General features: G+C 39.1%; 1 protein-coding gene and 1 pseudogene across 5 annotated transcripts; both read right to left on the reverse strand.

The window, feature by feature from the left end:
• Positions 1 to 10,217: 10,217 nt before the first annotated feature.
• LOC121995763 (pentatricopeptide repeat-containing protein At5g41170, mitochondrial-like) lies at positions 10,218 to 15,666 on the reverse strand. Of its 5 annotated transcripts, XM_042549527.1 has the most exons (5): positions 15,106 to 15,666; positions 14,324 to 14,444; positions 11,844 to 14,117; positions 11,466 to 11,613; positions 10,218 to 10,632 (listed from the first exon to the last, which is right to left on the reverse strand). In XM_042549527.1, exons 2-3 carry the CDS (start codon positions 14,432 to 14,434, stop codon positions 11,994 to 11,996), a joined length of 2,235 nt encoding a protein of 744 aa, XP_042405461.1. In that variant the 5' UTR covers positions 14,435 to 14,444; positions 15,106 to 15,666; the 3' UTR covers positions 10,218 to 10,632; positions 11,466 to 11,613; positions 11,844 to 11,993. The 5 variants fall into 5 exon arrangements, with proteins under 5 accessions (XP_042405461.1, XP_042405464.1, XP_042405463.1 ...); XM_042549530.1 differs by lacking the exon at positions 11,466 to 11,613 and having other exon boundaries at positions 15,301 to 15,666; XM_042549529.1 differs by lacking the exon at positions 11,466 to 11,613 and having other exon boundaries at positions 15,255 to 15,666.
• A 16,177-nt stretch (positions 15,667 to 31,843) lies between these two features.
• LOC121994600 lies at positions 31,844 to 34,220 on the reverse strand (annotated as a pseudogene).
• Between the last annotated feature and the right edge of the window lie 37,869 nt (positions 34,221 to 72,089).

Below are 72,089 nucleotides of genomic sequence, written 5' to 3' on the forward strand. Positions count from 1 at the left end.
TTTCCGCTGCGCTAACCCTAGTTTGTAGAAACGCGACGATTTGGGGTCGGCTATTCACACCCCCCTCTCTAGCCGTACGAAGAGATCCTAACACTCATCACCCATATAAATCAAAAGCATTTAGTTCGAATAAATTCAAGAAATTCAGGAATTTAGGTTCGAAGAAGTTTCAAGTTCTTGAAACAAGAAGGCTTGAAAATGAGATATTATCACTTAATAATGATTGGATAAGAACTTCACTACAGTTCCTTTGACCAGAACCCTACAATAAGTTGTTAAGATGAATAAACACTGATTTCCTGCTTATCCATCCAAATAGTTCTGATTCCTGAAAATATTCATATACAAATTCTGTATTTCCTGCAATTCCAGTGTTACAGTTCTAAAACCAGCAATTCAAATCTATTTCTACAACTCACACATTTTCAGAGCTTCTTGAAACTCAGCAATCAGCAGGGAAATAACCAAATTTAATAACTCTGTTCAATCTTGATACATATTCCTTGTGCCACTGTTCAGTCTTGAATCCTAGCAGTCTAATAGTTGTTAGGACCTTCGGATGGCTCGAGAGAGGGGGTGTGAATAGCCTCCACTAAAAACTCAATTAATTCCTCACAAAAACTTGTTAGCACAGCGGAAATAAGCAAAAAGAAAACTGATGCAAGGAAAAGAAACAACCCACCACTAACACAACAAGGATGTACGAGGTTCGGGGATAACTTGCCCCTACTCCTCGGCGTGTCCGTAAGGTGGACGATCCCTTGATCTTTCGGTAGATCACACCCCGGACAAATTTCGGCTAAGTATTTCTCCTTCTCGGTGGAGTAACCTCTCCACAAAGTCTCAGAAAAGATTTGGAATGAAGCACAAGACTTAAGAGTTTAGTGGCCAAAAGGAATGAACAATCAACTTACAGCCACGATGAAAGCAAAGCGCAAAGACAGAAGAAGTTCCTCAGCCAAGAGCTCAAACACACACCACTCTTGCTTGATCGACAAAGAGTTTTTCAAAAATCTACTTCAAACCTCTCTTCTTCCTTCTTCTTATTGCTCTGCTTTCTCACTGTCTTCAGCCAGAGCCGAATCACTGTCACCTGTATCAAATCACTGCGACCAACTCAGATGTCGTCAATCACTCTTCCTTCTCATCTGGTTTTCTGAACTCACACCAATACCATCCATGGTCTTCATTGGTGTCTCTGAGCTCGAACCAATAAGCAAGAGTCAAGCTGTTGTCAACTGATCGCAATCAGTGAACGTTGACACTCCAATTGCACCATTTGCAGCGAAACACAGAAGAAAGAGCACTTGGTCTTATTCTTCTGATGGAGCTTAATTTGAATTTAAGCATTGTCACGACACCTGCAACCTGTAACTCAAAAAGCTTACAGCAGATGGTTAGATCAGATGAATCAAAAATAGCAGAGAAACAGCAGAAGACAAACGACATCGTTGTGGATCGGTCAACAGACCGATCCATAACCCTCTGAACCAATCAGGACATATCCTGATCGGTCTGGGAGGCTTCTGATCGGTCTGTGGACCGATCAGCCTATAGGTGGATCGGTCCACAGACCGATCCCCTATAGTCCTCTAAATCCTTTGCTTCCTTCTGATCGGTCTACAGACCGATCAGATAACATACAGTGAACTACTGTTTGGTTACTGATCGGTCACCAGACCGATCAAATAACCCACAGAAAGCTACTGTGTAGTTACTGATCGGTCACGAGACCGATCAGATAACTAAGGTATCACTGGATCGGTCGACAGACCGATCCAGACAGCCAAAGTATCACTGGATCGGTCAACAGACCGATCCAATGCCTCTGTTGGTTTTAGTGCTTCCCAACCCTAAACCCTAACGTTTTCCTGGTCCAGAGAACGAGCTACCGAGCCCTCTCTGACCTAGTCTAGAGAACAAGTTACCGAGCCCTCTCTGACTTCCATGTCCGGGTCAGAGAACGAGCTACCGAGCCCTCTCTGACCTACTCTGGAGAACGAGCTGACGAGCCCTCTCCGACTTCGTCTGGTCCAGAGAACGAGCTACCGAGCCCTCTCTGACCTAGTCCGGAGAACGAGCTACCGAGCCCTCTCCGACTTCGTCCGGTCCAGAGAACGAGCTACCGAGCCCTCTCTGACCTAGTCCGGAGAACGAGCTACCGAGCCCTCTCCGACTTCGCGTGCCAAGTATCCGTACTTGGACTTTTCCTCTCCACATGATCAACCTTGATCATTAATCAGTCTGAGTTTAATTAATATCTGATACAAACTTAAATCAGTGTCAACATCAAAACAACAGCCAGGTCAGACTGTATTAACAATAGTTTCCCTGTTTCTTCCTTCTTTTGTTCTTTATCTCTTCAAAAAATAAGGAGCTTTTTGAGATGGGATTCATATATTCAATCCCTGAGTTCCTCTATTTATCTCTTCAAGAATTTTTCTTGCATAATAATGGAAAAACCCATAAGATTAGTTTAACTATCCAACAACTCATATCCACTTTAGTTCAAATCTCAACCAAAACCAATTCCACATAAACAATGAACCATTTCCAAAACCTGTATTTAACTTCTGCAATTAAGATTTCAGAATTTCAAAATTGGAATCTTAGTGTTTCCTCAATTTAACCATAAAGGGTCCAGTTTCAACATATCCTTTCAAATGCTCTAATTTATGCATTCCAATACTTTAATTACAGAATCTGAATCAACACTTTGATTACAGCTCCACAGAACAGCTTTTCAGAATTCATTTCAAACTCCACTTATGCATATAGATGCTATGTTCTAATTGGTAGCCAATGCCAAATTTAGTGTATCAAGTTTTAATGTATTATCACAGATCTCAGCTTAAGGATTCGGCTCCAATGAAATTGTAGAAGTTACAACACATAAGATGGTCATGCAACACTCAGTGGTGTTTCCAAATTTGACGGTCTTCATTAGCTCTCCATTCCTGTACAGCAGGAATGTTCAGTTTTAAGCATTCTGTTGTACACAAATTCCAGCTACCAAAAATTCCAGCATCTAATTCATGAATTTTCAAAATGATTGTAGCTTTCAAATTTAAGCAGTTTATAGAATTTTCAGTGGATTCACTATCTATAGCATTTGTAACCATCTAGCCTCCCACATATTTAAGTGATTCTTGAAATTGAGACTTCTGAATTCTTGCACAACAACAACGTTCAAATTCCTTTTCTCTTTGCCATTCTGCAAAGCTTCACAGAGAACACTCATCCCTGTAATAGCGTTAGGTCCCCTCATATCGAGTAGACTAAGAGCAACTCAGTTCACTTTCCAAGGCAGCAGTCTAGAATTCTGCACCCACTGCATCTGGACTTATTTTTCTGATCATGTTAACAAGAAAACATCTCCAATGTCACCTTCCTTAACAAGATACTTTACTAATTTCTTGTAAAACTAGTAGTTTCAGAAAATCAATTCATTGGAGTTGCATATTTTTTTTGATCCATGGTAAGCTCGGAAGAGAAGGAACATTAAATGAAAATATAAAACTGATCAGAAATTAGTGTCAAAAGCTTGGCATAGGGTTTCATTAAGCTCTGGAATGATTAAAAACTTCAACAACAAACAACACAGCAGCCTTGCTCATAGAAATCAGTAACAATCAGTACAGCTCCAACAACTTCAACCGATTCTGTTTCCTTCTTAATTCATTTCATTTGCTTCCTTACCAACAAAATCAGAACAAAATAGCTTCCTAGCTTCAAGTTTCAGGATTTGATAGTTAAGGTAGTTTCAGTTTGTATCATGGAAAATTCAATTTCATTTGCTTGGAAATTAATTTCAGGATCCACTTATGGAATTGCAGCACCAGCTACTAAGTCTCTAAAGTGGACTTAATCTCTTAGTTTCATATTCTGGAATTCAAGGAGAACTTGGCCGGATTCATGACAAGTTAAGCTTGGAAGTAAACATCATATAGCACTGCATTAATAGAGAATTGAATTCACCTTCTTCTTGATCAGAAATGGATTGAGAGGTTGGCACCATTGCATAACTGTACTTCATCAAATCCAGAAATGACAAAGGATTATGAACTTTGTGTACTTAAATAATTGATGATACTAGCCCAGAGTACCAAGAGTCTAGGACTGTATTATACTCTTCACTACCATTTTCACATACTTGGAGCAATTCTACAATTCAGTTCTCCATCTGCCAAAAGTGTTTTTCAGAATTGAATTTGATAGATACATTTTGGATTTCAAACTCCAACTGTTCCTTATTGATGCAATGATTTTTCATTTGCATCTTGTATCAGAATTTTAGATAGTTACAGAATCCAGGATTCCTGATTCAGCAGCAGATTAATATATGATCCATTACCATCTACATTTCCTTCATGTTAGTTACTTCCATAATTCAGTTAACTTCTCAATCAAGAGTTGTTCAACTGAAATTCCAGAAATATAGCTAGTAGTTCCCTTGCTTATCAAGTATCCTTCATTGGAAGAAGAGTTTTTTTTTCTTTTTTAGCTCCTAGGGATTCAATTTTCATCTCAAAGCTTCTTCAACAGCAGCAACTGTAAGGATAAAAAATAGAATTTCATAGCTTAGTTTTCTCTTGATACACATTCTTTGTTTCACTGTCCTGTTACTCTTGCTCCAAAATTTCAGCAACCATTCTTTACTCTGAAAACCTGCAATCCAAAATCCTATAACTGCACATTCAGAATTTAGCTTATAAAAGAAATTCAAACTGCACTGCTTGCAATGGGATTTTGGCTCAAACTATGGTTTTGTTCTTTTCTGCTCTTGATTTTTCAACTAACATTCAATACCACTTGGCCAGAGATGTGCAACTCTATTGCATTGGTAGAAAACCAAATTGATCTTCATTGAACACCTACAGCAACCTTGATCATGGAATTCAGCAACAATCAATAGTACAGCTGGAAAATTCTAGGTTCTGCATCCTTCTCTGTTTCCTCATTCTCTGCACAAGCTTTTAACTCTGGATTCATAACCTTGCCTTTCAATTCTAATCTTACTTATCCCATTTTCATTTCCTCATCACTTGATATTCATTGTTAAAGGATTACATTTTAAGTGCACTTTGCAGCTCTCAGTCGTTTACAGAACTGCACAAGTTTCTAAATTTTCAGATTGGTACACTTAATTACTAATTCTGATGTCTACTACTTCCTTACTTCAAGCTTTAACAGATTATTTCTATAGGAATGCACAATCATTTCATCAGAAAAGAACTTGATTTCCATCCTATTTAAGCTTCATAACATCAAATAACTTGTTAAGTGCAATTTCAGAATTCCAAATTAGCAGAAATTCATGGTCTGAACCCATTCCTCAAACCCTTTCAAGATAAAGTTTCAAGATTTGTAAGTTAAGGTAATTTTAGTTTGTAACATGGAGATTTCAGCTTCACAAAGATTTGCATTTAGCATTGTTTCTACTTTTCAGCCACAACTTGAGAGATCCGTCTAGTCAATTCGTATAAGACATAGAAACACAAAGACACCATTTGTTACTGAATTTAATGAGTTTCAATTGAGTTCATAACTATTTTGAAGGTCTTCTACAGGTTTTGATACCAACATGATACATAGAATTTTTAAAAAAACTCTATACCACCTTTTCAACTTCAAATGGTTCAAATGTTTAGCTGAATTTGATCAAGCTCCAACATTTTATCCCTAAAGATTGTTTCAGTTATCATTTAATCATTTCAAGCTTGAACTCAATTAGTTTCAGCTCTAACAAATCAAAATCTCCAAAGTGACACAGCTTTGATTTTCAACATTTCAGCCTTGTACAATTAATCTAATTTTTCCTGCACTTGTCCCTTATTACAGTCATTCAAATTCTTTGTAATCCGACTATACAATTTATAGAGGTCAATAAGGAACAAGAATACCATTTGTTACTGTAAATCCCAAAGATTCACTTAAACTTCTCACTTGTTTAAATGTTGTACCTGATTTTTGATACACTTTTGGTACAAAATCCTGCATTTCCAAACAGATTCCTACACATTTCTGCCACTTCAAATTCAGTGGTGTTCCTTAACTTCTGTTGTTCAACTTTTAGCAACTCCATTCTCAACTCTTTTAACCACTCCATAGATTCAATTCTCCATCAGTAGCATTTTAAAACAATTGTAAAACAGCAACTTCATATCCAACTATGCTTCCATAATAACATATTTTCAATATTTTGAATCAATCTGTTGTACAGATTTAGCTTCTGGCAAAATCCAACAATGAATTGTAAAGACAAGACCAGAATACTTCCATAGCTCTACAAAAGATCATCATAGAATCCATTTCCAAATCATTTCTGAATTGCAACTTACACTACACATTAAACATCCATTCTAAACACTAACACTTAACACTTCCCCCACACTTAAAACTTTGTCCATCATCAAACAATCTAACTCATCAAGATAGTCAACCAAAACCCTCAATGAAATAGAGCTATAAAAGGTAATCAAAGGTTAGAATACTAGAGGAAAATGTTTAAGAAAATTGTGGGAAGAAGGAGTGGGAAATAATGAGGGAACAAGAATGACAAATGCCCTTTATTTCCACGCATACATATGCTATTGTGATTTTAAAAAGAAACAAAGCAAGTTCTAAGTTCAATTGTTATGAGTACATGCCACACAAAAGGAAGTAATGAAGTATATGCTTAAAGTGGTTCTTTCTAGGTAATTTTTTTTGCAATCAAACTCAATTGATCAAAGTAGAATCCACCACCAAACTAACCAATTTCATGTAAGTAAAGCATCCAATCATGTCCAATGACCTAAAATTAATGATCAAATTTAAGAAACTTTTACCATCTTAAAAATATTACTAGAACAATTTCATGGAGAGTTATTCAAAATGACATGCTATGTACTAAACAAAATGCAAAGTATGGAAGTAAAATGAAAATATAAGAAAATGAAACTAAGGAAAGTCGTAACAAAGATTTTATTAACAAAGCATGAATTAAAATGCAAAAGGAAATGAAATTGGAACCAACTCCCCTTTAATTTACGGTGGTTGAAGAAGATTTAAAAGAAGAAGTCACCCCGGAAGTGGAGTAATCGTGGATACAGACAAATCCTTTTTATTCTTCATTTTTCCATTGCAAATTCTTTCTGGAGGACGAAGGCGGTTCAGATCAAGTAACCATTTCAAAATCCTATGGCTACTTGCAAGATCAAAGAAAAACACCTCCCGTGCACTCACATGATTAGGAGAAAATGAAATGCAATTAGTGTCTAAACCAAATGGATAAAAATGAGTATCACATTCTATAAAGTCAAAAATAGGTACCTTAAAGAAGTTTCCTGGAAAATCACAAGAAATACTAATTTTATCATGTTGAAAGGTACCTAGAGTGGTGTTTGTTACCTCTTTCTCATCAAGTAATGGCTCAGGTTCTAGTTCAGGAAAACGTACAACCAAAGATAGTGATTCTTGGGCACTTGGCTCCATAGCACAAGTCCCTACACTCTCTTCATCATCATCATCAAATCCAGGTGATTCTTGAGGTAATGCTTCCAATAAGCATTCCCCTACACTTAAATTATCTTCAACATTAATACCTGCATCATTTCCAACATCTAAAGCAATAACATTAGTAGAATCATAAATTTGAACAACTACATCATCATCACAAATAATACTGAAAAAATCTTGTAAATAAATGGAAGTAGGGTCAGGCCTGACAGAATCTCTACTATCCATTTCTCCACTACAGTTTTGTGCTTGTAACTGATTGATAGATAACGCAATTTGATCTAACCGACTCTGTATATTCTGTATCCTTGCAAATTGTTGCTCTTGATACTCTCTCATTTGTTGCATAATTTCATTGAATTTCCAAATTGACTCTGCAAATTATACTTGTACATTCTCATATTGATATTTAGGCTGATAAAATTGAGTCTGAGGCTGATAGTAATAACTCTTCCTCCAATCTCCAAAATGCTGATAATATGGATCCATGGTCAAATAGATTTCCTGTTCTTACACTGACAACTAGCAAATAAAATCAGAAGACTCAGGAACAAATAAAATCAAACACATTGATATATGAACATGAAAGCAATCAAAACAACAAAATTTTTAAGTTTTCCAAAATAATGAACAATCCTAAAATTATCAAACACCGCTACAAGTTCACCGACAATGACGCCAAAATTTGATGAGTGCAATCTGTCACACCCGCAAATCAAATTAACAAATTTTATCCACTGAACCCCTTAACTACACAATGATGCTGTAATAACGAGCTCATGATCGAATCTCTCGAGGAACTAATAGTCGAATGATAACCTAAGATTGTATGTTATTCTCATTTTTTTTGGGATTGTTATATAGAATTGGGGGTTTGAATTTTGATTCTAAACTAAATAAATGAAAATCAAAGCGAATAAGAACTAATCTAAAGCAATAGTAAAATCTAACTAAGTATCTCCGATTAATCCATACGCATTGTCACACTACGTAATGAATTTCATCATCAACACCATTAACTCTAAATATGAAATAGCGAGACAGAAATAAATCTAACCAATAGCAAACTTTAAACCCTAACTCAAAACTAGCCAACTTAACAATTAACCAAGCACAAATTAAACACAAATTAAGCTTCAACAAGGTAATGAAATGCTAGATTACTTGCTAAAATATAATAAACATCAACGAAATCTGTTCTAACTGTTGGTTGCTACTGGGAATATCGTACCGATTCCCCCGTACAAAAATTTTGTACAAGTCCTGAACCATTCCTAACAACCTATTGTGTTCTTTAGAAATTAAATTTGAAATCGTAAACAGAACTTAATATTATTGATTCCAAATTCAACTTATCTGTTCTTAGTGGTTTAGACTTGAATCGTAAACAATGCTTAACATTATTAATCAAAATTCACCTATGTTACAAATTCAATTAAATATTAATTTCAGATATTGACTTCCAGGTTAAACATGGCGAGGCACTAGACCTTCTTAGGTATGGGAGCATCCATCACTTCCTAAACAAAGTCTTTCAAATAAATTAGCTTAGTTATGTTAAGATAATAACCACATTTAACCTCATTGAGTTAGTAAGATCTTCATATATTCTAAATTTCATCCATACATTAGTAACATAAACAAATCTAACATAATTAAACCTTTTGGGAAGCATATTAAAACATGACCACTAATACACGATTGCACTAACACATGAAAAATTAATGATAAAGTTAATAATTTAGCACTGTCCATTCAACCCCATCTGTCCTTTTTAAATGGGCCATCAATCCTTAACAACCTATTCAAATCTCTATGATATTTTAAATTCTTAGACTTTGCAAGAATTATGGTAAATTATGATGGCCACGTGATCGAGCTGTCTAGTTCATGCCGGCCAAGGTGGACCAGGTGGTGAACAAAAGAGTAACCCATGCAACACGAGCGAACGGTATTAGTTTATTTAAGCGAAATTTAGCTATTTTGAGGGAACAAATTATAGTAAATTCTGGTGGCGAAACGATGGAGTTGCCAATCTTTTCAATGGCTTATCTAACTTGGATTAACTGCACTCGCATGACCAACATCAAGCTCTTGTATTGTGGATCTTAGTGAAGGGTGAATTCTTAAACGGCAAGTTAAGCACGCTTCCACATGAACACTATAATTAATTAATTTCATAAGAATATGGACTTCAGTGTTCAATGCAGACTTCTCTAGATCAATTGCTAAAATCTGGAGCTAGGTTGATTGATATCTCTTACTTAGCAAAAATATTGAGCATTTAATTGGCTATAAACACCCATCAATAACTGAGCCATAACAACGATAACAAAGCAGGAATATTAGTTGAATTTGGAGATGGATGCATGCATTTACTACATTTTTGGGAGCAAATTAAGTAGCTTAGAATTAAATGATGAAGAAAAACTGGTGAAATATAATCTTGAAATAAAGAAACAAATCAGAAAGCAGAATTAATTAACTGAAGAAGAATATAATTTAATCCATCGACCTCAACAGAATGAGGAAGATGATCATTTACTTTCAGAATTAGTTGACCAAAACCCAAATACTCTCTCAAATATCAGAAACGTGGGATGTTTAGAGCATTGGCATTTCATTCCTCATGACATTATTTGCTTTAACTTGGATGCCTTCTTCATAGTCATGGTGCCAAAAGGATGGAGAAACCTCAAAAAAAAGACTTCTTGCAATGAGAACAAAGTAAATCAAGCTCGTGTAACACAATGAAGATTTACAGTAAAGACCTTTAGCTCAAACATGAATAAGAACAATGCAAGCAATGAACTATTTTTCTAGTCTTTTTTCTGAGCTTTTTCGCCATCTCTTACAAGCAATGAACTTCTTTAGTCATGAAAAGATAGTTTAAATACAACAAAGAGAACTAGGATGGTTGTTTGTTTTATTCCTGGAAAAGCACATGTTATAGTCGATTAATATAACTTTTTCCTCCTTTTTATAGCTGCATTTGCCTTCTTCCTTCATGCTAGTCATAGATGAGACATAATTTCCATAATAACATGATCTCATTTGGAGATCCAACACTTTCTCTGTATCTCCAGAGGATAAAATGTCTCAAACTCCTTGCATCTCTTTCCCCAAAACCACCTACATCAAGTGCAAGAAAGACTAGTTAGCGAGCTGGATACCTGGATTACCAACAAAAAAAAAAAGCCTAGTTAGCTGAAGTAAAATATCACCAGAACACCTACAAATATCTGACATGAGTATTCTAAGTGATCGACACAGAGTCTAAAAGCTTTAGATGCTGAATAGGGAAGGCATGTGTGGGACTTGAACTGTTCAGAGTCTGTGTGATAAGATAAAGAAAAGGTTATGGGTTTACATTTGTGTAAATAGGCTATGGTTTCATGTGTAGGTTATTGTTTTATGAAACCGCCATGGTATTAGAGGAAATAAATGGTTCAATATTTGGAATTTTCTACTCTTTAATCAGTTTCACCATTATACCCGAGCTTGCCTTGAAAAGTAAACTTCGTAATTGTGTCTTTAGCGTAGCATACCAAATTAAAAATTTGCAATAAAAGGTCAACCCACAAAATGGAGCAGTGTCTAAGAGAACTCACTTCTGAAGACATAGTTGAAGCAAAGTATAGTAACAATGTCAAATGAAACAGCTCATAAGTACACATCATGGACAAATAACTAAACAAATATTGAAGTTATAAGCAACATAGAGAATAAAAATTTTAGTCACTGATCGGAAAAAGAGCCGACCCCACCTAGTAGGATATTACTTGATTGTTGTTGTTATTGTTGATTGGAAGAAAAGGACATCAACAAAGGCCAGCCGTGCCAACTTGGTTCAGTGGTTGAGGGGAAGGATTAAGAGGAAGAGGAAGAGGAAAAGGAAACGGAAGAGGACAAATAGGAAGATTAAGATAAGTGGCTAGAAGCATCAAAAAGAAAAAGAAGCTTACTTGCTTTGTCTATCAGTGTCATTGTTTCAGCTGTTCAACCTAGGGTTAGTCACATCCAACAACTGAGATTGTTGGAGCTGCCTCAATGCCATGCGATTCAATCAACATGATGTTTTAGTGCTGTTGCAATACCAACTCATTTGTGGATCTACTCATTTAACCCAATACATGTCAGGCAACATGGAAACCATGCCAAAACAAAAACAAAAAAGGGGAAATTTTGTTAGTTTGATAGCCTTTTATAGTGGTAACAATAACAGTGCATGATATATAGCGAATGTTTGGGAATCAATGTAAATCTTAAATGACATGGTGCAAATAGAAGTATAGAACCATGAATCATGTTGAAGATATATAACAAGTATTCTAGAGACACACCTAGGTATTGGTATTCCACTGTAGTGGGAGCGATGTTGCGAAAATTCAGCCACCTATAATGTGTTCAGCTTCTTACTTCAAGAAACCAAACTCTTACTCTTGATCACGTCATTATTTGAGATGATGCATGTAGAACTCAAATCTGGCATTTTAAGAAGGCAAAATCTGTCCTCTCTCAACAAGCTTGATTTGTAGCCTCCTTGCCTCATCAGGATGCCCTGCTGCAATTAGTTTGTTGCTAACTTTCTGGCACAATTTTGTATCAGGTAGCATGTTCCTGTGGAACATTCTGCAGGCCACTTTATATGAATGCAAAGGAAGACCTTTCTTCAAATAACTTTCCATCAAAATGTGGCATGTATTGGCATCAGTCTTTGAGGCTGTCCTCAAAACCTTCCACAAGACCTTGTAAGCCTCATCAAATTTACCAAACAGACAAAGCTTCTCAATTACTTGATTATATGCAGATTTACACTCTTGCTTCTCAAGCATCTTCTCCAACAACATGACCAAATCTTCCACTCTGCCTTTTTCACAATACCTATGAATGACTGTCCTGTAAGTAACGGGAGTAGGAATCAAACCCCTGTGCAGCATTTTCTTCACAAGCTCATTTGATTTCTCAAAGTTTCCTTTTCTTCCCAGTGCATTAACAAGAACTGTATAGGTTACAACATCAGGGTGTCTATTAGTGAGGTACATATCATCCAGCAAAGATAGTGCTGCTTCTAAATCACCCTCGTGGCAAAATCCATGAATTAAAGTAGTGAAGTTTACCACATTGATAGTACATCCTTTGCTTTGACAATCCTCCATGAACTTTTTTGCATCACCAACCATTCTCTCCTTGCAAAGGGCGTGGATAAGCAAATTAATCTCTACTGTAGTGGGAAAGAAACCATTCCCTAACATTTGCATAACCAAATCACAAGCCACCTTCAATTTTCCTTCCCGTCTAAGTCCATGAATAACAACACTATATGTCACAACATTAGGAGTCCACCACTCCTCCTCGCTCTTGTTCAACAATTCCAGCGCCTCTAATGAGGATCCAATTCTACATAATCCATTTAACAGGGAAGTGTATGTGACAGCGTTGGGCTTGCAACCAGCCTCATACATGTGCTTGAGCACCTCTCTTGCTTCATCTATCTTCCCAATACGGCAAAACCCATTGACAAGTGCAGTATATGTCACCACATCTGGATGGTAGCCCTTTGCTAACATCTGATTCATAATGTCCTTTGCCTCATCTATCTTTCCATCCAGGCAATAGGAATGCACAATAGCACTATAGCCAATTTTATCAACTCGAAATCTCTTTTCCTCAGATTCCCTTAAAAAATCAAGGGCTTCATATGCATGACCATGTTTCGAAAGGACATGAATTAAGATACTGTAAGTTACCTGGTCAGGGAACAGATTAGACTCAGTAGTCATCCTTTTCAGTAGCTCTCTGACTTCTCCAACTCTTTTTTCTTTGCATAAGAAGCTTATCACTGTGTAGTAGCTGATCTTGTCTGGCAAGCAACCCTTGGCAGGCATCTCCCGCAACATTCCTAAAGCATCTTCAACCCTTCTAACATCACAAAATCCTTTAATCAAGCAATTGTATGAGATTACATCAGGGGTAATCCCAACTCGTTGCATTCGGTCCAAGAACCTCAGAGCCTTGTCCAATCGACCAGCCATTATGAGCACATTTATTGTAGTGTTACAAACGGAAAGATCTGGTCCACAACCATCTTTCTGCATCAAATTTAAGACTCTCATTGCACTTCTGAGCTTTCCTGCTCGACTATATGAGATCATTAGTCGACTAAAATCTTGAGGCGTCCGACTGATCCTCCGCCGGATCATCAACCTTAGAACTCGCCTTGCTGACTGGCACAACTTTGTCTTACTCAATAGATCAAGCATTGTATGGTAGATCAGCGGTGCATGTCGGTACCTCCACTGTCGGTCAGCCCAGTAAAAGAAGTTCATGGCAACACGTTCATCTGACTGCCAACGTAGCACAGAACAAACCTGATGGGATGAAAGGCTTCTCAAAAGGTGTCGGAGTTCAGCCTCACTCTTTCTATCCCACATATGGCGCAATCCAATCAACCTACATGTTTCTCTAACCATGGGGTGTCCCGATTCATCTCTTTCTTGTAATGTGTCTTCATCATTTACAATTGCTTGATTCTGATTAAAGGAATAGTGTGCCAAAAGTTCCTTTGGCTCCTCTCCTTTTCCATCTATTGGTTCATCTTCATTCTTCTCTGGGCTCTGTTTCATAAGTAAACAAAATCTCTGTTGACTTAAAGAAGTTGAAACAAAGATAAACAAGGATGCTACTCTTAGCAATGATCATGCAATCTAATCAATCTTCTACAAAAAAAAAAAAAACTGATAGATCTTATATACTCATAAAACTAGATTGAGCACACGGCATAAACACAAGGTAAAAATAAGAAATTCTTTCCGTGTAGCACCTTCATTGAAAAGGATGTAAAATATTTGCAATTAACATCCGACATGCCTACAACTCGAAATGATTTAAACGATCTGTCCCCATTGAACCAAAGTCGTAGTATCGCCATCATTGATTATAACCTGCAACAAAGTCAGGACAAGCTAAATATCAAGTGTGCAATATGAAATCAAAGAAAAATAATGAGAACATCCCAGTGGTTCCCGTATATCATACCACATCATTTTCTAGTTGAAAGCATTTGAATAGTAAACAAGACAATCTGTAATCTTTAAAAAGATAAAAAGTAAAAAAAAAAATGTATCTTTCAATTTCTTGAATCAATAAGAACTTACAAGCAATTTAAGGCTTGGGTTGAGGGATAAAGGACAGCATATGTTAAATCCTTGCTCTAATGGCATTCCATCATCTAAATTGAAACAGATCTGTATATCCAACTGAGATGTATTGTTTCTAATTATTTTGACGATAAATTTTGCACTCTATTCAAGTCTCTCATTTAAGGGAATAGTAAAATCAAAATAACTTAAATTGATCCTAGAAATAAGCAGTTTAATGCATCATAATGCGAAGAGTTCATCTATCAAGAAGAGAGGCAATGAAAAATGAGCTAAACATGAGGTTTGAGGCCTTAGTCTAGCATTAACATGTAAAAAAGTTTGTAAACAATATATGTAAAATAAAGAGAGAGGAAAATCTAGGAAGAGTGGGGCAAAAACTCACGACTATGGTAAGAGTTTATACAAAAAATACAAGAAAACAACCAAGTTAAGTGGCATGAACCTATAACTGGTGGGAATGGTTCAACTTATGGTTGGCTGGAATTCCGTGGCCTGGTTTAAGGTTATATCCAATATCTGCATTCATGCCCTGGCTCTTGCCCAAAGACACATTGCCCATACAGGCTTTAAGCAACAGATGGAGAAGCATACCAACGATGATGAAGGCGCTAGATAGAAGAGAGTTGCTCCATCTTACTGTGCGCAACAAGGAAGTGGAGCAGAGATCGCTAGCTGGCCGACATCGAGGAACGAATAGGGGACTAGAACAGCTCCCTACAACTCGAGGAGTTGAGCGGCTGGTAATCAACACGAGTCGCGCTGAGATGGTGGCCTCCGAAAACCTAAAAGACACTGCTCGCAGGTGATGAAGGAAATAGAAAAGGGTTCACTCGCCGGCGGGACGGTTGCTCGCCGTCGGGGGAGTATAATGGCGATGAAGGATGCGGCAGCGATGGGGCTGGCCGCAGCCGACAAGAGACGGACGAGGGTGAGAAAAAACACTAAGGAAAAAAAAAGGCGGCGCTCGCTGTGGGAGAGGAAGGCCAAGCGTGTGAATCGGGAGAAGAAGGTAACCTTACATTGTTTTTTATTAAAACTAAACTCTTATATAATATAACAGTGTATATCTATTATATATCGGTAAATGGCTAAAAAAAATTTATTTCAGCCCCCTAATCAAAGTATTATCGTCCCCGGATTATGATATTACGGTAGGATATCTAAATTATCATTTAAGTACTCACGATTTAAATCTCAACTATGATATATTTATAAAATTTTTTTCTTCAAATGAAAGGCGTAACTAAAGGATGTTGGGTTTCTGGATTGGCCATCGCGTGGGCTTCCCGATTTACCTGGTATCCGATGGAAAACTTTCGTAGGGTCAGATTGATCACCTCCAGATATAATCAATGAGGGTAACTGAGATTATTATTTTTTTTGGGACACTCATTTATCTCATTACCCTTAATTTTAATTAAAATTCATTGATAGTTATTCTCTCCCGAGTAATTTTTAAACTTCTACCTTAAACCATCAAAAATGCCCATCAAATTCAGTCAACCTTGAAAGTCAAAATTCCTCTTTTTTTATATATAATTTTTTTTAAAATTTAACATCATTTAATTAGAATAGAGTATATTTTCTATCTATATACTCTATTTTAATCAAATTATATTAAATTTAAAAGAAATTATATCTTATCTTTAACTTTTTTTTACTTTCTGTTTCCTCGCGATAAACCAATCGATTGCCAATCAATTCTCAATCAATAAAACATATTCGATTCTAGTTAAATACATTGAATTTAAGAGAAATTATATTTCATTTTAAGCTTTTTATACCTTTTATTCCCTTATGACAAATTGATTGATTGCTGATTGATTCCCAATAGATCGGAATAGCATAATTGATAGAAAATATATTAGATTCTAATTAAATGTACTGAATTTAGGAAGAATTATAACTTTTTATATCAAAAATAAGTAAGAATAATTGTTGTTATTTCCTTTCTCTTCTTCTTCTCCGACGTCACCATCGACCCTTTTTGTGTCTAAGCAACCGCGTGCTCTTGTGCTAGTTGTCGATATTCACCCGATTTGTCTGAGTAGCCATCGAAGTCAACATTTAGTCAACTGTCGCGGGTAGTCGCTGTCGTTGTTGCCCTAGTCACCGATGATGCCTCGGCCACCACGAGCCGCTCTTCGCCAAGAGGCCATCTCTGCAGTTGCCGGAGAAGAAGCAACCAATCGGGGTAAATCTTGATTTAATTCAATTAGAATTTAATTGATTTGAGTTTAATTAATTAATCTATGATTAATTAAGATTAGGTTAAAATGTTGAATCTCATATAATTGTTTGATTGAGTTAACTAAGTTGATTAATTGAAATTAGGTTAAGAGAATTAATTAGATATCAATTAAAGAGTTAATTGAATAATTAACTATTTCTAAGTTGATTAATTAACTTGATAGTTAATTGAATTAATAGATTGACTAATTTATAAATTGATAAGTTAATTAATGGATTAATTAATTATTGGTAGATTTAATTAATTGGCTATAGATACTTAGATATTCCTCTTGCCTTTATATATAGGATTAGAGCTCGAGCTAGACCTTTGACTTGAAAATTGTTAGGACGATCTACAATGAGGTAGGTAATTCTTGCTTGTTTTCTTTAAATCTTTGACTTTCGTGCATGATTCTATTATTTGTATTGATTGAGTAGTCATTATTTTATCTTAATATCTACTCTGTTAATTCTTAAGCATGATTCGTTTGATATCCATGTAGTCTCATTGTTATCCATGCTATTTATGGTCATTTATATTTATCCTTTTATGCTAGTGATACTATGATACTATACCGTAGTATAGCTATAAAATATTAAACTAGGTTACCAGCTTGATATTTATTCATGCATGTGTATTACTGCTAATATACCATAGTATAGGATATCGAATATCCTACTAGATCTTTGGTTAGGCTTAGACCTATACTTTAGTAACATTATATTATAGTGTAAGATATCGCGTATCCTACTAGACTTTTTGTTATTATTTAGACTCAGGCCTATAATTTAGTAAGATCATACTATATTATAGGAAATCGTGTATCCTATTAAACCTTTGTGTGTTTTTTAGGCTCATGCATATTCGCTAGTGAAGTTAGGCCGAGATATGATTCTAGAAATTGGATGTGATTATTCACTTTTTATTTATCATTACGTTGTTATATCCTAACGACTATTGCCCCCACATTTGTGGTTAAGAGAGACGTTTACGACCATTAGTATATTCTGTTGACCATTGTCTTCCATTCGTAGTTGAGAGAGTCGTCAGCAATCATGATACACATGTTGCCCACAAGACCATCTATAGTAGAACGTTCTTCCACAGACAATGACTGTTGACATACCCTAACTGCCTATGGGACAATCCATGGTACAACGTTCTTCCGTAGACAATGACTGTTAACGTACCATGACTGCCCACGGGACAATCCATGGTATAGCGTTCTCTCGCAGACAATGACTGTTGACATACTCTGACTGCCCACGGGGACCATTCGTGGTAGAGCATTCTCCCCCAGTCAGTGGTTGAGAAGCTAGATAGCTACCTCTTGCTGTCTACCCACAGGACCATCCATAGTAGAGCGTTCTCCCACAGACAGTAACTATTTATATATCCTGACTGCCACACGACCTGTTTGTGATAGTATGTTGTTGCGCTAGTCAGAACTTGTTATATATTTGCTATATGTTGGTCATGTATTTGTTCGTGTAGATTAGGACATACTGTATGTACTTCCGATTTATTAGTTATACCTAGTTGAACATATTAGTGGAGTTTTATGTAGTTGTTTATGTTTTTGCTAGCAATTGATTATATTGACTCTCTTACTTTTATAGTGAGTATGTTACCTGAGACTGCATCCTTTTTATCTCCTTATATTTAGTATCATGCACTATTTTCTTATACCCACTGAGTGTTTTATACTCACTACCTCTTGTTTCTCATTGATCTCTAGATTAGCAAATAGAGGATATGTTGTGTCGCTTAGAGGTCCTAACTGTTGGTCCCACTTGAGTTCAAATTTCTTTTCGAATCGTTTGATTTATTTTCCGCTACCTTTGTTTATGTTTGCACTTCTTAGTCGAATTTTATGTTCATATGTACATGCATACAAATATGCATTCAATTGGTAGTTGGTATGAGTGGTGGTTTTTATATTGCATCAATATTTATGTTGGCTTTTATTAGTTTGATATCAATTATTTTTTATATTCTCACTAAGGGATACCATCCGATTTGGCAAATAACTATACACTCAAGGTGTGATATATATATATATATATATATATATATATATATATATATATATATATATATATATATATATATATATATATATATATATATAAATGAATCTTGGGTGACATGTGGCATCCCATAACTGTAGGTGACATCCCACGTGGATCATTTGACATGGCCAAAATTAAAAATTTTTTATTCCCCTCCCTCATCTACATGTAATTCTCTTTTCTCTCATGCATGTAAGTCATAGAGTGGTGCTATTTTTCACCACGCAGTGATGTTTTTTTTCACCGCATGGTGCTATTTTTTTTTTTTAAAAATAGCACCATGTAGTGTTATTTTTCAAAGCAACATTAGTATCGTTCTTTTAAAAATAGCACCACGTTGGTGCTATTTTTTATTTTTCAAAACAACACCAGTGTGGTGTTGTTTCAAAAAACAATAGCACACTAGTGCTGTTTTTTTTCAAAATAGCACCAATGTGGTGTTGTTTTTAAAAGAATGGCACCAATGTTGTTTTAAAAAACATCACCACGTTGGTGTTGTTTTAAAAAAAACAACACTGCGGGATGAAAAAATAGCACTATGTGGTACTATTTTGATTTCAAAACAGCACCACTTTACATGCAAGTGAGAGAAGAGAATCACATGTAGGTGAGAGAGGGGAATAAAAAAAAAATCAATTTTTACCAAGTCAGATGATCCACGTGGGATGTCGACCATGGTTATGCAAGGTAAGTCACCTAGGATAACGTTTCTGTGTGTGTATATATATATAAGGGTTAAAAAATTATATATATAATTTTTTACCCTACACACTTCTGGACGACCCTCACAAGTCCGAGCACCTGGATGCTTGCTCGGGTACCCCGATTCTCAAAAATAAATAGGGGCGCCTGGGCAAACTGTCGGACCTGTGAGGGTGACCCAAGAGTGTACAGTGATGTGTGCAGATTATATACACTTTCATGAATATTTTGACGCACATCTACTTATATGCCATGAGCATAATCTATCTTTATTGCACTATATTTCATTATAATATTATATTTTCACTCCTTTTATTTAGAGATCTACTCTTTACTTAGTTTGATTGATAGGATGTGTTTTCGGAGTAAAAATAGAGTAACAAGCCTTAAAACGTGAAGTCAAAGAAAGGAACATGCTCACACAAAATATACATGAAGGAAAATGCTTTCAAAAGTCCTTCAAATTGGATATTTAATCAAGGATTACACTTTAGCCATGTTCTTTAACATGTGCATGATCCTATAGAAGAATTTTGATGGAAAACAGAGCTTAAATATAGTCTAGAGCGTCTAAAAGGTCCGGGTTGTGACTCATAAGCCATGTGAAGATCAAGTTTTTCCCATGCTTTGGCCATGTGGATTCACACAGCTATGTCACGGTCGTGTCACTACCTTGTGGAATTTTCTACACTGCAGATTGAAACTAAAACGACCATAACTTTTTACTTGGTTGGAGTTATAGGCTGTTTTTTATACCAAAATGTAGATAATTTCAAGATCTACAATTTTATTGAACGTCAACTAGAGAAAACCACGTCTAGATGGTCTAAAAGACGTTTCCATAAGATAGCCATGCAGAGCCATGCCAAGGTCATACCATGACTGTGTGGACCACACGACAGTGTAGATTTTCTAGAGAAGGATCCGACCATGGCCATGTGGACCATATGGTAGTGTGGATTTTCCAGAGCCAAAGCTGACCTTGGCCGTGTGGATGCCACACGACCATGGCAGGGGTCATGACAGTCTCATGGCCAACCCTATTTAAAGGGGATTTCTCCCTTTTTCACTCATCTTTGGTTTGGGGTTCGTCCCCATTCCTTGGAAAAGGGTTCTCCCAATTTGGGGGAACCCTAGACCTTCTATCTTCGTTGATCCATCCATCTCTGGAGCAAGGATTGCATCCAAGAAGACTAACGCTACATGGATAAGCATTCTCTTCTTTTTATGTTTTGAGTTGTAGATTGCTTTATTTTTTATCTCTTGCTTTTATTTCCTTCGTAGTGGAGTAGATCTCTAGATCTAGGATGTAGGAAGTATTTGTGATGCGATGTTGATGTATAAACTATGTATTTGGACATTTTTCTTATGCTATGATATGTTTTATGACTTATTTTTGTGTGTTGTGCCTTATATATATATGACAAAATGTGTGTGAGGTCAATACATTCAGATGTAAAGTTTTGATCGCCATGTAGAGGAAGAGCCTTGGATTGTAAAATCATAGGACCTTGTGATAGAACATATACCTTACTTTCTACGACGTTTCCTTGATACGAGGATCGATTCTCTACTAGGGAGGTTAATTAGAGTTTTAGGAATTTTTTTCAAATTAATGTTAGAAAGTAACTTGTGTAATCTAGCGATTGTATGATCGAGGGGCCCTGTGACAGAGGGTACCCCTTTAACCGGACTTTCTAGGTTACCTTTACTACTTAATTGTATTAATCTATCATCAGAAAATAAATTAGATAATTCTAACGATCGTATAACCGGGAGGGTCTGTGACAGAAGGTATCCTTTAACCGAACTTTCTAAAGTTGCTTCTTTACTTAATTGCATTAGAACTTGGGTAAACTCTTCGGTGCAACTTGCTTGGGAGTTGTGTTGAACTTTAGTTAGAATTCCTACATGAGTGTAAGCATGGAGTTAGGTAGATAAATAATACATAGGGACATTAACAAGCATCATAACGAAATCAAAATCCTAGAATCTATCATCCTTCACCTACTTACGCTCATTCTCTCCCTCTCTTTTCTTAATCTCTCTCTCTTCTTCCCTTCTCTCTCTTCTTAGCATTCGTGAGCCAAAATTCGATTGTCTAAATAATTTACTGTGCAAAGTTAACTAGTTCTTAATCAACAATCTCTGTGGGATCGATATTTTATTACTTGATGACATCCGTATACTTGCAGGCACACATCATGTAGGATAAGGGTGTGCAACGTATCATTTATATATATATACACACACCCTGCACAACCGTGAGTGTCATCTAATGGATGTTCTGATGCAGCCAAAATTTTTATTATTATTATTTTTCTCTCTCATCAACATGCAACACTTTTCTCTCTTCTATATGCAAGCATCTCTCCTACATGGAAAGTGATGCTGGTCTTTAAAGACCAACACAATCACTAGTTTGAAACTAGCACCAATTAGAACTACGTTGGTACTGATCTTTATGTTGGTTGCTACTCGGAAAACCTAGAGGTTCCACTGTACAAAAATTTTGTACAAAGGTCTGAACCTTTTCCTAGCTACCATGTGTTCTTTTAAATTAAATTTTGGATCGCCTGCGGAACTTAACACGTTTGATCCAAAACTTAATCTATTTGTTCTTTTAGGTTTTGACTTGGATCTCCTGCGGAACTTAACACGTTCGACCCAAGTCTCCTTAAGTTATTAATTCCATTAAATATTAATTTCCATAAAAGGTTCCCAGTACTGACGTGGCGAGGCACATGGCCTTCTTGGATATGGGAGCAACCACCACCGACTAGACAAAACCTTTAATAGAAAGCTAATATTTAATTTCCTAAAATAACTTTAGGTTAACCAAAGAGAACAATCAAATCACAAGGAAAAGAAAGAAAACAAAAGAACACAACTTCGAAAAACATATTCGAAATACTAGAACGTAAGCCTCTTGTATTTGGTATTATTTCCATAAATAACTAGCATGATGCGGAAAGAAAAATTACTAGTTATACCTTGTAGAAAAACCTCTTGATCTTCTACCGTATTCCTCTTCTAACCTCGGACGTTGTGTGGGCAACGATCTTCCGAGATGAGAAACCACCAAGCACCTTCTTCTCCTCCTAGCTAGGTTCGGCCAAAACAAGAAAGCTCCACCAAGGAAGAAGAAAAACACCAACCAAGCTCTAAGAGATGCAAGCTTCCTCTCCTTCTTCTTCTTCTTCTCCAAGTAGTATCCGGCCTCCACAAGACCTCTAAGCAATAGAGAGTTTCGGCCACCACAAAGAGGAAGAAGAGAAGAGATGATGGCCGGCCACAACACCAAGGAAAAGAGGGAGAGAAAACAATAGAGGTTGTATCTCATGAAGGCACCCTCACCCCTTCTTTTATATTCCTTGGCCTAGGCAAATTAGGAAATTTAATTACAATAAAATTTCCTCAATTTTCTTGACATGATTTAATTTAGAAAAATAAAATAAAACAAATTTTCCAAATTAAAGTTCAATGGCCGGCCACATCATTGGAGAGCAAATTGGACAAGTTTTAATCAACAATTAAAACTTCCTAATTTGTTTCCGGAAATTTTAAAAATAAAATTTCTCTTTAAAAATCTCTTCATGGTTGATAAAAGGAAATTTCTATAATTTTAATTTTATCAACATGTGGATATTTTTTAAAGAGAAAATAAAATAACTCTCCAATCTACAAATAAGGAAAGAGATTTAATCTCTTTCTTTAATCTTTTGTAGATCTTTTACAAGAGAGATATTTTAATTTTAATTCTCTTTAATAAATTATTTCTTCCACATAATAAAAACTAAAATTAAAATCCCTTTTAAATTTAATTTGGCCGGCCCCCACTAGCTTGGGTTCAAGCTAGGGCCGAATATTATACCTAGGCCGGCCCTAGCTTGTTCCCAAGCTAGCTTGGCCGGCCCCTATTGTGTGGGTATAGAAGGTGGGTATAGGTGGGTATAGAACTCTATAAATAAGAGGCTACGATAGGGACCGAGAGGAGGAATTGGTTTTGGTCTCCCGATAAAATTAAGCATCCCGTGTTCGCCACACAACTTAATTTTATCAATAATAATTCATTCCACTAGAGAATTATTATTGAACTACCGCACCAATCCCAAATTACATTTTTGGGCTCCTTCTTATTATGAGTGTGTTAGTCTCCCTGTGTTTAAGATATCGAATGTCCACTAATTAAGTGAGTTACTGACAACTCATTTAATTAATTTCTTAGTCCAAGAGTAGTACCACTCAACCTTATTATCATGTCGAACTTATAAGTCCACCTGCAGGGTTTAACATGACAATCCTTATGAGCTCCTCTTGAGGACATTATCAACCTAGTATCACTAGGACACAGTTTCCTTCTATAATCAACAACACACACTATAAGTGATATCATTTCCCAACTTATCGGGCTTATTGATTCATTAAACTAAATCTCACCCATTGATAAATTAAAGAAATAAATATCAAATATATGTGCTTGTTATTATATTAGGATTAAGAGCACACACTTCCATAATAACTGAGGTCTTTGTTCCTTTATAAAGTCAGTATAAAAAGAACGACCTCAAATGGTCCTACTCAATACACTCTAAGTGTACTAGTGTAATTATATAGTTAAGATAAACTAACATCTAATTACACTACGACCTTCCAATGGTTTGTTCCTTTCCATCTTAGTCGTGAGCTACTGTTTATAATTTATAAGGAACCGATAACATGATCTTCTGTGTGTGACACCACACACCATGTTATCTACAATATAAATTAATTGAGCAACTACATTTATCATAAATGTAGACATTTGACCAATGTGATTCTTATTTCTAGATAAATGTTTATACCAAAAGCTAGGCTTTTAGTATACACTCTAACAATCTCCCACTTATACTAAAAGACTAAGCTGCTATATCTGCTGCCATACATCTGATTCCTAACCCTTCAACATGTCCATCAAAAGCTTTTGCCTTAAGGACCTCGGTGGAAGGATCTATAGGTCATCACCTGATGCAATATAGGTAGCAACAACTTCTCCTCGTTTATACGATTTCTCGTATTCTTGCGCTCTATTGTGTTTACTTGCCTTTATAGACTTATGGTTTCTTCGAGTTTGCTACTGCACCAATATTATTACAATAAATTGTAATAATCTTTGGACAAACTAGAAATCATATCTAAGTCTATCTTGAGGTTATTGAGTCATTCGGCTTTTATGGCTACCTCATAGGCTTGCCATATACTAAGCTTCTATGGTGGAGTCCAGAAAAACACCTATGCTTATCACTCTTCCATAGTTATGACTTTACCTCTTAAAGTAAACACAAAACCCCGAGGTCGACTTATTATTGTCCCTATCCGATTGGAAGTCAAAATCCATGCAACCCACAAGGACTAAATTAACTGCCTTGTAAGCTAGCATATAATCTCTAATGCCTCTAAGGTACTACAATATATGCTTTACTGCAGTCCATTGTCCTTGTCCAGGGTTACTTTGATATCTACTAACTATGCCCTTGGCAAAACATATTTCTGATCTCGTGCATAGCATACATTAGGCTTCCAACAGCCATAGCATAAAGAACTGCCTTTATTTCCTTTATCTCCTTTGATGTCTACAGAGACATATCTTTAGATAAAGTTACTCCATCCTGAAAAGGTAAGAAACCTTTCTTGGAGTTTTGTATGCTTAAAACAAGCAAGGATTTTTCCGATGTATGAAGCTTGGGATAAGTAAAATATTCTTTTCTTGCGATCCCTTATTACTTTGATCTCAAGAATATATACATTCTCCCAAGTCCTTTATATCGAATTGTTTGGACAACCATACCCTTACTTCTGACAACATTTTGATATTGTTTCCAACTACCAAAAATGTTATCTACGTATAGTACAAGAAATACCACCACGCTTCCATCACACCTTTTGTATACACAAGACTTATCCGGTTACTAAATCCATAGATCTGGATTACTTTGATAAACCGGATGTTCCAAGACCTTGAAGCTTTGCCTCAGTCCATAGACTGATTGAGCTTACACACAAGATGCTCTTAGCCCTTTGCAATGAACCCTTCTGGTTGCTTTTTATGGATGCTTTCTTCAAAACTTCCATAAAGGAATGCTGTCTTGACATCCTCTTGCCAAATAGATAAAAGAATCCGGATAGACTTAAGCATGACTACCAGTGAAAAAGTTTCCTTTTTCATCAAGCCTTGCTTTGAAAGTTACTACCTTCCTGTCTATCCCTCTTTTCCTATTATAGACCTTTTTATACCCAACGGCTTTTACACCATTTGGTGATTCTACAAGCTTCCAGATTTTATTAGAATACATATATTCTAATTCTTTTATTCATTACTCTTTGCCAAGATGCTGCATCTTTATCTTGGAGTGCTTCATCATATGACCGGAGATCAGGTTCATGCCCTCCAGGGATCGAGTCCAAAAACTCTCCCAAAACATGAACCTATTTAGGTTGCATAACAACCCTCCCACTACAATAAGACACTTTCTGTAATTGTGTATCAATTTGTGATACATGTTGCAGTTTTCTTGTGGTATCTCATCTTGTACAGTTGGTACTAGGTTAGACATGTCCTTTATTATTTCCTTAAGAACAAATTTACTTATGAGTACGTGGTTCATTATATAGTCCTTTTCTAAAAAAAAACAGTCATTGATGCTAACAATGACCTTCTGATTTTTAAGACTATAAACTTACTTTTGTTTATCTAGGATAACTTACAAACAAGTGAACTTCTATCCAACTTATCATTGTCTCTCTTTAATATATGTGCTGGATTACCCGAATCCGAATATGCTTCAAAATAGGTTTTCACCTATTCAGCAATTCTATATGAGTAGAGAGTTCTAACTTGGAAGGTACTATGTTCACTTTCGTTTCCAGAGTTTATCCTTAAAACAAATTTGGTAATTTTCTAAATAACTCATCATCTATCTAATTATTTCATAAGAGTCCTTTATCTTCTTTCTACTACACCATTCTGTTGGGATGTACCAGGTGCAGTTAGTTGGGATTGAATCCCTACTTTTGATAAGTGACTCCTAAATTCTCCCAAGAGGTACTTGCCATTACGATCTTACCATAGTGATATTTACTTTAAACATTTCTCCGCATCAGCCTTGTACTCTTTGAACTAATCAAAGTACTTAGTCATGCGGTACATTAAGTAAATTTATTTGTATCTTGAATAGTTGTCTATAAAATAGATGAAATATTCAATACTACCTCTTGTCTGGATAGTCATAGGATCACACAAATCAGAATGAACCGATTTCAACATATCTTTGACTCCATACCCCTTGGACTTAAAAGCTTCTTGGTTATTTTCCTTCCAAGTAAGACTCGCAGGTTGGAAAGATTTCCACTACTAATGAACCCAAAAGTTCATCAGCTACCAATGAATCCTACTTAAGTTAATATAACCTAGCCTTAGATGTCAAAGATATAATTGGTTCCTTTTCGAAGGTTGCTTTCTCTTAAGTTAGAAGATGTGTTATTAATTTCCATTTGTTGCATCATGGGAGTTATTGGATTATAAATAGTCAACCAACATACCAGAATAGATAACTTGCCTATTTTTCTTGATAACAACTTTGTTATCAAAATAGACACAATATCTATTCTATAATGGTTTAGAAACTGAAATCAGGTTTTTTCTAAACTTAGTATGTAAAGACAATTCCTAATAATCCAAATTTTATTCCTATTAGAGAATAAACCTCTCCCACTGCAACAGCTGCTACTTTTGCAGTAGTGCCCATGTGGACGGTGTTTTTTTATTTTCATTTAGTTGTCGGGTTTCCTGGAACCCTGCAATGAATTGCAGACATGATCAATGGCTCCCATATCTACACACCAGGTACCGGTAGATAACTCCACTAAACATGTATCAACTAATGAATAAAATACACCTATATTGTTCTTAGTTCTAAGAAGACAGTCTACCTTAATGTCCAAATTCTATTTTCAATCAATTATAATTGGGACCACTAAGTCTATCCTAAAGTATATCAGCTAGGGATTGACCATCTTCCTAAGAATCACAAAAATATTTGGTTAAGACCAACTCCTTAAAAATCCCCATGAATTTTGTATGCCACGTTAGTGTGGACGTATACAAATTCAAAGAGGAAATTTTATTTAATTTTATTATCTCGTCAACCTTACTTTATGACGAATAAAATTAATAGTTGGTCTATCAAATATTTGGTCAAGACTCTAAATTTAAAATAATATTGATTCCTCTAACAATACTATTTAAATTTACCAACACCTCAAAACACCGTGAATTTTGCATGCCATGTTAGTGTGGACGTATACAAAATCAACATTTGTAAGAGGAGGGTTTTACCCATTAACTATCTTGTCAACGTAACTTTATGACAAATAAAATTATCTCAAACACCGTTAATTTTGTATGCCACGTTAGTGTGGACGTATACAAAATCAATCATTTGTAAGAGGGGTTTTAACCCTTTAATTTTATTATCTTGTCAACCTAACTTTATGACAAATAAAATTATCTCAAACACCGTTAATTTTGTATGCCACGTTAGTGTGGACGTATACAAAATCAATCATTTGTAAGAGGGTTTTAACCCTTTAATTTTATTATCTTGTCAACCTAGTTTTATGACAAATTAATAGTTGGTTTCATTTGGTCACACAAATAATAGCAGTGACTCCGATGGGGAGGATACTATTAAATGTATCTAAGTGTATACCATTACTTGACACTAAGTCCATTAATAAGATTATGCCCCTTCCGTTGGGGAAGATCACACGCTCTTAATTAACTTCCTATAGTCATCCAAAAATGGAAGCAAACAAGCTCATCCGTTATGGAGGAAGGCACTCAGAGCCAACGCGCAAGCTTGTTTGCATCACTTACAAACCAGTAATGGAGACCATGGGATTTACTTAAAAATCCCTCTCCCACTTAGTTATTTATTAATGAGGAATTTTAACTATGCTAGCCTACTAAACTTGTAAACTAACATGCACACACAGCACAATATAAAAGCAATAAATAGAAAATCTAATTTTCAACTATTATGGCATTTATCTCTAGTTGTCCTCCGTGTGTTGTCATCCCAAGTTGCTGCCATATTTGGCCACCGCCACTGGGTCTAGCTGTCGCATCCATCTTGCTCCTTGTTCCGCTGCGCCTCTGGTCCTTAGAAGGTTCCACGCTTTGCAAGATTCGATCCGCGACATAAATAGAATTTTACAATTTTGATCCTATATTCCATAAAAGGAATGTACATGTATCTAGATCAAAACTAAAATCCTAATAAAACTAAATACAGCTCCTGCTGTATTTTATAATACAATCATGCACACACATATAAATGCCCTTGACATGTCCAAGGGTCCAATCACACACATAAAACTATAAGCCATAATAGTTGGATCCTGCATCCACAAAGTTAGCACATCCTACTATTATCCTGCCTAAATTATGTATGACATGTGCATAATTAAACTAATACAAAATACACAGAGGCAAAACCCTAGCTCTGATACCAATTGTTGGTTGCTACTCGGAAAACCTAGAGGTTCCACTGTACAAAAATTTTGTACAAAGGTCTGAACCTTTTCCTAGCTACCATGTGTTCTTTTAAATTAAATTTTGGATCGCCTGCGGAACTTAACACGTTTGATCCAAAACTTAATCTATTTGTTCTTTTAGGTTTTGACTTGGATCTCCTGCGGAACTTAACACGTTCGACCCAAGTCTCCTTAAGTTATTAATTCCATTAAATATTAATTTCCATAAAAGGTTCCCAGTACTGACGTGGCGAGGCACATGACCTTCTTGGATATGGGAGCAACCACCACCGACTAGACAAAACCTTTAATAGAAAGCTAATATTTAATTTCCTAAAATAACTTTAGGTTAACCAAAGAGAACAATCAAATCACAAGGAAAAGAAAGAAAACAAAAGAACACAACTTCGAAAAACATATTCGAAATACTAGAACGTAAGCCTCTTGTATTTGGTATTATTTCCATAAATAACTAGCATGATGCGGAAAGAAAAATTACTAGTTATACCTTGTAGAAAAACCTCTTGATCTTCTACCGTATTCCTCTTCTAACCTCGGACGTTGTGTGGGCAACGATCTTCCGAGATGAGAAACCACCAAGCACCTTCTTCTCCTCCTAGCTAGGTTCGGCCAAAACAAGAAAGCTCCACCAAGGAAGAAGAAAACACCAACCAAGCTCTAAGAGATGCAAGCTTCCTCTCCTTCTTCTTCTTCTTCTCCAAGTAGTATCCGGCCACCACAAGAACTCCAAGGGAGAGGGAGAGGTTCGGCCACCACAAGAGGAAGAGAAGGAGATGATGGCCGGCCACACCAAGGAACAAAAGAGGGAGAGGAATAATAGATGTTGTATCTCATGAAGGCACCCTCACCCCTTCTTTTATATTCCTTGGCCTAGGCAAATTAGGAAATTTAATTACAATAAAATTTCCTCAATTTCCTTGACATGATTTAATTTAGAAAAATAAAACAAATTTTCCAAATTAAAGTTCAATGGCCGGCCACATCATTGGAGAGCAAATTGGACAAGTTTTAATCAACAATTAAAACTTCCTAATTTGTTTCCGGAAATTTTAAAAATAAAATTTCTCTTTAAAAATCTCTTCATGGTTGATAAAAGGAAATTTCTATAATTTTAATTTTATCAACATGTGGATAATTTTTAAAGAGAAAATAAAATAACTCTCCAATCTACAAATAAGGAAAGAGATTTAATCTCTTTCTTTAATCTTTTGTAGATATTTTACAAGAGAGATATTTTAATTTTAATTCTCTTTAATAAATTATTTCTTCCACATAATAAAAACTAAAATTAAAATCCCTTTTTAATTTAATTTGGCCGGCCCCACTAGCTCAATTTATACCTAGGTAGGCCCTAGCTTGTTCCCAAGCTAGCGTGGCCGGCCCCCTTTAATGGGTATAGAAGGTGGGTATAGGTGGGTATAGAACTCTATAAATAAGAGGCTACGATAGGGACCGAGAGGAGGAATTGGTTTTGGTCTCCCGATAAAATTAAGCATCCCGTGTTCGCCGAACACACAACTTAATTTTATCAATAATAATTCATTCCACTAGAGAATTATTATTGAACTACCGCACCAATCCCAAATTACATTTTTGGGCTCCTTCTTATTATGAGTGTGTTAGTCTCCCTGTGTTTAAGATATCGAATGCCCACTAATTAAGTGAGTTACTGACAACTCATTTAATTAATTTCTTAGTCCAAGAGTAGTACCACTCAACCTTATTATCATGTCGAACTAAGTCCACCTGCAGGGTTTAACATGACAATCCTTATGAGCTCCTCTTGAGGACATTATCAACCTAGTATCACTAGGACACAGTTTCCTTCTATAATCAACAACACACACTATAAGTGATATCATTTCCCAACTTATCGGGCTTATTGATTCATTGAACTAAATCTCACCCATTGATAAATTAAAGAAATAAATATCAAATATATGTGCTTGTTATTATATTAGGATTAAGAGCACACACTTCCATAATAACTGAGGTCTTTGTTCCTTTATAAAGTCAGTATAAAAAGAACGACCTCAAATGGTCTTACTTAATACACTCTAAGTGTACTAGTGTAATTATATAGTTAAGATAAACTAACACCTAATTACACTACGACCTTCCAATGATTTGTTCCTTTCCATCTTAGTCGTGAGCTACTGTTTATAATTTATAAGGAACCGATAACATGATCTTCTGTGTGTGACACCACACACCATGTTATCTACAATATAAATTAATTGAGCAACTACATTTATCATAAATGTAGACATTTGACCAATGTGATTCTTATTTCTAGATAAATGTTTATACCAAAAGCTAGGCTTTTAGTATACACTCTAACACTTTAAAGATCAACACCAATGCTGATGCTGGTCTTTTAAAGACTAGCACAAAAAGACCAGCACCAATGTTGGTGTTGGTCTTTAAAGACCAGAAACACTAGCACCTTGGTGCTAGTCTTGAAGACCAGTACCAAGGTGGTGGATTTTCAAAACTAGCACCAACGTGAGTGTTGGTCTTGAATTACCATCACCAGTGTTGAAAGACCAGCACTAATGTGGTGTTGGCTGGTGTTGGTTTCAAATTTCAATCAATTCCTGCTAATATCCACGCTAAGAAATTAAGAATATAAATCTAGTGCCCAAACAGGATGTCTAAATAAGAACATTCAAATCATACAGATAAATTATTCATACATAAAGGGTTATATCCATTGATAAGTTGTGAAAAGTTTAACCATAGATAATCTCTTAATCACACCATCAAATAGGTAGAAGATTTATTAAATTTTGAAATGTTACCCTGCCATGATATGATGTGTTTCTAATGCCAATAAAAAGTAACTCATCCAATAATATTTAATATCTAGAAAACTACCAAATAAAATGCATCCCAAGTAGAAATATCATAAGTACTGCCATGCCCTGGCTCATCATAAGGAAAACTATAATCAAAATCCTTTTTATCTGGCATTAACTTGGAACCATGTGCATCTAAAGCACCTTTTACTAAAATCAATGTAGTTATATACAAACCTAGAGCAATAGCATGATGAACCAAGAAGTCTCCAGGGTCTATTGTTAAGAAGAGTGAATTACTATTTGTTGGTGCAATCGACCTCTAGGGGTTCGATGTTTGACAATATACAAATGTAGTTAAGGGTTGATCAAATTGGAAGAGAGAAGTCCAGTTAGGACTAGATGACTAGTAAAGAAAAGTCATAATTGAAGGTTAGGTAAGATTAAGTCCTAACTAGAAGTTAGGTAGGTGAGAAGTTTACTGAGTGACTAGTTCTAACTAGAGGTTAGGCAAGGAAAAGTCTTGGTGAGTGAAATCAGGCCCTAGTGAGTGAAACCAGGCCCTAGTGAGTGAAGCTAAGTGGTGAAAGTCCTGGTAGTGAAGCTAGACAATGAAAGTGCTAGTGAGTTAAGCTAGGTGGTGGAAATCATGGTGAGTAAAGTTAGGCAATATAAGTCCTAGTGAATAAAGCTAGGCAGCCTTAGGAGAGGCAACCCTAGGTAATGAAAAGTCTTGGAGGAGTAAACTCTAAGAATGTGTGACCGATTGGTTTCCAGTTGATTTCACGCAGTCAACTGAACCAGCGAATCTTAAAAGCTGCTAACACTGTTTTGCCTTACTTTTTTGTATATATTGTGTTAACTTAGTATTGTAGGTAAGTCTTAGTAGATCAGATTGATAAGACACTAAACAAAACTAGAGAAAGTTCAAATAGGTTTAGAGGACCAGATGTTTGTCAAGTAAGTGAAAGTAAACATTGGATGAGAGTGATCCAGTGAGAACGAGTTCCAATTGGGACTTTAGGCGCTGATCCAGTTTAAGTCCATTTTGGATGCCTAAACTGAGACTATGATAAAATTTTGATCATGGATAGATAGGATCTAATTAATAATGTTATTTTATTATTGTGCTAACTCTGTTTTATAGGGTATAGTTTATTATTTGGACTAACATATTTTACAGGGTGAAAAGTACCTCAAGCCTTGGGTCCGAGGCACCTCCTGTTCGAGTGGAGGTGCCTCAGGTGCCTTGGCCGAAGATTTGCGTAGAAAGGAGCCAAGGTGCCTCCCATGTGGTTGGAGGCGCCTTGGAGCATGGAGCAAAGGCACCTCGGAGTGCCTGGAAGGCACCCTCGTGTAGATAAAGGTCGCAAGCTACAAAGCTTATCGAGTACGAAGCTCACGGGATAACTTTTGCACTTGGAGGCGCCTTGGACGAGAATTAGAGGCGCCCTCAACAACCTATAAAAAAAGGTTCAACCAAGCATTCAACACAACTGAACTATAACTTTTATACGTGATCTTTCAAGCTTTCGGCTGCTCCAATTTCATCCTCTTATTATGCTGCAACATTGCTATGCCCTACTATTACTGAGAAGCAGTCCAACACCAAGCTCGATCTGATAGTCTTCATGTGTTAGGTAACAAAATTGTCAATTAATTTTTTAATTACTGCATAAAGGAAAGTGTATGTTGTTACACTTGTCTTTAGTTTACTGCTATATTTGATTTACTCTTTCGACGATTCTGGAAGAGGTTTATAGTGGATTGGTTATCTATATGATTCGAGGGATCGTAAGTCTTGGAGTAGGAGTCGTTGAAGGCTCTGAACCAAGTAACTCCTTGTGTTTGATTTTTCTTCTTACTTTTAATTCTGCTGCACTTTGTTTTTAACTTTTAAAAGATAATTATTTTTTAAAATACACGTGATTTACTCTCTCCCTCCCCCCTCTTATGTGCACTGATCCTACACTATTCTCATTAACTGCATTCAACCAATCCAGTAACCATATCTTTAGCATGCATTGAATGTTGGGACATTCATTGAAGATAAGAGTACATCGAACTCATATGAAGGTTTACCATGAGCGAATTGTATCCATTGGGAAAATATGGGTTCGATCAAGATTTATCTTTTTTAAGTACCAAAAATGAGCATGACATCAAAAGACTAGCCCCTACTTAAACTTAATAAGTTACTTAAACTTAATAAGTATAATAAAAAAACTAATAACTAACTTATTACTTCGTAATAACAATATCCCAAGAAACAGTCAGTATTTGAGATGAGTGGATCAATCATATAACCAGCACCAAGATGGTGCTGGTCATTCAAGACCACCACCAACATTGGCTTTGAAACACCAGCACCAACACGGGTTTTAAACCAGCACCAGCCAACACTATATTGGTCAGCTTGTTCCTTTGCAAGGTTAGTCGATGATAATGTCATCCCAAATGACCCCTTTGGACCATCTGCCTGGCACCGGGGGTTGCCCTCGTGCTACTCTATAGATGTGTGTCTGTCGACTTATTACTTTGCATAGTTGATTGTTGAAAAAAATGTCATCCTAAATGGCCCCCTTTGAACTATATGCTTGGCACTGGGGGTTCCCCCGTGCCACTCTATAGATGTATGTTCCGTCTACTTGTTCCATCGCAAGGTTGGTCGATGATAAAAAAAAGGTCATCCTAAATGGCCCCTTTGAAATATATGCATAGGACCAGGGATTGCCCCCTTGCCACTCGATAGATGTGTGTCTATGGGTTTATTGCTTTGCAAGGTTGTGTGTCTATGGGATAATTACTTCGTGAGGTTGGTTGTTGATAAAAAAAATGTCATCCTGAATGATCTATTTGAACCATATGCCTGGCATGACATCGGGGTTGCCTCCATGCCACTCCATAAATATGCATTCTATTGGCTTGTTCCTTTGCAAGGTTGGTCGGTGATAAAAATTGTCATCTCGAATGACCCCTTTGAACCATATGTCTAGCACTGGGGCTTACCCCTGTGTCACTCTATAGATGTGTGTTTTGCAGGCTTGTTCCTTCACAAGGTTGGTCAATGACAAAAAAATGTCATCATAAATGGTCCCTTTAAACCATATGACTAGCACTAGTGTTGGTCTTCAAGGTGCTGGTCTTGAATGACCAACACTAACGCTGGTGTTGGTCTTATATAACCAACACCAGCGTTGAAAGGCCATCACCAACATTAGTGCTAGTTTTGAAAGACCAGCACCTTGGTGCTGGTCTTGAATGACAAACACCAGTACTAAAAGACCAGCATCTACTATATTTGAGAGGTGTCCTAAGGAAATCATCTTAGATATAGATTATATCATTTGTTGGATAAATTAAATCTATGATTTGAGTGCACATTCCCTATGTGTATGATTAGATCTTAAACTCATTTACTTAATGTCCATAATACGATTCATAGTATGAAAGAACTTGTGATTAGATCATAACTAGTGAACATCTCTACATATGTAATTATAAATATATTGAAATATTCCTTAGTCAATGAATTAATGTATTTGTACACCATCAATTTTGTAAGATTAACACGGGTTATACTCCTTGGTCTAATTAAGCAGTTATTACTCACTAGCTGAAAATATTATGATGTCGAGAGTTAAACGTGGATGCTAGTTATAGTAACTAGTTTATGAGAGTGACATGCTATGAGACTTCATATATATGGTTCTCTATATATATAGATATATCAATGAAGATTTCATTGCAGCTCAAGTGCAAATTTCTTTCAAATTGAGATATTCAAGTCATCTTGATCACAGAGACTTATATTTTGACATCTTGAGCAAACATCTCCATGGAGGTGTGGACCTGGGATGATTGTATATAAGTCGAAGTGTTCGAAGGTATTTGAATTGTTGGTGCAGTTAGCATTAATGGTCAAAACATGAGTTTTGATGAATGATAAATACGTTAAAGTTAGACGTGTTGCAATTTAACCTTGTTACCGAGTGTGCAGGGTTGAATAACCCCAATCATGATGTTCAATTCCTGATTGGTTGAAGATTGGATATGTGATTCTAGCAAGTCAGGATGTTCAATTCTCGACAGGTTAAAGTCTACATGTGGAATTTTGTCAAGGTCAGGATATGTGATTCCCGATTGGAGAAGACCGGATGAGCGATTCCGGGAGTTCGGGATGTGCAATTCTCGATTGGAGAAGATCAAATACGCGATTTTGGTAGATCGAGATATTTGATAAAATTTTAGACTTCATCACAGATAAAGAGCAAGTTGTTCGGGATCAGATTTCTCACATTGGAGGTGCCTTCAAGGCTATGGAAGATACCTTCCACACTCTTTATAAGGGTGTTTCACCCAAGGCCTTGGTATCATCTTCCATACGAACTTTTATGCGTCCAATAGATTTTCTGACTACTCTGACTTGTTGTTGCTGCCCTGTTACAACTCTACTACGTCTGACTGCCACCGAGAAGTCGCCCAAACACTAAGGTCAATCCGACCAACTACAAACAGTGTTTGGTAATGAAATTAATTATTGTAATTAATTTCTACAAATAGGAAGTGTAGTATGTTACACTTCTCCGACTCTTTTTGTACTCGATCCCCTCTTCCAGCAGTTCCAAAAGAGGTATTTAATGAATTACCCATTGATATGTCCATAGGACCTGAGTCATACCGTAGGAGTCACCGAAGACTCTGAACTAAGTAAAATCCTTGTGTTCATGTCTGTTTCATTCTGTTTGTTTCTTTTTCCGCTGCGTACTCCTGTTTTTAAAACAAAAAAGACAAGATTTTTAAAAACCACATGATTCACTCCTCCTTTCACTTGCGTCTTGATCCAACAACTAGTATCAGAACAAGTTCTGTTTTGAATTGGTGCAACAACCAATCAAGCCGCGGGAACAATTTTTTTTATTTCTGCTTTCTCGTATCCTATTTGAATTGGTAAAATTTGCCTTCTTAGATAATTATTTCTCGTTCAGTTTTACTCAAAATTGGCACAACATCACTCAAGTTGTCGACATATTTTTTTCCCTTTTTTAAACACTATTAATCCAAGAACAAGTCTTGGTATGCTCTTTTAGTTCCCTCTTTCAGCAAATTAAATGGTCTAACTTGAAGGATTCAACACCACTCATCCTCCACTCTTCAAATGAAATAACTTTCCATACTAGAAGAAAATGATGGAAGTTTATTTAAAGATGGACATCGAGCAATGGTTCACCATCCGATGAGGGTACCAGACGCCTGTAGATGAAGCAACCAAAGTACCACTCAATCTAGAAAGATGAAGTCCAAAAGATAAAAAGAAAGCTCAGATCAACTCCAAAGCATTGAATATGATCCAGTGTGAACTCACAAAATAAGAACTCAATCGAGTCGGCCCACACGAGAATGCAAAGGAGCTATGGGACAAGCTCATCGAGCTACATGAAGGAACTCCTGATTCGAATGTAACGAAATGTGACCTACTTCTTAATTCATTATTTAATATTAAAATGCAGGATGGTGAGACTGCGAATCAACTCCACACTCGAATCAAGGATATCCTCAATGACCTTCACCTAATCGGACACCAGATCAAAAACTGGGGCATAATAAGGTATGTTCTTAACTTGTTCCTCCGAAACGCACTATGGGCATTGATCATAAATGCCTATAAGGTTTTGAGGAACCTTTCTAAATTAAAACTAGATGAATTATTTTATGAATTAAAGTTGCATAAATAAACTAATGGCCCAAAGGCCGAGAAAGGAATTTTTTTTCTTACAAGTACATCAAAGGGAACTAAACCTGAAGTTGAGACTGAATCCGAATCAGAGTCAGACGAAGAAGAGAAACTAGTGAACATGGTAAGGAAGATGTTCACTCGACACAAGAAAAGCTTCACCAAACGCGACATGAAGAAGATGTCCAAATCTGCATCCAACAACACAAAAGCAAACATCACATGCTACCGCTGCAACAAGAAAGGGTACTTCAAACACGAATGCTCGAACAAAGACCAAGGCAAGAAGATAAAGTAAAAGAAAGCACTAAAAGCGACTTGGGACGAGTCTCTAAAAGGTGGAGAGAAGACGAATTGAAGCAAGAAAGCTACCTCGCACTGATGGCAACCAGAGGCGATTGGGACGAAGAAGACGAGTCTGAATACAAGTCAAGCTACAAATCTTCATCTGAGTCATACCGGCCCAAGGTAAATTCTTTTATCAAATAAATTTATTTAAAGTAATTGCTTGCTTGAATAAAAGATTAATTAAAATCGAGGAACACGTTAAACAACTCCTAAAGGAAAATAACATCCTTAAGGAATAATTGAACATGAACTCGGTGACTAGCCAAGTTCAAGACAAAGATTCAACTCAAGTTGTAAAACTTGAGGAAGAAAACTCTATCCTAAAAAATCACATCAACGAGCTTAAAGGGCAGTTGGAAAAATTTACCTCGAGAACCAAGTACCTAAACATGATGCTTGGTTCCAAAGAGTGATGTACAATAAATCCAGACTCAGATACAAATCCAATATAAAATACAAATCATTCTTAACGATAATACAAAATTCAAAATTAACTAAAGCTTGAGATCCGAAAGAGTGCATAACCACGCGTAAGATTCAATCAATACTATATACCAAAAGATAAAATTCACTATATAAATCCAAATAAACCACTCTAAACCTCAAAAATAAATTCAAACCTAAAATCAATTAAACCCAAACTAAACAAGAACAAAATCAATGTAAATTCAAACTATAACTAAGCCTACTATAACTATAAAGTAAATCGACACAAACCTAAAACATAAACTCTAAGTCCAATAATTCAGGAGGAGGCTCTAAACTAGTTGGCACCTCCAAAAATAATAATTTACCTAGTTGGGTAATTAGGACTAAGATAAATAGGGACAAAAGTTTAACTTGATAAACGGTACTGGTGAAGTTTTGGATGATAGTAGGTTAGGGAAACTCTGCCTATGCATGTCTAGGAAGATCTGGCTTCAACCTGGTGTATTTGGCTTAGTGGAACTAACTGAAGCTACCTCTTACTAATCCTAACTGGTTAGACCAAAGTTTTATATTAAATTTAGTGGATAGGACTATTTGAAAAATTTTGAAGGCGTGATTACTCTAATAATGTCTAGGTGACTCACCACAACTTAGAAGTGTTGGTACAAGAAGCATCAGACGATCGAACCTGGGTTTTGATTATGTCAAAGGGTCCAAAGTTAAGTTGTCTTGTGATCTAACAAGATTGATTGAGCTTGCAGGAAAGTCCTAAGTTATCTTAGGCAAAAGTCCTAGCCACGGTTAGGCAGGTGGAAACCCTCAAGGGGAGGTAACCCTAGGTCCTAGGGGGAGGTAACCCTAGGTGATGGAAAGTCCTAGCTGCGGTTAGGCAGGTAGAAAATCCTAGGGGGAAATAACCCTAGGTCCTAAGGAGTGGTAACCCTAGGTTATGTAAAACCTTAGGGGGAGGTAACCTTAGATCCTAGGGGGTGGTAACCCTAGGTTATGGAAAACCCTAGGGGAAGGTAACCCTAGGTCCTAGGGGTGGTAACCCTAGGCGAAAAGTCCAGTTAGTATGGAGGATCGGTGTGACAACATGTAACTTCTCCTAAGAGGAGTAGGTGAGGACAAGTTCCGTGATGAGGGAACAGTAAGCGTCGATTCCACCTAGGGTTTCCGGAAGAAATCCAAAGTCAAAATCGGACAGTCTGAAGGCTGTCAAGTTATTTATTTACATATTAATTGATATTCTATCTAAATCTATTTTGCAAGAAACTAACAATTGTGTAGGGTTAGTTTTGGCCTTAATCGATCGACCGAACCGGGGATTAGTCGACCAAACCTCTAAGCAAGCAGATAGATTTCCAACCAGAAGAATGGGTTCGACCGAAGGATTGGTCGATCGAACCTGGGGTTCGGTCGACCGAACAGTGGATATACAGTGACCATGATCGGGATGGATTGATCGGATAAGACCAGATAAGCCAGCGAGGATAACGGGATTGGTCGACTGAATAGTGGGTTCGATCGACCAAACAAGGACTCATCCGAAGCTGAATCTGGATGGGAAGATGGACCGATTCAGGCAGGATCGGTCGATCGAGCCAGGGATCGGTTGATCAATCAACGATAAGTCAAACTTGATCTCGAGATCAGTGGATCTGGATCAAGCCTATCTTGGCTATTTAAGGAGGGCTCGACCAATTGCTTCAACAACATAATTTTCGAGATCAAGAACGAACAACTACTACTCTCTTCAACGCTGCTCCGACAACCGACGAACAAATTCCTAATTCCTTATTGTCGGTATACTTTATTTTTTCAGTACTTGTAATTACTTACTTGTAAAAGATTTTCGAACTATTAGTAATTGTCCACCGAAAGTGATCAATGATCATGAGCCTTGAAGTAGGAATTGTCACAGGCTCCGAACCAAGTAAAAGAAATTGTGTTAGCATTGCCTTTGTCTTGTTCTTTATTCCGCTGTGTTACTTTGAGTTTTCTGAAACAAGTGAAAAAGTCACGAGTGCTATTCACCCCCCCCCCCTCTAGCACGTCAACAATCCTACAATTGATATCAGAGCTGGGTCGCTCTGATTTAGTGAAGCCACCAATCAAGTAGGGGGTTCTTCTTTGAAAAATAAAATTATATATCGTTTTTTCATTTTTTTCCCTCCAAAATTATTTTTGAAAAATTCATTTTCATCTTTTCACCATTGGTCAGTATTAGCAAAATATCACATTTACCAAAATTCGTAATAATATTTTTTTAATTTCTATTTTTATTTTTCTTTTGCACTACTAATCTATGACCAAGTCTTGGAACATTTGTTATTATTTTTTTTTGTACGAGATTCTTTTTTAATGGCCCACCAAGAGGGCTACAACACTACACGTCCACCTCTATTCTCCGGAGAAGACTTCAGCTATTGGAAGGGCTGAATGGAGTACTGTCTGAAGATCGAGGTAGAAATATGGATAATCATCCAAACTGACCTCACGCTTCCACTCGATGGTGCTGGCAAACTAGTATCATGTGTAAACTGGGATGCGAGTCTAATGAAGAAAATTGAGGCTGATGCCAAGGCGACTCGAGCCCTACAATGCGGCCTGACAAAAGAAGAATTGAACCGGATCGACCCCTTCAACAGTGCAAAAGAGTTGTAGGAAAAATTGATCGAGTTGTACGAGGGCACTTCCAACATGAAGGTAAGCAAATGAGATTTAATATTAAATAAATTATATAATATAAAAATATAGGAAGGTGAGTTAGTGAGCTAGCTACATGCTTGCATACAAGATATTCTAAATAGACTCCACGCGATCGAATAGAAAGAGGAGAACCGTGATGTCATAAGGTACGCACTGAATGCTTTTCTAAGGAATACATTGTGGGCATCAATGGTAGACGCTTACAAGGTATCCAAGGATCTTTCCTCTATTAGACTAGATGAACTCTTTTCAACACGAATACCATTGGCGATCGCCACTTCCAGACCGACGTCACCGAAGCCGATCTATGGAACGAAGGAGGGAGGAAAGGACGATCGGGTCATGCCACCACCAACCATAAAGGACCGAATCCCTGCCCAAGCCTCCACCGAACGGACCAGACTGACCGAGTAACGTCGCTGGGGGGGGGGGGGGGGGGGGGGATAGGAATGATCGTTGGTGGACCAACCGACGGAGATTCTAACCAAGCTAGAAAGATGCATGCGCGACGACTTGAGATCCACGCTATTGGCTGTAGCAAGGAGAAAGCTGAGGGACCCGAGATTAGCTTCGAGCCTAAGGATTTGGAGGGAGTGAAGGTCCCCCATGATGATGCATTAATCATCCGAGTGGTAATTGCCAATTATATCGTCCATCGCACTTTTATTAATACAGGGAGGTCGGTAAATATTATATACAGGAAGGTTTTCGAGCAATTGCAAATTGATCAGAATGAACTACTGCCAATGTCGACTCTGCTCTATGGCTTCACAGGCAGCGAAGTGTTGCTAATCAGCCAGATCAAATAGGTCATCTCACTCGGAGAAGAACCTTTGAAGCGAATAAGGACCACGAATTTCATAGTGGTAGATGCACCCTTGGCCTACAATATCATTTTGGGCCAACTGACACTCAATGAGTTTCGAGTGGTGGTGTCCACCTTCTGCCAGAAGATCAAGTTCCTAAGAGGGGACAAAGTGGGTGAGGTCAAAGGAGATTAGTTGGCCACTCGGCGTTTTACGTTGAGATGGTCAAAACGAAAGCAAGAGACGCCCGGAAGGCACCTCGCTTGGAGGTGAATGTCATCACTGAAACCCCCCCCCCCCACACTGGTCAACGAAGAGAAAGAAGAAGTTCAGATCCACCCTGACCACCTGGAAGCAACTACCTTCATCGCTGCCGATCTAGAGGACGAGAAAAAGACGAAGCTAGTAGCTTGCCTTAAATAGAACCACGATGTGTTCGCTTGGTCGACACATGAACTTTCTGGAATTTCGCCAAGTGTGGCTCAGCATGAGCTCCATGTCCGACCAGACACTCGGTCAATAAAACAAAAGAAAAGGGACTTCAGCGCAGAGCAAAATTTGGTCATCCGAGCAGAGATAGAGAAATTGCTGGAAGCCGGTCACATAAGGGAGGTACAATTTCCGAGCTAGCTTGCTAACATTGTGTTGGTCCCCAAGCCAAACAACAAATGGAGGGTCTGCATAGACTTCCGCGACCTGAATAAAGCGTGCCCGAAGGATTTCTATCTACTCCCTCAGATAGACCAGATGGTGGACACTACGGCAGCCTGCGAGCTGATCTGCATGCTTGACGCATATCAAGGTTATCATCAAGTGCCGCTCGCCCGAGAATATCAAGAAAAGGTCAGCTTTATCACAGCCAATGGAACATTCTGCTACAACATCATGTCGTTCGGACTAAAAAACGCCAGCGCCACCTACCAAAGGCTCATGAACAAGGTGTTTCAAAGGCAGATCGAGCGAAACATTGAGGTAGATGTCGACGATATACTAATAAAATCTCTAAGAGCCATTGATCTTTGTACAGACATCAAGGAGACCTGCCAAACTTTGAAGGCTTATGGAATAAAGTTGAACCCAAACAAGTTCCTGTTCAACACTAAGAGTAGTCGGTTCCTGGGTTACATCATCACCGAGCGGGGGATTGAGGTGAATCCGAGCAAAGTCAAGGCTCTATAAGACATGCCACCTCCATGCAACTTGAAGGAAGCTCAGCGGGTGACCAGGCGTATAACCTCTTTGTCCAGATTCATATCTAAATCATCCGATCGGAGGCTACCGTTGTTTAGGGTGCTACATCGGGTGACAAAATTCCAGTGGGATGCGGAGTACGATCGAGCATTCGAAGAGCTCAAAGAGTATCTCAACTCCTTGCCTATATTGTCTCAGCCGAGTGTAGGAGAGCCACTCTGGATTTATCTGTCGTCCACCAAGAATGCAATCGGTTCGGCATTAGTTAAGAAAAATGGGCAAGAACAATAGCCCGTGTACTTTTTAAGTCATATATTTAAAGGCGTCAAATCCCGTTACACTGGTCTGAAAAAGTTAGCTTATGCTTTGGTACTAGCCGCTCGGAAACTCCGCCCATTCTTCCTCTCCCATCCGATCATCGTGATGACCAACAGTACCTTGGAAAGAGTTCTCCTCAACCCAAAAACATGCAATCAGCTAATCAAGTGGACAACTGAACTAAGTGAATTTGACATCTAATACGAGTCCCGAACGACGATAAAAGCTCAGGCCTTGGCTGATTTTATCACAGAAATCTAGAATGACGAGCTAGAAGCAACATGGAGAATATATGTTGATAGCTCTTCCATCCAACAAGGTAGCTGTAAGATATCAGAAAATTTAATAAATAGGGTTATTGGGGAAATAGCCTTATAGAATTTTTCCGGAATTTTTAGAAATTTTCTGGGAATTTTTCGGAGCTCGTAAGACGGGTTTTGAGGGGATCAATTTCGGGTTCGGATAAAGCCTGTTTGGGATGCCCGTTTAAGTGAGGAAATGTTTTTAAATATAATTTCTTTTCTTTTATTTCCTGTTTCCTCCCCAAACGCCGAACCCGTGCTCTTCTCCTCTCCTTGTGAAAACTCGAATCTTTTCTTCTTCCTCCGACTCCGATCTCTCTTGGTTCCTCTCGCCGTCGCCGCCGATCGCCACAAGGTCACCGCCGACAGGGGTCTTCTTCTCCGGAGCCTCACCAATGTTAGGTTCCCTTGGCTACTAGCGGCCGATTCTCTCTGCCCTAGCGACCGATTCTCTTTGTCTCTCTCGCGGACGGATCTGTGGCGATTGTCGACATCGCCAGAGGAGCTCGTTGCCGGAGATCGAACCAGGAGGCTCGGATAATCCTGATCTACTATTCTCAAGTTTTCCTCGAGCTTTCCTCCCGGTTCTACCGATCCTTTCTTCCCCGATTCGATGCCCTAGGTCGATCCTTTGCCATCCAATCGCCGGCTTGAAGATGCCCTAGGGTTTCGAGGGTAAGCAACCGAAACACTTCCTTCCTTTAATTCATTTGTTAGATTCTTGTTGATTCACGGATTGGGGCTTTATTCTGGTTAATCCTTCTTGTTTGATCTTGGATCTCCTCTGCCTTGCTGTTGATTAGGGTTACGGGATTGAAGAGAAGGAGGGAGGTTTGTTCTGCTTGTTCTGATCGAGAGGTGAATCCAACAGTGAGGTTCTGGTTTGATCAGTGAGGTGTGCTCGAGATCTCAACAAGGTTGAGTGCTGAGGATTAACAAGCATGGCTGTGAGCTAAGAGACACTGTCTTAGGGATGTAGATCTTGGGTTGATCTTGCCGGCAGCATTCAAACCAGCATCATCAGTGGCTTTGGATCAAGAACAGAGGTTTGAATTTGAGGTAAGGTGTAGGGTAATTGATTTATATTGTTGATGAATTAGGTATGTGTTGAATTGGAGATGTTATGGATTACTAGATGGTTAGTATATCATTAGTTGATACATGTTGTAATTAGTTGTTGATTGTGTGTAGATTTATTTAGTTTAGAATTAATCTAATGGAATGATTAGGGTTAAGGTTATTAATCCTAGTCAACCGTTAGATATCTAATCTAATTGGTGATTAGGGATTAGGTAACTAACCCTAATTGTCCGTTAGATTTAATTATGTAGGTTGTGATTGTTTGATTAGGGTTTTGCCCTAATTTAGTTTTAGGGATTTTATTTAGCTATTCATTTGATTTAGCTAAATAAAACTGTTTGTTTGACACAGGACTCTGATTCAAGACGGGCGTCTCGACTTCGGATTTGGATTGACTGTACCTTCTATTTGAGGCGGGTACCCTTTGACTTAACTTTTTGATATTGTCTTATGATATGTGTAGTTTATATATAATTACTAGTAGTAGATGGTAGATTTATCTCTTCCTTGGTCTTAGCTTAGTTGGTACCTATCACATGCTTCTACTATTAGATGCTTTACATTAGTCTGGTTTACTTTTATCTCTTGCCATGTGTATATGTGTTCGTGGTTATGGTTACTTATAGTGCTTATCTACCCATGATTAGTTGTTGGAGATACTTGTTATATATTGTTGGATTCATGTTGTTTATATCTCTGTTATATATATGCGTTTACCTTTTTGGCACCTACGCATATGGAGGAGGATATGTTTAGGTATGACATTCTGTAGTCGCATGCACCATACCGCATGATTGCATGCTGGGCGATTGACGACTCCATTATTGTTGAGCTCGTCGGCCGGCTACATGAGGGCCTGCACACAACGTGTCCACTGCATGGGTATTGGCACAACACTCAGGGTGTGTATGGTAGGTTGCTCTGTCGAGGGCTCCGCTGGTACACTCATGGGTTAGTGTTACGCAGCGTGGTAGCAGGACAGGGATCCCTCCCCGTCATCGCGTACCGGGAGATGAGAGCATTGCGCTCCCTCACTATGTTTGAGGTAGGAGGATAGGTGTACTCCGACAGCATCCCGTCCACTCAGTCACTCATCAGGAGTAGTGATGGCAGAGTGCACGGTGTCACGGCCCTACCCACTCGGTCTCACCATTGCGTGTGAGATGGCAGACTGGCGTCAGGGGTGACCAGGGCATGTCATTTGCATCATATGCACAGATTGCATTCCTTGTGATGATGCATTTTGGTGGTTGCATATGATTGACATGCATACAAGATACATGCTTTTGCTCTGACTATGTTTATTTGTTTATGTTCACAGTCAGTTGCACAAGCCTCGCAGGTGAGTATAGTTTATTTCAGTTATGCATTTCTTATTATTCTTGCTGTAAACTGTATTACATGCTTCTTGTTACTCATTACAGTTTATTCAGCTATGCATACTTGTTATATTGTTAGGAGATTGTACTATAGGTTCTATGGTTTAGGAGACTGTACCTTAGGATATTACTGGTAGTTATATGTTACTGTACATATCTATTGGATTACCTGCTGAGTTCTTTGAACTCACCCCGTTGTTACTATTTTTCAGGTTGAGGCCGTCGGGAGATATTCCAGTCGCTAGCCCCATTATCGCGAGGATTTTCTTTGTCAGATTATATTTTGCTTTTGCATCTTATATACTTGTATTATGGACATTGAACATTCGGGTTTGCTACTTTTGTTTTCCGCTGTGGATTTGCTCATTACTTCGTGGATTTGTTTTCTTTATTGTAGTGGAGTAGGATGTTTACATATATCTTCGAGGATTCTTTATCGTCATTTCCCTATTAAACTGCGTGGATTGATTTTATGTTGAACTGTGTCGAAATGTTGATATAAACTGCGTGGTTTGTTTCTTATTTGGTATTGTTCCGGCCGTGTGTGGTCGATGTATAGATATATGTATTCTGGATTCATATTGTCACCCGTACAGGGGAGATGCTGCCGAAATTTCTTCTGGCAGGGACTACCTGAGGCGTGGCAATTTATTTGGTATCAGAGCAAGGTACATGATACTTGTTCTTTGTTTTGGATTTTCGAGATTTATCTGATACCAATGTATTTGGTATTAGAGCAGGTTTACGATACCTGCTTTTGCGTTATGGATTTGTGAGTTTATATGATACCAATTTATTTGGTATCAGAGCGGTTCTGATACTAGTTCTTACGAGTTTTGCGAGCTTATCTGGATATTTTCGGATTGTACGGATTTTCGTCGACTTACTCGTTTCAGAATTCCGAGGTATTTTGACGAGGATCTATTGGTTCTATTTGGGGGCTAAGCAGCGACAGGATATCTCCAGACGGTAAATAGGTAAATTCGGTAACTTTATAGTTTTTATACCTGTAGTGATATCTGGGTAACATTTTGTTTACAGATATGACACCTACACGTGTTCCGGTACCGAGACGTGGGCGACCACGTAAGAGGCCGATAGATTCTCCTGAGACAGAGTCTTCAGAGAGGTCTGCTAGGGTTGAGCATGTCCGTCAGGGGCAGACTCCTCAGGTCATTGTGGGTACGTCTGCATATCAGACCCCGATAGTTCTGACTTCAGAGGTACCTACCTCGACTGTACCACTAGTGGTACCACCGTCGGCATATTCAGCACCTCCCCCATTAGCTGTACCCGCAGAGTACCCGACACCCTCTCTAGCTGTGCCTGCTACCGCGTACTCGGCACCGCAGACACATGTGCCGATTACTACATATTCGGCACCAGTACCGGCAGCACCGGCTGTTTCTTACCCGGTACCACCCACCGTACCTTCAGTGGCCCCTACATATGTCTACTCAATAGTTCCACCATCAGTACTACCCATAGGAGCAGTCCCAGTGGTTCTGCCCAGTGCTGCAGCGATTCCCACTGATATAGTTACAGCACGTGCAAAGATCCCAGCCTTAGCAGAGTCGGCGAAGAGCCGATTCACATTATTCCGCGGGGAGACTGATCCGAGCATAGCTCAGTCCTGGATTGAGACTATGGAGCGGACATTCTTTTACATGGCCTGCTCCGAGTGGGAGAAGGCTGGCTGCTTACCACCTGCGAGATGGGGCAGAGATCTGGTGGGACACACAGTGCTCCATTATAAGCGATCAGCATATTACCTGGACGAGATTTAGGGAGGCATTCGAGAGTCAGTATTTTCCCCGAGCATATCAGATGACTCTTCGGCAGGATTTTCTTAGTCTGTGGCAGAATAACCGCTCAGTGATGGAGTATAATGCTGAATTTAATTGGTTGGCCAGATTCTGTCCTAAGTTAGTTGTTGATGACAGATCTCGTATGCTTCAGTTTGTCCAGGGACTAGACGGGCATCTTCAGTTGAAGATTTCTGGTTTTGGTACTTCATCATACACCGAGACACTAGATAGAGCTCTCATGATTGAGTCTACTCATCGGAGAGTGAATGCAGATAAGAAGAGGAAGCAGACTGATCGGACTTCCGGACAGAGCCAGCAGCCACAAACTACTGGACAGCAGCAGAGCAGTCACACTCAGACGGGTCAGGGTACTTTTGGGTCAGCTGGCCGATCCCAGAAATCAGGAAGGTCTTCCTCAGGACGTTCCCGGTCTTCTCAGCAGAACCGGAAACAACCCCACTGATGACTCACACTGCACCCGTTGCGGATCCCGAGATCACATCACCTCTGCATGTACTCTGGGACAGTCAGTTTACTATTATTGCAAACTACCTAGGCACATCAGCCGAGGCTGTTCGCTGAAGGCCCAGCATGTAGCTTCCGGAGTTTTTGTGTCGGGAGGACCAATTGGTCAGTCTGGGACTCAGCGAGGAGGGCCGAAAGCCTAATCTTCGCATCATCAGCAGAGGACAGCTCCCACTGCAGCAGCTACTAAGAGTCTCAAATATATTTTCACATAAAAGGAACTCAATCTCCGACAGAGGAGATGGATGGAGTTCCTGAAGGACTATGATTGTACTATTAGCTACCATCCGGGTAAAGCTAATGTGGTTGCTGATGCACTTAGCAGGAAGTCCAGAGGGACTTTAGCTTGTCACCGAGTTTTAGTCACGGACTTGATTCAGGGATTCTCCGAGTTGGGCCTTGAGGAGCAGGGACGGACAGAGCAGGGTATGCTTGTTACCATGGTTGCTCAGTCGTCGATCAAGATGAGAATTCGAGAGGCTCAGGCCGGAGATCAGCATTTACAGTTCATTGGCAGCCAGATAGCTTCCGGACAGCAGACTGAGTTTACGCGAGATGATGAGGGGATTATTTATTTCCGAGGCAGATTATGTGTACATCAGTCTCACCCGGTCATGGAGGAGTTACTTCAGGAGGCTCGTCGTTCTAGATTTGCTATCCACCCAGGTGGGACCCGTATGTATCATGATTTGAGGCGTTCCTATTGGTAGAACGGCATGAAGAAAGACATCGCAGATTTTTTTGCTAGATGTCTTGTCTGTCAGCAGGTGAAGGTTGAGCACCAGAGACCTGCTGGTTTACTTCAGAGGATCCCTATTCCAGAGTGGAAGTGGGAGCATATTACTATGGATTTTGTGGTTGGATTGCCTAGGACTCAACGAGGTCATGATGCGATTTGGGTAATCGTTGACCGATTAACCAAATCCGCACATTTTATAGCGATCCGGAAGACTGATTCTCTGGATCGATTAGCAGAGTTATACTGTCGAGAGATTATCAGATTGTATGGAGTTCCGCTGAGCATTATATCTGATAGAGACTCACGGTTCACGTCCCGATTCTGGCAGAGTCTGCAGCAGGCTTTAGGTACGTAGCTCCGTTTCAGTACAGCATTCCATTCGCAGACAGATGGACAGTCAGAGCGGACTATTCAGACTTTGGAGGATTTGCTGAGGTCTTGTGTTATGGACTTCGGAGGCAGCTGGGAGGACCACCTGTCATTAGTGGAGTTCGCCTACAACAACAGCTATCATTCGGCTATCCAGATGGCACCATTTGAGGCTTTGTATGGTAGACCGTGTCGGACACCCATCCTCTGGGAGGAGGTTGGGGAGGCCCAGCTGTTAGGACCTCAGAGAGCTCAGCAGGAGGCAGAGTTGGTTCGTACTATTAGACGGAGGATGTCTGAGGCTCAGGACCGTCAGAAGAGTTATGTTGATCTGTGACGGAGACCCCTGGAGTTCTCTATTGGTGATCATGTGTTTTTGAGAGTTTCACCCACGAAAGGGGTGAAGAGATTTGGTCTCCGAGGTAAGCTAGCTCCCCGATATATTGGGCCATTCCAGATCTTGGAGAGGATTGGAGCAGTAGCTTACCGTTTGGCGCTGCCACCATCTCTAGCTGGCATTCACGATGTATTCCATGTATCTATGCTGAGGAGATACGTATCCGATCCGGCACATGTTCTGTCAGATATATCAGTTCCCATTCAGCCTGACGTTACTTACGAGGAGGTTCCTGTACGGATTCTGGACCATAGAGAGCGTCAGTTGCGGAACAAGACTGTCCAGCTGGTTAAAGTCGGATGGCGGCATCATTCTGACGAGGAGGCTACTTGGGAGTTGGTGGATACGATCCGAGCTCGATACCCTCATCATTTTACTTGAGGTATGTGGGTTAGAGTTTCTTTCAGCTTTTATACTATTTTGTTATATTCTAGTGTTTGCTGTTGGTTAAAGCGAAATTTGGGGACCAAATTTTTATTAGTAGGGGGGGATGTAAGATATCGGAAATTTTAATAAATAGGGTTATTGGGGAAATAGCCTTATAGAATTTTTTCGGAATTTTTAGAAATTTTCTGGGAATTTTTCGGAGCTCGTAAGACGAGTTTTGAGGGGATCAATTTCGGGTTCGGATAAAGCCTGTTTGGGATACCCGTTTAAGTGAGGAAATGTTTTTAAATATAATTTCTTTTCTTTTATTTCTTGTTTCCTCCCCAAACGCCGAACCCGTGCTCTTCTCCTCTCCTTGTGATTTCCCGAATCCTTTCTTCTTCCTCCGACTCCGATCTCTCTCGGTTCCTCTCGCCGTTGCCGCCGATCGCCATAAGGTCACCGCCGGCAAGGGTCTTCTTCTCCGGAGCCTCACCAATGTTAGGTTCCCTTGGCTACTAGCGGCCTCTCTCTTCCCCAGCGACGGATTCTCTTTGTCTCTCTCGCGGACGGATTTGTGGCGATTGTCGACATCGCCGGAGGAGCTCGTTGTCGGAGCTTGCCGGAGACCGAACCAGGAGGCTCGGATCATCCTGATCTACTATTCTCAAGTTTTCCTCGAGCTTTCCTCCCGGTTCTACCGATCCTTTCTTCCCCGATTCGATGCCTTAGGTCGATCCTTTGCCATCCAATCGCCGGCTTGAAGATGCCCTAGGGTTTCGAGGGTAAGCAACCGAAACACTTCTTTCCTTTAATTCATTTGTTAGATTCTTGTTGATTCACGGATTGGGGCTTTATTCTGGTTAATCCTTCTTGTTTGATCTTGGATCTCCTCTGCCTTGCTGTTGATTAGGGTTACGGGATTGAAGAGAAGGAGGGAGGTTTGTTCTGCTTGTTCTGATCGAGAGGTGAATCCAACAGTGAGGTTCTGGTTTGATCAGTGAGGTGTGCTCGAGATCTCAACAAGGTTGAGTGCTGAGGATTAACAAGCATGGCTGTGAGCTAAGAGACACTGTCTTAGGGATGTAGATCTTGGGTTGATCTTGCCGGCAGCATTCAAACCAGCATCATCAGTGGCTTTGGATCAAGAACAGAGGTTTGAATTTGAGGTAAGGTGTAGGGTAATTGATTTATATTGTTGATGAATTAGGTATGTGTTGAATTGGAGATGTTATGGATTACTAGATGGTTAGTATATCATTAGTTGATACATGTTGTAATTAGTTGTTGATTGTGTGTAGATTTATTTAGTTTAGAATTAATCTAATGGAATGATTAGGGTTAAGGTTATTAATCCTAGTCAACCGTTAGATATCTAATCTAATTGGTGATTAGGGATTAGGTAACTAACCCTAATTATCCGTTAGATTTAATTATGTAGGTTGTGATTGTTTGATTAGGGTTTTCCCTAATTTAGTTTTAGGGATTTTATTTACCTATTCATTTGATTTAGCTAAATAAAACTGTTTGTTTGACACATGACTCTGATTCGAGACGGGCGTCTCGACTTCGGATTTGGATTGACTGTACCTTCTATTTGAGGCGGGTACCCTTTGACTTATCTTTTTGATATTGTCTTATGATATGTGTAGTTTATATATAATTACTAGTAGTAGATGGTAGATTTATCTCTTCCTTGGTCTTAGCTTAGTTGGTACCTATCACACGCTTCTACTGTTAGATGCTTTACATTAGTCTGGTTTACTTTTATCTCTTGCCATGTGTATATGTGTTCGTGGTTATGGTTACTTATAGTGCTTATCTACCCATGATTAGTTGTTGGAGATACTTGTTATATATTGTTGGATTCATGTTGTTTATATCTCTGTTATATATATGCGTTTACCTTTTTGGCACCTACGCATATGGAGGAGGATATGTTCAGGTATGACATTCTGTAGCCGCATGCACCATACCGCATGATTGCATGCTGGGCGATTGACGACTCCATTATTGTTGAGCTCGTCGGCCGGCTACATGAGGGCCTGCACACAACGTGTCCACTGCATGGGTAGGGGCACAACACTCAGGGTGTGTATGGTAGGTTGCTCTGTCGAGGGCTCCGCTGGTACACTCATGGGTTAGTGTTACGTAGCGTGGTAGCAGGACAGGGATCCCTCCCCGCCATCGTGTACCAGGAGATGAGAGCATTGCGCTCCCTCACTATGTTTGAGGTAGGAGGATAGGTGTACTCCGACAGTATCCCGTCCACTCGGTCACTTATCAGGAGTAGTGATGGCAGAGTGCACGGTGTCACAGCCCTGCCCACTCGGTCTCACCATTGCGTGTGAGATGGCAGATTGGCGTCAGGGGTGACCAGGGCATGTCATTTGCATCATATGCACAGATTGCATTCCTTGTGATGATGCATTTTGGTGATTGCATATGATTGACATGCATACAGGATACATGCTTTTGCTCTGACTATGTTTATTTGTGTATGTTCACAGTCAGTTGCACAAGCCTCGCAGGTGAGTACAGTTTATTTCAGTTATGCATTTCTTATTATTCTTGATGTAAACTGTATTACATGCTTCTTGTTACTCATTACAGTTTATTCAGCTATGCATACCTGTTATATTGTTAGGAGACTGTACTATAGGTTCTATGGTTTAGGAGACTGTACCTTAGGATATTACTGGCAGTTATATGTTGTTGTACATATCTATTGGATTACCTGCTGAGTTCTTTGAACTCACCCCGTTGTTACTATTTTTCAGGTTGAGGCCGTCGGGAGATATTCCAGTCGTTAGCCCCATTATCGCGAGGATTTTCTTTGTCGGATTATATTTTGCTTTTGCATCTTATATACTTGTATTGTGGGTTTGTATTGTGGACATTGAACATTCGGGTTTGCTACTTTTGTTTTCCGCTGCGGATTTGCTCATTACTTCGTGGATTTGTTTTCTTCGTTGTAGTGGAGTAGGATGTTTACATATATCTTCGAGGATTCTTTATCATCATTTCCCTATTAAACTGCTTGGATTGATTTTATGTTGAACTGTGTGGAAATGTTGATATAAACTGCGTGGTTTGTTTCTTATTTATATTGTATTGTTCCGGCCGTGTGTGACCGATGTATAGATATATGTATTCTGGATTCATATTGTCACCCGTACAGGGGAGATGCTGCCGAAATTTCTTCTTGCAGAGACTACCTGGGGCGTGACAGTAGCGGGATCGGCATCCCACTAATTTCACCAAGGGAAGAATGGATACACCTTTTCGTTCAGCTGGACTATCACGCCACCAACAATATGGCTTAGTACGAAGCCTTGATAGATGATTTGCAAGTAGCACGGCATGTCGGAGCAACAAAGGTCCTCATTCACTTGGGCTCCCAATTGGCTGCCCAACAACTGACCGGGGCATTTGAGATTAGCAATCTTGACTCAAGTTATATGCAGAAGCCTTCGAGAAATTGAAGACAAATTTTCAAGAAGTCACTGTGCAGAAAATCCCCCAATCGGATAATCAAGTGGTGGATGAATTAGCTAAGCTAGCTAGTTCATTATCACCGGTCGTGATTAGCCAGCCAATCGAACAGATTTCTTTGGTGGCACATATTGAACGGATGGAGGGAGTCGCCTTTCCGAGCGACTGGAGAATACCGTTGATCAAATTTCTTTGATCGAGTGCTATACTGGCTGACCAGGAGGCGACGCATCTATTAAAGAAGAGGGGCAGATGGTTCACCTTGGTTGGAGATCAACTATACAAAAAAGCCTTCTCTAGGCCCTCGCTCAAGTGTGTTGGACCGGAGGACGCAACATACATCTTGCAAGAAGTACACCAAGGTTCTTGTGGAAGTCATCCAGGCAGTCGTTTGCTAGCTCGAAAGATTCTCCTGGTCGGATATTTTTGGTCGACTCTCCAAGAGGATGCCGCTCGGACGATAATCACATGCCTATCTTGCCAAAAGTATCACAATATTTCACACCGACCGCTCGAAGAGATGAAGTCATCCACGATATCTTGTCCATCCGACCAATAGGGCATGAACATCGTGGGACCACTTCCCATGGCGATGGGTTGTTGGTGCAATATCCCTTGGGTTAAGGTTGACCAGGTTGACTAGGCTTGAGTTGGCTCAAGTCTGAGTCTTGATGTTTTAGGTTTCAATGTTTGACAATACATTGAGATTCGGATGCAATCGTCCGATTAGGGAGATTGTTGATATAATTCCCCTCTGGTCAAGGTTGATCAGTTAGATATGAAAAAGTGTCAAGTAAGTCAAAGGGTTGACCGGATACTTGACTGGGAAAGTCCTAACTGTTGGACCGTGTTGGCCAGCTAGAAGGGGGGAGCCTGCAAAATTAAAAAGCAAACCCTTCTCGGACTTTCAAAAGAACACTTACATTAATTTAAAAAGCAATAAACTAAAAGAGTAGAGGCAAGGGGGTTTACTTGGTTACAACTGGGGAGGTTGTTAATCCAAGGAGAATGAAGCGTAATAGATATCTCCTTTCGGGCGGAGAAGCCTCTTACAGCATTCAAGCACAAAGAAAATAAGAAGCTAAACTAACAATGAAAGCATACAAGTGTTGTAATCAGAATTGCTTGTCTTGTAGAGCTTCTTAGACCAAGGCTATATTTATAGCTTTGGTCGGGGCGCCTAGAAGGGTTCCAGGTGTCTGGGAGGGGATAAAACTTTATCCCTTCTCGCATAGATCGCGTTCGACCGCGATTTGGATAGCAACCAAGTCTGGGCGCCCGGAAGGGTTCCGGGCGCCCTGGACTGGTTCGGGCGTCGGGAAGGGTTCTGGGCGCCCCAGACTGGTCCTAGGGCCCCGAACTAGTCCGAGTGCCCAGAATGGTTCCGGGCGCCCAGACCAAGAAAGTCAACAAAGTTGACTTTTTTCGATCCGGGCCCTTTGCTCTGGTTCAGCTCACCTCGGTCCGGGTCTTCCGTTCTGGCTCCGCTTGTTTGGCTGATCTCGGCCATTCGGAATAGGGCTCACTCGAACCCAACTTCTGGCCTTCTCGAGCAGGCTTCCGCTCCGGCTTCTCGTCCCTCGGAATCGTCGCGTTCTTTCTTCTCGTCCGCCAGGGTACTCATCTACAGCTCTTCATCCCTCGGACACACTCACCCGTGCCGACCTTCTCTCTAGCTGCGTCTCTTGCTCCTCGAGCAATCTTTCGCTCCGGCTTCTCGTTCCTCGAAAACACCGCACGCTTCCTTCTCGTTCGTCGATGTACTCTTCCGCAGCACCTCGTCCCTCAGATGCACTCTCTCATGTCGTCCTTCTCGCTAGCTGTGTCTTCTGCTCGACTCCCTGTGCTCCTAAGCTCCTGCACACTTAGACACAAGGTTAAAACATCACAGGACCTAACTTAACTTATTGATCACATCAAAATAACCTTTGGGGTTCCAACAATCTCCCCCTTTTTGATATGAGCAACTCAAGTTAAGTTAGGGTAAATAGACATAGGAGTAAAATAACTAATATTGCAATAAAGTGCAAAAAATATAGAAAAATTATAGTCTACCTCCCCCTAGACTTATATTTTTCCTTCTCCCCCTTTGATCACATAAAAAATGGGGTTATAAAAAAAATCTAAGGGTAATAATTTTGAAAAACTTTGAAAAATGATTTTGATATTACTAAAAATTTGTAATAATTTTCAAAGAAATTTCTAAGCAAAAATGTTTAACAAATATTTTTTCATAAATTTTTCCTAAAAATTATTTTTAAGAATAAGTAAAAATTTTAAGCAAGAAAATTTTCTAAGTAAAAAAAAAAATCTAACTTAGGTAATTTTTAGATAATTTTGAGAAATTTTTTCTAACAAATGTTTAAAAATATTTTAAAGCATTATTTATTTTCAATACTTTATTAGTAAGTTAATTAAATATTTTATTTCAATATTTTGGCTTCTAAGCAGTGGCGAGGCACTAGGTCTTCTTGGTTATTGAAGCAACAACCACTTTCTTAGATAAAGCCTCATAAAAAAATTAGCTGTTTAATTTTCTTGCTGAAAGCGCTAAGTCTAATTCACAGTTTAGGTCAGTGATGTTTAAATTTTCATTTTAGTTTGTCATAATTTCTCAAATTTGAAGTAGGAAATTTTGAACATGTAGAAAATTGTATTTGTTCCTTTAACATGTCATTTTCTCTTGTTAGTTTGTCGAGATTCTTTAATCGACAATATGTTGCTAGAGTTTCTTTAAACTCACTATTCTTTGTTTTATTTTTAATTTCTAATTCACAAAAATGTTTCGATAATATATTTTTTAACTCAAAAAAATATTTCGATAGTATTTTAATCGAATTAAGCAATTGGTCAGGAGGTGGAGACCGTACCTGACTTACCTTGTGGACTTTTGATGCTCCCCTGTTGAGCTGTTTTCTTCCGAAGACTCTCTCCCTTCATCGACGCTTATCTGGGATGAGTTTTCTATGTCCTCGGGATGGCATTCGGCTGTTAGGGCTGTCCTGGCAATTTCCTCCATCTCGGATTCGTCTGACAACGGCTCGGTGTCCATCGAGGAGTCGGCTTCAAATGGTTCTTCGTATAGCTTCAAGAACTTTTCCCAAAGTTCTTTTGCGCTTCTGTATTTTCCGACTCTTTCGAGATCCTGAGCAGGTAGTACACTCAGAAGGCGGGATTCAGCCTTACCATTTGTCATGAATTCATCGTGCTGCTCGTCGGTCCATTGATGCTCCTCAAGTTCTTCTCCTTTTGTATCCTTTGGAGCTTCATAACCATACGCCATTATTAATAACATATTAAAATCAGTTTTAAAATAAACCTGCATTCGTCGCTTCCAAAAAGTGAACTCCCCCTCGAACGTTGGTGGGTAGATTTCGTTCCGGCCATCTCATTGTTTCAGTTGGCGGTTAGTCCTCCTGAGGCGTCCTTACTCTGATACCACTTGTTGGACCGCGTTGGCTGACTAGAAGGGGGTTGAATAACCCTATAAAATTAAAAAGCAAACCCTTCTCGAACTTTCAAAACAACACTTGCATTAATTTAAAAGCAATAAACTAAAAGAGTAGAGGCAAGGGGGTTTACTTGGTTACAACCGGGGAGGTTGTTAATTTAAGGAGAATGAAGCGCAATAGATATCTCCTTTCAGGCGGAGAAACCTCTTACAACATTCAAGCACAGAGAAAATAAGAAGCTAAACTAACAATGAAAGCATACAAGTGTTGTAATCAGAATTGCTTGTCTTGTAGAGCCTCTTGGACCAAGGCTATATTTATAGCCTTGATCGAGGCATCTAGAAGGATTATAAGTGCTTGGGAAGGGATAAAACTTTATCCCTTCTCGCATAGATCACGTTTGACCGCGATCTAGATAGCAACTAAGTCCGGACGCCCGGAAGGGTTCTGGGCGCCCGGACCAAGAAATTCAATAGAGTTGACTATTTTGGTCTTGACCCTCTGCTCCAGTTCAACTCACCTCGGTTCGGGTCTTCCACTCCGGCTCCGCTTGCTTGGGTAATCTCGGCCATCCAGAATAGGGCTCACCTGGACCCAACTTCCGGTCTTCTCGAGCAGGCTTCCGCTCCGACTTCTCGTCCCTCGAAATCGTCGCGTGCTTCCTTCTCGTCCGCCGGCGTACTCATCTGCAGCTCTTCGTCCCTTGGACGCACTCTCCCGTGTCGACCTTCTCGCTAGTTGCGTCTCTTGCTCCCCGAGCAATCTTCCGCTCCTGCTTCTCGTTCCTCGGAAACACTGCATGCTTCCTTCTCGTCCGTCGGTGTACTCTTCCGCAGCACCTCATCCCTCAGACACTCTCCCGTGCCGTCCTTCTCGGTAGCTACATCTTCTGTTCGGCTCCCTGTGCTCCTAAGCTCCTGCACACTTAGACACAAGGTTAAAATACCACATGACCTAACTTAACTTGTTGATCACATCAAAACAACCTTTGGGGTTCCAACACTAACTGGAGGTTAGACAGTTGAAAGTCCTGGTGAATGAAGCCAGGCAGTTGGGAAATCCTAGTGAGTGAAGCCAGGTGAATATCCTAGTGAGTGAAGTTAGACAGTTGGAAAATCCTAGTGAGTGAAGTTAGGTGAAAGTCCTGGTGAGTGAAGACAGGTGAAAGACCTAGTGAGTGAAGCTAGGTAATTGTGAAAGTCTTGGTGAGTGAATCCAGACAGGTGAAAGTCCTAGTGAGTGAAGCCAGGCAGGTGAAAGTCATGGTGAATGAAGCCAGACAAATTGAAAGTCCTAACTAGAGGTTAGGCAGTTGAAAGTCCTGGTGAGTGAAGTCAGGCACGTGGAAATCCCGGTGGGTCAAGGCTGATCGGACACTTGGTGTTGGGGAGTCCAAGTAGGTTAAAGGATTGACCGGATACTTGGCACGAGGAAATCCAAGTGGGGCAAGGGCGACCGAACATCTGGTGGAAGTCCAAGTTGGTCGTGGAGGATCGAACACTTGGCACGAGAAGAAAAGTCCAAGTGGGTCAAAGGGATTGACCAGACACTTGGTGAAGAAGTCATAGCATGTCAATGTTGGAACCCCAAGGTTGTTTTGATGTAATCAACCAAGTTAGGTTAGGTCTTGTGATATTTTAACCTTGTGTCTAAGTGTGCAGGAGCTTAGGAACATAAGAAGTCGAGCAAAAGATGCAGCTAGTGAGAAGGACGACACGAGAGAGAGCTAACGGACTCAGTACGTCCGAGGGATGAGGTGCTGCGGAAGAGTACGCGGGCAGATGAGAAGGAAGCACAAGGCGTTTCCGAGGGACGACAAGCCGAAGCGGAAGACCCGGATCGAGGTGAGCAGCACCGGAGTAGAAGGCCCGGACTAGTCTGGGCGCCCGGAACTTTATTTTGACTGGATCACGTTTAATCGTGATCCATTGCGAAGGGGACAAAACTTTATCCCCTTCTAGGCGCCTGGAACCCTATAGGTGCCCCGACCAAGGCTATAAATACAATCTTGGTCCAGAAGCTTGTCAATACAACAAGCAATTGTAACAACACTTGTGTGCTTCTATTGTTTTGTTTAGTTTCCTTCTTTCCGTGCTTACACTGCTGTAAAAGAGGCTTCTCCGCCTGAAGGAGAATTTAGTACGATCATCTTCCTTGGATTAACAACCTCCCCGGTTGTAACCAAGTAAACTCCGGTGTCTCTTTTCTTTTAAGATCAGTCTTTAATTACTTATGCAAGTGTTTGTTTAAGTTATAAGTCAAAGAAAGGTATTTTGATTTTATTTGTGCAGGGCTACTCAAACTCCCTTTTAGCCTACCACCAACGGTCCCCAACAAGTGGTATCAGAGCCAGGATGCTTCAGGAGGACTAACCGCCGATCGAAGCAAAGACGATGGTCGGACCAAGCATATACCCTCCAAAGTTCGAGGGGGGGTTTGCTAGCTGGAAAAAAGTGAATGTAGGTATTTTTTAAAATTGATTTTGATTACTTCTAATAATGGAATTTGATTTTATAACACCGGAAGGTAAGGAAAAATATCAGTGGACAAAAAAGAAGTAGGCCGACTACGTGGCAAACGACAAAGCAGAGTTCCATCTGCTAAGCGTCATTCCGCCACAAGAAGTCAACCGGATCGGCAACTGCAATTCAGCAAAGGAGCTTTGGGAGAAGTTCCTTGAGCTACACGAAGGGACATCCGAAGCCAAGCTCGCGAGACGGGACTTACTTCGCAACCAGCTGACCAACCTGCGACTTGAAGAAGACAAGACAATTGCGCATCTTCACTCGAGAATTAAGGAGTTCATCACCGGACTATCGAATCTCAGAGAAAAGGTAAGTAACCGAGATTCGCTAAGATACGAGTTAAATGCATTCCCTAGGAATACGAAATGGGCTTCACTAGTAGATCCTTTTTATATCTCTAAGGACTTAGAAACTATTACCTTAGAAGAATTATTTTCTGCGTTTGAAGTGCATGAATCGAGATGTGCAGGTACGAAAGAGTCGAAGCACAACATCACCCTCAAGGTAACGAGAGACGAGCATGAATCAGAATCTTCTCTCGACGACGAGGAAATGGTAATGATGGTAAGGCGCTTTAAAAAGTTGTTTAATTCAAATAAAACTAATCATCCGCAGGGTAGAAAGAAAAGGACGATCAAATGTTGTCATTGCAACGAAGAAGGACACGTCAAAGACAACTGCCCCAAGCTAAGGAACAAGGACAAGGACAAAGGAAAGAAGCATGTCCAAACAAAAAAGTTCAAGACTCTAAACGCGACGTGGGACGATACGTCGTACGAATAGGAAATCGAGGCCTTCTCCAGACTTGCATTAATGGAAAGTCATCAAGATGAGGACTACGATTCAAGCTCGTCCGAAATGAGCATCGAGAGCATCGATGAAGGGGGAGCTACGTCGGAAGAAAGCAGTAGTTCAAGGGGAACCACGGATAACGAGGTCGACAAGGTAAGTCAGGTACGATCTGTTGGAGTGTATACTAAAAGTCTAGCTTTTGTAAACATTTATTTGTTAAAATAAAAGAATCACATTGGTCAATATCTGCATTTAATTATTAAATGTAATTGTTCAATTAATTTATATAGTAGACAACATGGAGTGTCGTGTCACACTCAGAAGATCATGTTGTCGGTTCTCTATAAATTATAAACAGTTGCTCGCGACTAAGATAGAAAGGAACAAACTATCAGTATAGTTGTAGTGTAATTAAGTATTAGTTTATCTTGACTAATAAATTACACTAATACACTTTAAGTGTATTGAGTTGGATCATTTAGGTATGTTCTTTTTGTACTGACTTAGTAAAAGAACTAAACCTTAGTTATTATGGAAGTGTGTGCTCTTAATCCTAATATAATAACAAGCACATATATTTAATATTTATTTCTTTGATTTATCAAAGGGTGAGGTTTATCTCGATAAATCAATATGCCCGATAAGTTGGGAAATGATATTACTTATAGTGTGTGTTGTTGATTATAGAAGGAATCTGTGTCCTAGTTATCTAGGTTGAGAATGACCCCAAGAGGAGCTCATAAGGATTGGCATGTTAAACCCTGCAGGTGGACCTAGTCCGACATGACAATAAAGTTGAGTGGTACTACTCTTGGAGCTAGATATTAATTAAGTAAGTTGTCAGTAACTTACTTAATTAGTGGACATTCGTAATCTTAAACACAGGGAGACTAACACACTCATGATAAGGAGCCCATAATGTAATTTGGGATTGGTGTGGTAGTGCGGTAATAACTCTCTAGTGGAATGAGTTATTATCGATGAACTTGAGTTGTGTGTTCGGGGCGAACACGGGATACTCAAGCTCATCGGAAGGCCAAAACCAATTTCTCCTCTAGGTCCCTGTCGTAGCCTCATTATAGCCTCAAGTCCATCCAAATGTAAGACTCTTCTTGGTGTCCAAGAAGGAGGTCGGACCATTGCTTGGTGACCAAGCAATGGCCGGCAACATCCTCTTGAAAGGACCGGCCCTATAGCTTGGTGACCAAGCTTGTAGGGGCCGACCATAATAATTCAAAAAGGGAGGGTTGTTTTGAATTTTTAAAATCTTATCTTTGTAGAAAACTATAAGTTTTAAAAGAGAGATTTTAATTTTTAAAACTTTCCTTATTTGAATTAGGCCACATGTTTAAATAGAGAGTGATCTGGAGGTAAGGATGGGGGACCCTCATGGGCGGAGGGTCAAAGACACGTGGAGGTCAACCCCAAGTTCGCGCCGAACGAAGGATGCCGGGCCGAACGGAAGGATGTCGGGCCGAACGGAAGGATGCCGGGCTGAACGGAAGGATGTCGGACCGAACGGAAGGATGCCGGGCCGAAATGAAGGATGCCGGCTGAACGGAAGGATGCCGGGCTGAACGAAAGGATGCCCTGCCGAACGAAGGATGCTGGGCCGAACGGAAGGATGCCGGGCCGAACGGAAGGATGCCTGCCGAACGGAAGGATGCCCTGCCGAACGAAGGATGCCGGGCTGAACGGAAGGATGCCGGCCGAATGGAAGGATGCTGGGCTGAAAGGAAGGACGCAGGGCCGAACGGAAGGATGCCGGGCCAAACGGAAGGATGCCGAGCCGACCTGACATTCGGCCAAGAGCTTCCCGGGCCGGACAGAAGACAACCCGACCATGGGCGGGTTTCCGACGCTCATAGTGAAAAGGGTCACCTGGCCGAGCGGATAGCCCGCTCGACCGAAGCATAAAGCATCGTTGTTGTGGAACACTCTTAGCCGAGCACCCGGTCGGACCGATAGAGACAAGGACAAAGGAAACATCGGGGGAACATCTCCTGAAAGCGGGTATGTTCAACGACCAGGCCATACGCAAGATCTTACAACAGAGGATCCCGCTATCCCATCATAGATGTGCTCGGACTGTAGCAGAAAGGTGTCAGGTAAGCTCTTCTAATAAGCCCATACCGAGGTATGGACAGAGGACACATATGCACCTCGGTATGTGTGCCCGAGCCTCTTCACAGCTCTATATAAAGGGTCCTCACCCTTCGCCGGAGGTACGCATTCTACGATTCTTGGAGCCACTTTCTTGTTGTTGAGCTTTGCCTGACTTGAGCGTCGGAGGGTCGTCGCCGGGAACCCCTTCCCGGCCCGACTTTTGTGCAGGTTCACCGGAGGTCCGGGCGGACAGTCAGCAGATCTACGTCAGCAGCTTGGAGAGCGCCACGTGCCCAGCGTCCGTTGATTCAGCTTTCAGACAGGATCAGAGAGTTTAAAAGATTTTAAAACTTTCCTTTTTTAACCATCCTTATGGTTTAAGAAAAAAAGGAAAAGATGTTTTAAAATTTAAATTTTCTATCACCATGTTAAAAAAGGAAATTTTATAAGAGAGTTTTTAAATTTTAAAACATGGTTTTAATTTTTAGAAACTTTCCTTTTTTAACTCATACTTTAGGAAAGAGAGCTTGTAAATTTTATAAGAGGATTTCTTCTTATAAAATTTTTAAAAATTATTTTTCCTTTCCTTTTAATTGTGGTCGGCCACCTTGCTTGGTGCCCAAGCAAGGGTCGACCAATAGGATTAAACCAAATTCAATCCTAAACCAAATAGGATTGATCTCAACCATTGATTGATGATTGATTCAATCAAGAGGAAAGAAAAGGAAAAATAAAAAGGAAAAAGGAAAAACTCTTGGATGATTTTATTTTTTATAAAAGATTTTTCCTTATTTGCCTTGGGCAAGTAATATAAAAGAAGGGGTGAGGGGGCTTCATGAGACACAACTCTTATTCTTTTGCTTGGGTGATCTCTTGGTGTGGCCGACCCTCTCCCTTCTTCCTCTCCCTTTGCTCTCTTCTCCTTGGTGGTGGTGGTGGCCGGATTTTAGAAGAAGAAGCAGGAAGCTTTTGGGTGGTGTTCATCTTGGAGGATCGTCGCCCACACGACGTCCAAGGCGAGGCGAGGAATACTGCAGAAGATCTCGAGGTCATTAGCATACAAAGAGAAGGTATAATTAGCAATTATTTTCCGCATCATGCTAGTTTTTCTATTTGTAAGAATTCTAAATACAAGAGGCAATTAGATCTAGTTTATCGAATTTATTTTTCGATTTTGTGTTTTTTTCTTTTTCGAATTTGTGATTCGATTGTTCCTTTTGGTTAACCTAGAGTTATTTAAGGAAATAAATATTAGCTTTCCTTAAAAGGCTTTGCCTAGGCGGTGGTGGTTGCTCCCATATCCAAGAAGGTCATGTGCCTCGCCATGCAGTCCTGGAAGCCAATTTTGGAAATTAATATTTATGAAATTAATAACCTAGGTAGATTTGAATCAATATTGTTAAGTCCGCTTGCGATTCAGAACAGATAAGTTAAATTTGGAATCAATGATGTTAAGTTCCATCTGCGATTCCTTATTTAACTTCTAAAGAACACAATAGGTTATTTAAGGAAAGATTCGACACTTGTACAAAAATTTTTGTATAGTGGAACCGGTACGTTTTCCTAGGTTTAACCAACACGATCTCTTCCTCCCGATAAATTATTTAAGTTTGTTAAAGTATTAACTAAAGATTGCTGCAAATTAGAAAAAGAGGTTAAAATTTTAAAATTAATTCTAGTTAAATCTTCCCCGTTAGAAGAGTTTGACAAAGTAAAATTAGAAAATGATAATTTACAAAAAGAAATAAATAACTTAAAAAATCTTGCATGCTCATCTAATACAAGTTATAGAAAATTTAACAGTCTAAATTGGTACTTTAGATATCACAAAGGATAAATTAGGAAAATTTCTGAGAAATACATTCCAAAGAAATTACTAGTTAATCTAGTCGGAAAGAATCTTTACTGGGTTCCAAAGTTTTATCTTAATTGAAAATTTTATGGCTTTCAGAGAGTTCTTTAAATATTTAATTTCTTTATGAGGCTTTGTCTAGAAGTGGTTGATGATCCAATAACCAAGAAGACCTAGTGCCTTGCCACAGCCTGGAAACCAAAATATTGAAATAAAATGTTTAATTGACTAACTGATAGAGCATTAGATTGGGATTAGTTAATGCTTTAAAAAAAATTCTTACTTGGAAATGTCTAAAAAAAAAGATTTTGCAAAAATGCCTAACTTATTATTTTTTTTAAAATTTTTTTTAGAAAATTCTTAAAAATATTTTTTTTTGCTTACAAAAACTTAGCAAAATTTTTTTTAATAGTTAGTCAAAAATATTTTGTTGCTTAAAATTTTTTTACTTAGAAATTTTTCTCAAATTTTTTCAGTACTATCAAAATTTTCAAAGTTTTCAAAATTTGACAAAAGTTATTTCAAAAGTTTCTTTTACCCTTAGATTTTTCTTAATATCCTATTTTTATATGATCAAAGGGGGAGAAGGAAAAGTTTAAGTCTAGAGGAGTAGATTCAATTTTTTTTTTCCATTTTTTGCACTTTATTGTAGAATTTATTATTTTAACTTTATGTCTCTTTACCCTATCTTAACTTGGGTTGCTCACATCAAAAAGGAGGAGATTGTTGAAACCCCAAAGTTGTTTTGATGTGATCAACCAAGTTAGGTTAGGTCCTGTGATATTTTAACCTTGTGTCTAAGTGTGCAAGAGCTTAAAACACAAGAAGTCGAGCAAAAGACACAACTAGCGGGAAGGATGACACGAGAGAGAGCTGACGGGCTCGGTGCGCTCGAGGGATGAGGTGTTGCGGAAGAGTAAGTGGGCAGACGAGAAGGAAGCGCACAGTATTTCTAAGAGGCGAGAAGCCAAAGCGGAAGGTTGCTCAAGAAGGCCGAAATTGGGTTCGGGTGAGCCTTATTTCGGTTGGCCGAAATCACCCAAGCGAGCGGAGCCGAAACGGAAGACCCAGACCGAGGTGAGCAGCACCAGAGCAGAGGGCCCAGACCAAAAGTCAACTGTGTTGACTTTAGTGGTCCGAGCGCCCTGAGCGATTCCGGGCGCCCGGAACCCGATTTTGACCGGATCGCGTTTGACCGCGATCCGTTACGAAGGGGATAAAACTTTATCCCCTTCTAGGCGCTCGGAACCCTTCAGGTGCCCCGACCAAGGCTATAAATACAGCCTTGGTCTAGAAGCTTTTCAATACAACAAGCAATTGTAACAACACTTGTGCACTTCTATTGTTTTGTTTAGCTTTCTTCTTTCTGTGCTTACACTACTGTAAAAGAGGTTTCTCTACCTGAAGGAGAATTTAGTGCAATCATCTTCCTTGGATTAACAACCTCCCAGTTGTAACTAAGTAAACTCCAGTGTCTCTTTTCTTTTAAGTTCAGTCTTTAATTACTTATGCAAGTGTTTGTTTAAGTTATAAGTCCGAGAAGGGTATTTTGGTTTTATTTGTGCAGGGCTATTCAAACCCCCTTCTAGCCGGCCACCAATGGTCCCCAACAATCAAGGTTGACCAGATGCTAGGCATGAGGTTACAATAGGTCATGGTTGATCAGATGTTGGAATTGGAGACCTAGGACTTGAGTTTAGGCAAGTCAAAGTTGGGTCAATTGATCAACCGATCGATTGAACCATAGTCCAATCAATTAGTTGATCGATTGGATGTGTGCCACGAAGAAGGTTTGGCTCAATCAATTGGTCGATCGATTGGGAGTAATTGTCGCGAGCATAGAACCTTTTCCAATTGATCAGCCGATCCATTGGGCACCTCCAATCGATCGATCGATCGATTGGGGAGCTGGAAATCGCACGATAGAGGCTGAATCAATCGGGCGATCGATTCAGCCATTTTTCAAAGAGTATAAAGGTGCTCTGAATCGATCAACAGATTGATTCAAAGCCTCTCCAATCGATTGAGGGTCATTCAATCGATTGGGATTTGACCGTTGCGCAGGTTATAGCCGTTGGTGAGCATCTTCTTTGTGGTATTCTCTCTGGCGACTACAGTGCGATCTCAGTGGCAATCTCAGCGAGCTTCTCCACACTTTCACAGCCAGTTCTTGAAGGCTCCTAGAGACAAGTGTAGTTACACTTCCAAGGTTCAAGAGGCGACAACAAGCAATAAGTAAGCAAGAAGAAAAAGTTTCCATTTGTATCTTTTGTATTTTCTTCTTGTGGGTGGTGTATATTGTTATGTGAGTTTGTACGAGGCTTCTCCGGCTCCGGCTACGACCGAGAAGGAGTGTTTTATTAGTGGAGAGCGTGTAGTGTGTGGATCCTTGAATTAGTCACCTCTTCTTGAGGTGGATCAAGTAAATCTTTAGTGTTAGAGTTGTGAGTGTGTTTCTTGTTGTTATTCCGCTGCACATCATCGAAGAAGCACATCCACAAGTGCGAAGAGCTATTCACCCCCCCCTCTAACATATTTCGACCCTAACAAGTAGTATCAAAGCGAGGCCGCTCTTCACCAGAATCATCGTCGGAAGGGGCAACTATTAGAATGTATACTAAAAACCTAGCTTTTGTATAAACATTTATTTTGAAATAAGAATCGTGTTGGTTAAATATCTTCATTTATGTTAAATGTAGTTGTTCATTTAATTTATATTGTAGATAAGATGGTGTGTGGTGTCACACAGAAGATCATGTTATCAGTTCCTTTTAAATTATAAATAGTAGTAACTCACGACCAAAATGGATAGGGCCAAACCATTGGAACGGTTGTAGTGTGATTTAGTATTAGTTTATCTTGACTATAAAATTACACTAGTACACTCTGAGTGTATTGAACAGGACCATTTGAGGTTATTCTTTTTATACTAATTGCATAAAAGAACAGGACCTCTGTTATTATAGAAGTGCATACTCTTAATCCCGATATAATGACAAATACATATATTTAGTATTTATTTCTTTAATTTATCAATGAGTGAGATTTAGTTCATTAAATCAATAGGCCCGATAAGTTAGAAAATAATATTATTTATATGGTGTATTGTTGATTATAGAAGAAAACTATATCCTAGTTATCTATGTTGATGATGTCCCCTCGAGGAACTCATAAGGATCGTCATGTAAATCCTGCAGGTGGACTTAGTCCGGCATGATGATAAAGTTGAGTGGTACTACTCTTGGAGCTAGATGTTAATTAAGTGTGTGTCAGTAACTCATTTAATTAATGGTCATTCGATATCTTAAATACAGGGAGATTAACACATTCATGATAAGAAGGAGCCCATAATATAATTTAGGAATGGTGCGGTAGGTCAATAATAACTCTTTAGTGGTATGAGTTATTATTGATGAACTTGAGTCGGGTGTTCGGGGCGAATACGGGAAGTTCAAACTCATCAGGAGACCAAAGCCAATACCTCCTCTAGGTCCCTATTGTAGCCTCTTATATAAAGTCTTATATCCACCCAAAGTCTAGCTTATTAAGCTTAAGCTAGGGTCGGCCAAGCCTTGCTTGGTGTCCAAGCAAGGGGCCGGCCAAGCCAAGCTTGGAGCCCAAGCTAGGGTTGGCCAAGCCTTGCTTGGTGCCCAAGCAAGGGATTGGCCACACATAGAAAAGGAAGTTTTATTTTTTGTAAAATCTTTCCTTTTATAGAGGTCAATGAAAAGGATGATTTTAATTATAAAACTTTCCTTTTTTAGATTGGTTACAAAAGGAAATAAAAGGGGTTTTGATTTTGTTAAATCTTTCCTTTTATAGAGATCCATAAAAGGGATTTAAAAGAGATATTTAAATTATTGAAATCTTTTCTTTTATAGGCATCCACAAAAGGATTTAAAAGAGAGATTTTAATTTTATAAAATATTCCTTTTATAGCTATTCACAAAAGGGATTTTGAAAGAGAGATTTTAACTTTTGTTTAAAATCTTTCTTTTTTTGATGAAGAGAATATGACCGGCGATGATAAAGGAATTAAAGGAAGTTTTAATTTTGTTTTAAAACTTTCCTTTTTTGCATTCACCAAGGATTATAAAAGAAGAGGAGGTTGTGCCTTATGGTTTAACACATTTTCTATTCCTCTTCTCTTCCTTGGTGGTCGGCCTCTTCATCATCTTCTTCTCTTCTTCTTCTTTGTGTCCGGTGGCATCAAGCTTGTTTCTCTTGGTGGCCGGATTCTTGGAGGTGAAGAAGACTTGTGACAACCTTTTGGTGGCCGAAAGCTTGGAAGGAGAAGAAGGCTCGGGTGGATTTCATCTTGGTAGATCGTCGCCCACACGACGTCCAAGAGAAAAAGAGGAATATAATAGAAGATCAAGAGGTCATTAAATCTTCAAAGAAAGGTATAACTAATTGTTAGTTTCCGCTTCATAATTAGTTCATATTCTTTGAATGGATCCTGAAATACCAACACAAGAGGCAATCGATTTTAGGTTATCGGTTTTGTGTTATCGATTTTGTGTTTCGATTTCATGTTTCGATCTTGTGCTTCTATTGAGGTCTCTTTAGTTAAACCGAGGTTTACTGCAAGAAGTTTAAACATTGAATTTCTTTGAAAGGCTTTGTCTATGAAGTGGTGGATGATCCCATACCCAAGAAGGCCTAGTGCCTCGTCATGTTTAACTTGGAAGCCGATCTTTGAAATAAATGTTTAATCATCTTTTGTAATAAGGTTTAACTTCTGAAGAACACATCGATTGAACTTGGAGTAAAAATGTTAAGTTTCGTTTCAATCAAAGTTTAACTTCTGAAGAGCAACTTGGATTAATAATGTTAAGTATCATTTGCAATCCAAGTTTAACTTCAGTAGAGCAGATGGGTAGTTAGGAAAAGTTCTGTGCTTGTACAAAATTTTTGTACAGAGGAACAGAACGGTATCTGGGTATAGCAACCAACAATTGGTATCAGAGTTAGTTTTCTGCCTATGTGTGTTTGGTTTTCATTTTAATTATGTACAAGTCATACATAATTTAGGTAGGATAATAGTAGGATGTGCAAATAGACTAACTCTGTGGTTGCAGGCATCCTAGATCCAACTATTATAGCTCTATTGTGTTTTGTGTGTGATTGGACCCTCGGACATGTTGAGGGCATTTTATGTGTGTGCATGATTATATTTATTAAATACAGCAGGAGCTGTATTAGTTATTAGGATTTTACATTCTGTTTGATCTAGATTACATGTACATTCCTTCGTGGAATATAGGATCGATAAATGTAAAATTTTATTTTTGTCGCGGATCGTATTCTTGCAAGGCGTGGTACTAGTTGAGAACCAGAGGCGCAGCAGAGAAGGAAGCATGATAGACGCGATGACATAAACCCTAGGGCTAGCGGCTAGGGTTGGTGGCATACGGAGGACAGCATTGGATAAGGCCATAATAGTTGGAAAATTATTTTTCTTATTTATTGCCTTTTATGCTGTGCGTGCTTGTGTTTGTGTGCTTGTGTGCACGTTAAAATTCCTCGTCTCTAAATAACTAAGTGGGAGAGGAATTTTATTTAAATTCCACGGTCTCCATTACTGGTTTGTAAGTGATGCATTCAAACTTGCGCGTTGGCTTTGAGTGCCTTCCTCAATATCATATGAGTTTGTTTGTGGATCACTAGATCAAACTTTCTTAATGGATGATTATAAGAAATTATTTAGGAGCGTGTGATCTTCTCCATCTGAAGGAGCACAATCATATTTAATGGACTTAGTATCAAGTAATGGTATACACTTAGGCGCATTTAATAGTACCCTCCCCATCGGAGTCACTGCTATTATTTGTGTGACCAAAGAAAAACCAACTATTAATTTGTCATAAAGTTAGGTTGACAAGATAATAAAATTAATGGGTAAAACCCCCTCTTATAAATGTTTGAATTTGTATACGTCCACACTATCGTGGCATACAAAATTCATGGTGTTTGAGGTAATTTTATTTGTCATAAAGTTAGGTTGACAAGATAATAAAATTAATGGGTAAAATCCCCTCTTACAAATGTTTAAATTTGTATACATCCACACTATCGTGGCATACAAAATTCACGATGTTTGAGGTAATTTTATTTGTCATAAAGTTAGGTTGACAAGATAATTAATGGGTAAAACCCTCCTCTTACAAATGTTTGAATTTGTATACGTTCACACTATCGTGGCATACAAAATTAATGGTGTTTGAGGTGTTGGTAAATTTAAATGATATTGTTTGAGGAATCAATATTATTTTAAATTCTTAAGTTTTGACCAAAATTTATTTTGTGATTCTTAGGATGACCTTCAATCCCCTTGCTGTTATATTGAAAGAGAACAAACTTACTGGTCCCAATTACATTGATTGGAAACGAAATCTTGGACATTGTCTTAACTACTGAAGGATATAAGTTTGTACTTCTTGAGGTTTGTCCTAGCGTACCTGATAAGGATTCTAGTGAAGAGAAGATAGAGAGACATAGGAAATGGGTGAAGGCAGATGAGATAGCGCGGTGTTACATTTAAGCTTCGATGTCAAATATGCTACAACATCAGCATCAGGCCTTACACACTGCCTATGATATGATGCTCAATCTTGAGGAACTCTTCGGACACCAGAATCAGGTTGTCAGGCAGGAGGCCATTAGAAACTTAATGACGATCACCATGACTGAGGGAACACCCGTACGGGATCATATCCTCAAAATGATGGCTCATTTGGCGGGTCGTCCTCGCAGAAACGAGAACAATAAAAGTGTATCTTATTCATTTGTTGTTGAAACATGTTTAGTGGTGTTATCTACCAGTACTTGATATGTAGATACGGGAGCCACTGATTATGTCTGCAATACATTGCAGGGGTTCCAGGAAACTCGACAACTACATGAAGGGAAAATCACCGTCTACATGGCCAATGCTACGAAAGTGGCGGTTGTTGCAGTGGGAGATGTTTATTTGTCCCTTGATAGGAATAAAACATTGATTTTGAGAAATTATCTTTATGTACCAAGTTTTAGAAAGAACTTGATTTCAGTTTCTAAACTGTTTATGAATGGATATTCTGTTTCTTTTGATGGCAAAGTGGTTGTCAAGAAACATAGGGTAGTTATCTGTTCTGGTATGATGGTTGGTAATTTATATACTCTAAATCCACTAACTCCCACAATGCAACAAACGAAAATTAATAACACATCTTCTAATTCTAATAAGAGAAAGCAACCTTCGAAAATGAACCAAACATATCTTTGGCATCTAAGGCTTGGATATATTAACTTAAGTAGAAT

The sequence above is a fragment of the Zingiber officinale genome, chromosome 6A (assembly GCF_018446385.1).
Source record: "Zingiber officinale cultivar Zhangliang chromosome 6A, Zo_v1.1, whole genome shotgun sequence".
Classification (NCBI taxonomy): domain Eukaryota; kingdom Viridiplantae; phylum Streptophyta; class Magnoliopsida; order Zingiberales; family Zingiberaceae; genus Zingiber; species Zingiber officinale.

Excerpts from the sequence above, each read along its gene's own strand:
- LOC121995763 (XM_042549530.1), bottom strand. The coding sequence starts at position 14,434 with ATGATGGCGATACTACGACTTTGGTTCAATGGGGACAGATCGTTTAAA. Across the intron at positions 14,118-14,323 it reads TTACATCCTTTTCAATGAAG|AGCCCAGAGAAGAATGAAGA; the intron begins GTGCTACACGGA and ends CTTATGAAACAG.